This window comes from Plutella xylostella, chromosome 4 (assembly GCF_932276165.1).
Source record: "Plutella xylostella chromosome 4, ilPluXylo3.1, whole genome shotgun sequence".
NCBI lineage: Eukaryota > Metazoa > Arthropoda > Insecta > Lepidoptera > Plutellidae > Plutella > Plutella xylostella.
Window position 1 is genome coordinate 10,398,554 of NC_063984.1, and position 72,089 is coordinate 10,470,642.

General features: G+C 37.2%; 3 protein-coding genes and 8 non-coding genes across 11 annotated transcripts; 5 read left to right on the forward strand and 6 right to left on the reverse strand.

Moving 5' to 3' along the window:
• The first annotated feature begins 2,639 nt into the window (after nucleotides 1-2,639).
• Trnaq-uug lies at nucleotides 2,640-2,711 on the forward strand. Its single transcript has one exon. It is a non-coding gene; the product is annotated as a tRNA-Gln (tRNA).
• Nucleotides 2,712-5,019: 2,308 nt separating this feature from the next.
• Nucleotides 5,020-5,091, reverse strand: Trnaq-uug. The gene has a single exon. It is a non-coding gene; the product is annotated as a tRNA-Gln (tRNA).
• Nucleotides 5,092-5,575: 484 nt separating this feature from the next.
• Trnaq-uug lies at nucleotides 5,576-5,647 on the reverse strand. Its single transcript has one exon. It is a non-coding gene; the product is annotated as a tRNA-Gln (tRNA).
• A 4,481-nt stretch (nucleotides 5,648-10,128) lies between these two features.
• Nucleotides 10,129-10,200, forward strand: Trnaq-cug. Its single transcript has one exon. It is a non-coding gene; the product is annotated as a tRNA-Gln (tRNA).
• Nucleotides 10,201-10,268: 68 nt separating this feature from the next.
• On the forward strand, nucleotides 10,269-10,340 carry Trnaq-cug. Its single transcript has one exon. It is a non-coding gene; the product is annotated as a tRNA-Gln (tRNA).
• Nucleotides 10,341-10,412: 72 nt separating this feature from the next.
• On the forward strand, nucleotides 10,413-10,484 carry Trnaq-cug. Its single transcript has one exon. It is a non-coding gene; the product is annotated as a tRNA-Gln (tRNA).
• Nucleotides 10,485-12,203: 1,719 nt separating this feature from the next.
• Nucleotides 12,204-12,275, reverse strand: Trnaq-uug. The gene has a single exon. It is a non-coding gene; the product is annotated as a tRNA-Gln (tRNA).
• Nucleotides 12,276-22,124: 9,849 nt separating this feature from the next.
• Nucleotides 22,125-22,679, reverse strand: LOC105398669. Its single transcript, XM_011570830.3, has one exon. It carries the CDS (start codon nucleotides 22,594-22,596, stop codon nucleotides 22,222-22,224), a length of 375 nt encoding a protein of 124 aa, XP_011569132.3. The 5' UTR covers nucleotides 22,597-22,679; the 3' UTR covers nucleotides 22,125-22,221.
• Nucleotides 22,680-26,229: 3,550 nt separating this feature from the next.
• LOC105398668 (lysosomal thioesterase PPT2 homolog) lies at nucleotides 26,230-29,319 on the reverse strand. The gene is made up of 6 exons (XM_011570829.3): nucleotides 28,960-29,319; nucleotides 28,642-28,783; nucleotides 28,245-28,352; nucleotides 27,619-27,790; nucleotides 26,712-26,813; nucleotides 26,230-26,493 (listed from the first exon to the last, which is right to left on the reverse strand). The coding sequence occupies exons 1-6, from the start codon at nucleotides 29,095-29,097 to the stop codon at nucleotides 26,295-26,297; spliced, it is 861 nt and encodes a 286-aa protein (XP_011569131.2). The 5' UTR covers nucleotides 29,098-29,319; the 3' UTR covers nucleotides 26,230-26,294.
• Nucleotides 27,074-27,145, reverse strand: Trnaq-cug. The gene has a single exon. It is a non-coding gene; the product is annotated as a tRNA-Gln (tRNA).
• A 673-nt stretch (nucleotides 29,320-29,992) lies between the features above and the next one.
• LOC105398667 (HEAT repeat-containing protein 1) lies at nucleotides 29,993-44,041 on the forward strand. The gene is made up of 5 exons (XM_011570827.3): nucleotides 29,993-30,137; nucleotides 30,217-31,398; nucleotides 35,174-39,706; nucleotides 39,823-40,242; nucleotides 43,721-44,041. The coding sequence occupies exons 2-5, from the start codon at nucleotides 30,230-30,232 to the stop codon at nucleotides 43,911-43,913; spliced, it is 6,315 nt and encodes a 2,104-aa protein (XP_011569129.3). The 5' UTR covers nucleotides 29,993-30,137; nucleotides 30,217-30,229; the 3' UTR covers nucleotides 43,914-44,041.
• The last annotated feature ends 28,048 nt before the right edge of the window (nucleotides 44,042-72,089 follow it).

A 72,089-nucleotide genomic window follows, 5' to 3' on the forward strand; every position in this document is an offset into this window, starting at 1 on the left:
TGACTTTTACTACGGAAAAAAATAATTATTCGCGAATTTACAAATTCTGATTTCAGTTTCGGGCTTAGATATTAAGATATAACATGCTGCACATGTAGGTTTCGGCTTAGTATACCAATTTTGCAACACCCTGTATATAATATATAAACATATTGATAATTTTTAATTACATTGATGTCTTTCATTGCAAAACTTAAACATAGCGCACGTACCCAGAGTGGTGGTGTAACAGATATGGCCTCGTCCCCTGATTCGAGAAGCAAAATGATAAAATAGTAGGTATTAGCATTTACGTAAATACCAATGAATTCTCCTCAATTCAGGAATTTAAACACAATCATACCACCTGCTCTTACAGTGAAAGAAAAAAGCGTGAGTAAACCTGCACATCTAAATTCTATATTGGTGATATACTAAGTGCATTAATTATACTCATTCCAAAACGGTAATACCTATCACGTGATTGCAAAGGCACTGCAAAAAAAACCATTTTAATCCAGATTTAAACTTTGGTGAAACTGGGCCCTTTCAGCCGGAAGGGAGGGCCGGCCCGCACTAATTATCACAGAGAATTCAATGCAATAAATCACAGGGATAATATAACTGCTCGGAGCGAGCACTGCCTCACTGGTATGCAGCCTAAATCCAGAGCTCCGCTTCCAAATTTGAATTTCGGGTCGGCTTATTGCGACTGGCCGGTTAGAAAAGGATTTCGGTTTTGTTTATGGCCTTTCGCCGTTTTTGAAATTAGCACCTCCTTGGTTGGGGCTGATGAGCTAGGGGTGGCGCGTTGCGATGCGATACTGTTTCAATATACAATAAGGTAGGGTATATAAGGTACTAGCATCTCATCGCTATAATCTTTTTGATAATTTCCTCTCTCGTCCAGTAGGTGAACGTTCTTCGATTGTTGTAACTAACATGCTATAAGTACCTATCGTTAGGTCTTAGGTGTATAACACTGGTCCTAAGCATGCTGAAATGCTTTTCTGTTATGGAGTACTTTAGTTGCTACTAACTAGGCCTAAGCAGTTCTTAACGTGACAAGCATTTTTAACTGGTCCAACTAATGATCTAGCAAACATTTTCAAAGATCTATCTGTACAACGTAAGTAGGTGACATAAGGGCGGGTGCACAAAAAGTTTCGTTAGTCGTCGAGCAATCGTCGGGTAGTGCTGGTAATGTGATAGCGCAGGTGCGCTCCTGAATGTATTGCATGCAGTGACGCGAGGGGGCTAAGATGGCCAAACAGGAGGATTACCTACTTTGGTACCGACGACAAAATTAGCAAATACAGGGCATATCGACTATCGACAACTCCAAGCGGTGAAACCGTTGGTAAGTACTCGTATTTACATGTTATGTATAAATTTACCTTGAGTTATGAAGGGCCGAAGGGCTGACACGATGACACAGCATAGGGGACGGCGCTCTCGAAGACAATTTCGGCAATATCTTGATGATCACACATTTCTGGTTTATATAAATGCTAGGTATATAATAATATGCACAAAACCCACATTACATTCCGAATTCAATGAATCAGAACGCGACAGTGCAGGAGAGGTTAAAAAACAGATCGACCGAAGCAAAGACCGAATTACAACTACTTAGAATATGCAAAAAATAACACCTACCCGCATTCATCAATAAAAAATACTTATTCCATTTTAACTGTCTTTGGATCCAACTACCTATACCTACCGTTAGTTTTTTCTTCTGAAGTTTTAACTTTCCGTATTTTATACTAAATATTATTTCCCGCTTCACTCAGATCCCACAACTCGAGGAATATGCGACCTCGTACATAATTAGGTGAATACGTCATTCCCTTACATAATTTAAAATAAATTTCGTTATCATAAGCAATTCCGCAAAAAGTGCCGTGTAAACACCACCGATATCCCGATTGCTTCCCGGCTTATAAATCATCCGGTGTCATGTATTGGATTAAGATTTTTACCACAACCCATATTGGATGGGACGCCTTCATCTCTTAGAGTGATGCTGGCGATATTGAAAATTGTCTATGGAAATATTGCACGCGGGCTTTTAGTCCTTTTTCTGAGGTTCTGGCGCAGGTGACTGAGGAAATCTTTTTGGAGGATTTTGAAAGGTTTTGCATGTTGGATATTTTGTTACCTGTAGGTACGCTCGCTTGGGTTAAGATATAAATATTATGGGAGTATAAATTTATGTTAGTAGTACCTAGTAGTAGTTAGCTGAAATAGCGTATCATCATTCAGTGTATCGTGGGCCGTATCGCAAAACGAAGTAACATTTACAAAGTAATTAGTGTCAAATTCAATACATTTTGAATCCGAAAACAGTTGTCAAAACAAGTTCGCGATAGGGAGCGGCGTGTTAACTTTCTGAAGTTATCACAGTACATTAATTTTTAACTATCTAAAGTTATAATCAGAAATATCGTATTGGTTTGAATAAATAATCACACATTGTGTTACAATGACTACACTAAATTACAATACTGATATAATGCAAATAACTACGGGACAGAGTGATTAATTATTAATTAACTGTTGTAACAGTTGTACCCATATAAATAATTCTTTATAGGTCTGTGATCTAGGAAACAGTTGGTCAAAAATAAAGGAAATGTTCAATATATTTGATATGTGGTTCCATGGTGTAATGGTTAGCATTCTGGACTTTGAATCCAGCGATCCGAGTTCAAATCTCGGTGGAACCTGACTTTTTATGCTCGCTAACTAACGTGAGAGGGTTGTGATGAGTTTAATGTGCACCTATCTTATGTAATTTAGGTACTATGTAAGAGCTGAAGTCACGTAGTTCTAAAATTGAATAGTGTATCAGAACAGAATGGAAATTTACTTCCCTATTTCCCAAGTCAGCCATTGCCGTTACCTGCCAAACGGTATACTTACACAAAATTTTGCTAACAAGTGATTCATTTTGTATCTACGTAATTATGTAGGTATAAGTTCTTGAAAATCGGCTCCTCAAAATTCATATGGATTGACGTTTTTAGGGTTCCGTAGCCAAAATGGCAAAAACGGAACCCTTATAGTTTCGTCATGTCCGTCTGTCCGTCTGTCCGTCTGTCACAGCCGATTTACTCGGAAACTATAAGTACTACAGTGATGAAATTTGATGGGAATATGTGTTGTATGAACCGCTACAAAAATATGACACTAAATAGTAAAAAAAAGAATTGGGGGTGGGGCATACATGTAACTGAGGGATGAAATTTTTTTTTTCGATGTACATACCCGTGTGGGGTATCAATGGAAAGGTCTTTTAAAATGATATAAAGTTTTCTAAAAAACATTTTTCTTAAAGTGAACGGTTTTTGAGATATCAGCTCTCAAAGTCGTAAAAAGTATGTCCCCCCCCCCTCTATTTTTATAACTACGGGGTATAAAATTCTAAAAAAAATAGAGGTGATGCATGCTAATTAACTCTTTCAACGATTTTTGGTTTGATCAAAGTATCTCTTATAGTTTTTGAGATAGGTTGATTTAACTGTAATTTTGATTTGCTGCTACGGAACCCTTTGTGCGCGAGCCCGACTCGCACTTGGCCGGTTTTTTTAAAATTAGATTTGACACTAAATCTAGATTTATTATTTTGGTGCAAGGCCCTCTTAATTACATAAAAACATGTTTCGTGCTGTCAAATGCCTGAGGCACCTGTTCATTCTTTTATGTTTTTTTTAAATGCAAAAACAGCCACGTAGGTTTCTAATTACCTACCTACCATTTACAAAGAAGAACAAACCACCACCTTATACACCCAGCTTCACCCAAGTAAATACAAACCCTTCAGTTTACAAAGGGTTGACACGTCCGCTCATTCTCTACGCTCGTCACCGCGACAGGGACAAACGACGGTGGAAGAATGAAAAAAGTTTTAAAACTACCCACTTTTCATTGCAAACGCAATCTACCACCGACAAATGGGCTTCGGACATGACTACCGCTCTTTTTACGCTTCCATTCATAAGTATTTTTTTCTGCTTTGCGTAAAGATGTACGAAGATTTGTGCTTTTTGTTATCCTAACTAATCCTAACTAATATTATAAATGCGAAAGTAACTGTGTCTGTCTGTCTGTCTGTCTGTCTGTCTGTTACTCTTTCACGACAAAACTACTGAACGGATTTGGATGAAATTTGGTATACATACGGTCTAGACCCTGGGAAAGAACATAGGCTACTTTTTATCCCGGAATTCCCACGGGAAAACTTTTTAAGGCGAAGCGAAGCGCGCGGGAACTGCTAGTTAAGTATAATATTGTTGTATTTTTATATTTTATTTTTAAATAGCAGATAGATACGTATAAAGCGTTTGCTATAGCAGTCTGTAAGGTTACATTAAATCGCAGACTACTGTAATCTCAACTAAACATAATTGCTATTGATTTTTTTCCAGGCGTCGTCGTTATAATATTCTTTGAAAACGGCTGACCTAAGTTTTACTTTTACTATACCTTGGGTCTTAGCTAATTGTATTTAAAAATCATTGCGTTAATCCCCACGCTCTAAGTTTATTCATGGCGCCTGCCCAACACCACCAAGCAAAGATCCGCCATCCAGCAACCTTGCCCGCACCATCCTACGCTCACAAGACAGACTTAACCCTAGAACTACCTCTCAACCACTCCACCTATCCACCTTGGTCTTTCGCATTTTTGCGATTTGTTTCCCGTGTCACCCGCTACAATATTGCTCTGAAGACGAATGGCCCGGGCATAATGTCGGCCCCTTTAATAAAATATTTAAAACACAACCCTAAGACAGATTGAGTTTTCACGTGTTAGGAGACGCAGCTTTAAGATGACGCGAATCCTACTGTTATTTATGAACTGAGGACCAAGTTTTTTTGTAGTTTGTGGGTGAAATTGCTTTGTTATTTTGATGGACACCTACGGTAGAGGGTATATTGTTGAGAGCCGAATAAAAAGTCCAACCACACATAAGTAACTACTTGAAGTCCGTTGTGATATCTATTATATTGTACCGATCTGTAGAAAAAAGTAAGGTTCCACCGAGATTTGAACTCGGATCGCTGGATTCAAAGTCCAGAGTGCTAACCATTACACCATGGAACCACCTGAAGATATGTGTAAATGTAGAGTTTCAGAACATCGGACTGTGACGGAACGAATGGTTTAATCAGGTGTTTGGTATCCCTAACTGATTAATTAGATTGTTACACTTATAAAGAACAATACAAGCATTTAGAGATAGGTACAAAATGATAGTCCCAACCTGATGATCCCGAGATCTATAGGTGTTTAAGCATAGAAGCATAGCTTCTACCTCAAGACCACGCATATAATACACAGTTAGAATATGTATCTGTAGTAGACCACATCGTCCATGCAATAAACTTGGATTTAAATAGGATTGTTTAAACATTCTATAGCACATTTTTTTCCACATCATTTAATGTCACAAAACAATAAAAAAAAATTTTTTTTGCTCTTGCATAAATTATGCAAGACGTAAAGGTTAGCTTAAACTTCATGCTTCTAGTCTTTAGTATTAAGTCCACCTGTGTATTATTTACTCTTGAATTCTAGTCAAAAAATCAGGTTCCACCGAGATTTGAACTCGGATCGCTGGATTCAAAGTCCAGAGTGCTAACCATTACACCATGGAACCGATGTGTTTAATATACCAAGTAAGGAAGCCTCTTATGAAAATAAAATAATAACAGTCAGATTGCGTGAAACTAAAATATTGGTTCAGGTGTTTGGCTACAGCTTTGATTTATAGGCGTGCGACGATATTGGGAAACAGTCTATAGATTTATAGCCAGTTGTTATAAGTACCAACTATTTAGATCTCTAGGTATGTCGATAATGGAAATTCCAGGTAAGTACTCATACTATGAACTAAGACGACGACTTTGACTTACATAGACTCAACTACAAGCGATCAAGTAAAACGTACTCGGCTTACGAGTAGACAAGTAGAAGAAATAATTCTACGAAATTTGCGGAAGTAGAAAAGTAGATAGATAGAATATTCTTTATTTGTACACAAGAATAGATTATACAAAGCTTAAATATAAACACATAGGTACAAAAAAGGCGGTCTTATCACTAAAAGCGATTTTTTCAAGACAACCTTTAGGTGGAAGAATATTTATGTTCAGATAGGGTCAAGTGTACTAAAGAATTTATTAATTAACTATAAATACCTACAAACTAAACAATATACATACGTGAAATTATACTTATATACCCATAACAATCAAAGTAGTTAGTTGAAATAGGAAATAAGACGATGTTCCCCAAAAGGACCAAATCAGACCAGGCGGGGGAAACCACAATGGGATATTTCGTGTCCCCCGATAAGTCATAAAAATTATAAATGCATTATAAGGTATCAAATCACTGAAAATATCAAATCATCTTCCGCCATGAAGAGTGTTTCATTCGTTCTTCATCAATTTCATAAATTATGAAACATTCAATTTGATTTCGAGTAAGACCTATAAGATAAGTACAAGATTGACTAGGTATATCTGCTACTTTTTATCCCGAAATTCCCATAGGAAGTCACACCCAAGCTAAGCTCTCGGAAAAATTAGCAACTTTTAGAAAAGTCCACTTCATACTTGACCATTAACTTAACATACCAAGAAGTCATAAGATATTCACAAGTTGGATAAGCACACCTAAGAGTTGGACATAAAACATTTACGACATCAATCAATATGAGAGTCAGGAGAGGGTTGAGTTTCATGTTTCATGCTGCCACCTTGTATCGGAGTGTCGGGAGATAGGACCTACCTAGCTTTAGTCCGGGAGCATAACATTAAGGGTGTGTTGCACCATTTAACTTTAACTATTACAAACGTCAAATCTCTTGGCGAGACAGATCAATCTTCAAGAGATTTGACGTCTGTAATAGTTAAAGTTAAATGGTGCAACCCATCCTAAGTTATTTATTTTTAAAATTCTTTATTTCCTTAACAAACATAATAAGCCTTATACAATGTGTTGTTTTTCGAACCCGACAAACTTTAAGGGTGTATTCTACGAGTGATTTCATCAAAAGATTTGACCCCGCATATGGGATGTGGGGTCAAATCTCAATATTCTAGAAATGGCGGCCATTTTAAAGTTTTAGTTCCTTAGTTTTCATAAAAATTCATATCTAAAGATTTAGACGCCTTACGGACATGAAATAAAATGCTTTTATCCGCAAAAAGTCATCTCTATCCAATATAAATATCCACAACAGCTAAAAAGATACATAAAATAAGTTAAAAGCAACTAATCTAACAGTTTTGATAAAAAAAAAACAGAAAAAATTTACATTTACTTGAATAACTTTCAAAATCGCCCTCCTTTGATGGTATTTTTATGTATTTATTTAAAAGTATTTGAAATAAGCTAAACAATGATACCAAAACCGTATCACTACGTCGAGGCAGTCGAAAATTATTAAAAGTTCAAAACACACCTAACGGAGCGCCGCAGCTCAGGTAGCAATCCATTGAGAGAGTTCTGATTGTAAATGAAATCAACTTACATGAGCTAAAAAGTCTAGCCTTAAAGTTTGTCGGGTTCGAAAAACAACACATTGTATAATAATATTAATTTTAAAAAACTATGGAGAGTTGTATCAATAATTTAAATTTTAAGGTGGATATGCTACAAGATAAATTGTTACGGTCAGACGTAGGAACATTTTAGAATCAATTGAATTTTAAACGTTTTTTTAAGTGTTAAATTTAAATTGCATAATATTGTAAGTTATGTAACTGTTATACTATCTACATTTTAAAACAAACCTGTGTAGTTTATCTTACTAGACATATTTTTCTAACTAGGCACCAAAAGACTCATAACTAGTAGGCAGCTAGGGTAGGTTGACAATGACTCTGAAGACTGACATTATCTTGCAATTCATATTTATTTATTTATTATTTGCTAAATCTCTCTATCCAGCTCCCAGCCTACAAGGGGTGGGGCTGTGTCCTGTTCGGATATTGGTAAAAAATAATATTTTATACGGGGAACGCTTAGCGACCGCTCACAAATGTATGCTTCGGACACAAGGGACCTTCGCGGTCCACTCACAAGGTAATACTTGTCTGAAGATAGAAATATGTTTTGAAAAATGTTTGAATGTTTTGTACTGTTTCTACAGGCGGTCCCCGATATACGGACGTATGCAATTATTTAATAGGTGTTTTTGATGATTTTCGACCTTCATGCACCTAAGCACAAATCTGTTCCAAAATCTATCAGTAAGTATTAAATTTTTTACATTGTATTTAACATCAAGTAAATAACTGACATTGATAAAAAGACTTTGCAATAGCGCACTCTTCATTTTCATGACTTAACAGATGTACTACTTATAAGTATTTTATAATAATTTAAAGACCTATCTTCAGTTTTCCCCGATTTTCCCGCTACCGTGTGCGTCGCCTAACGTTTCATGTGGCTTCGCATTAAATATTGACAAAATAAAAATGTAGAATAGCAGCGGACGTGCACCCGTTATGGCGACGTCTACTAACCGCCAAGGAGCGATTCCATTTTCAAATGTTTTCCCACCAATAAATATCTTATCGAGTTACCGAGGAGGTTCACTACATTGCGGAACTCTTTGGCACATTCGCGTTGCGATGACGATAGTTTTAAAAATAAAATATGTGCTAGCTTTATAACTGCTTATAGTGCCACAATCTTATCTGTTCCGGTGGCGACGTCGATGTGATCGAATCCAGTGTTGCTTTCGATTAAATTTTGCCTATTTCTGGTTTAAACGACAATGCATTTCTGCTATTGCCTATTGTTATAATTAGGTACATTCATAAGTATAGATAAATCAAAATAAAGGGTCGATAGTAAATGAAAGAGGATATAATATATCAAACGACATTTGTTGTATGGAAAATTTGTCCACAGCGAACGATTCAACCAAAAAGTAGATAGAACCAGAGTAGGCGAACAGAAATAAAATTAGTTGTGATTATGTTCTGATATAGGAGATTAAATATAGATTGCAATGGTATAGGTAATATATGTGGGTCGTGGGAATAACGATTTACGACTTAAAAAAAAAACTATTAAGTAATTATTATTTTTGAACACTTTATTTTACATTGTCTAAAGTAACAAGAAACAAGAGCATACAATTAAAAGAAATTCAGACGTGTGCAAAGGCTAATTCATCATCATCAACATGACGACCCATCACGTCCCCAGCAGTGGACGGGATTGGCACGGGTCTCCTTCCAAAGGCTAATTTCCAAAAAGCAATAGGTTGGGAAAACAATGACATGTCATAAATCATCATTATTTCGTCTAAAATCGCTGCAGGTGCGCGAAATTCTTCTTGGTATACTGCCTAAGATTTAAAGTATCACACCTGTAATCAAAGAAAAATAAAGATTATATACTTTTCATCACGAGTATCACGACCCATCCCGTCCCCACTGCTGGGGCACGGGCCTCTCGTGAAAATTTTTAATAAAATTACATGGAGTGTATGGGTAAAATTATTCGTCATATTTGGCAACACTAACCTGTAGCCGCTGCAACTCGTTCTTCCAATTTTTCCAACGGAATTAAAGGCGCCTGAATACGTTATTCTTCCTGCATAAAAGCCAATATATATAGTACTACTTTTCTTGCATCACATTACAGCGCTTTTGGCATTATTTCAGCCAGCAATCACAAAACAAATTAAATAACGTAGCGTCAGCCTCTTCGCCGAAATTGACAACTCAAATAACGCACAGAGTATGAAATGACGTTTGACAATGACGTCTCGTTAGTTGCACATTTTGACCACCGGAACAGATAAGATTGTGGCACTATACGTTACGATAGCATGTCAATATTGTAGATCTAGACAGCCTACTGACCTCCTTAGGTCACTATCAAAATCATAATAATCTGTGATTTACGTAGGTAGGTATATTGCGACAAATGAATGTTTTTAAATTAGTATGATAAGATGTATGTAGACGGTTGGTACCAATTTAGAGTTATGCCCGGCATAAGAAATTTAGAAAGTATTTTAGTATTGAGTGAGACTGACCCGCCGCCGCCGCTGCCGCCACGCGCCAGTTAGCTGTAGAGATACCGATGTTTATATTGAGACTGTTTCTCAGCGGTTCCATGGTGTAACGGTTAGCACTCAGGACTCTGAATCCTGCGATCCGAGTTCAAATCTCGGTGGAACCTGCATTTTTTTAATTTTCGTTTTTTGTTTCCGTTTGCTAGTCTATTTAATTATTTTACATTCTCTCAGCGGTTCCATGGTGTAACGGTTAGCACTCAGGACTCTGAATCCTGCGATCCGAGTTCAAATCTCGGTGGAACCTGCATTTTTTTTATTTAAGCATATTTTTTTGTTTTGTTTGGTTCTCTATTTAATTATTGCGTGTTCTCTTGGCGGTTCCATGGTGTAACGGTTAGCACTCAGGACTCTGAATCCTGCGATCCGAGTTCAAATCTCGGTGGAACCTGCACTTTTTGATATTTATTATTCTTATCAGTTTTTATAGCTCTGACCTAACCTATAATGATAATGTTGGATTTGTGTATGTAAGAACTAAAAACAAACCATCAATCTTGCACTAAATAATTTTATTTTGCCGCAGCAAAATCTACACAACCCTTTTTAAAATTAGTAAAAGATAACCCTTATTACGTCCGTGATATACTAATACCATACATACACACATCAATTTTACCATTTAATTAGAGGTGAGCTCACTCTTTCAGCCGCTCCTACGAATTAACTGATTACGATAACCATGTCTCGGCCCTCTTGTGAATTGCATGGTGTGTATTAAAAAAATATATATTATTTCCGGAACGGTGGTCTCATATTGCTTGTTAAACTGGATTAAAATACAAACGACGTTTACACTTACGTAGTACCTACATACCTACCATACAACATAAAGACAAAACGGAATCGGTTTAATTTAAAGTAGTTCGACAAACATGTTTTTTTGTCAGACATGCCTATTTATCAGCATTGATCTGGGTTCAGATAAGTATTATTCTTAACATTTTAGATAGGTAAGTATATTTTATTTTTATCTCAGCACGTTCTTCAGATTAGATATTTACAAAAGTGTTACTTATTTTAAAGATTCCAATAAAATAAGAACGTTTGTTGAAAAATAAGAACTTAGTTGTTCATGTTCATATTTTTTTTACCGTAGCATATTTATTGCACATGTAGGTAAGTACATAATGTTAGAAAACAGTAAACATAACTAATTTTATGAAGTACCTGCTTAGTACTTACGCAAAAATTGCATCCCTACATTCCCTACTGTAATACCGATACTCTAACTAAATTTAACACGTGAGTTTAAAATTAGTTAGAGTATCGCAGTTCGGTGCAATCGGCCCTAACCCTTCCGATGTTTATCGCCAGCCCCAATGTCCAAGCGGGACATTAGGACTGAATTATTATTTCTGATTAAAAAAACTGTCAGTCTCGAGAGACTAGGCTTTGCGTGAAATACAGGTTTGGTGACTGATATATGTACCATGTTGGTCCTACTATATAATATTATTATGATTATTATTAGTACTTAACTACGCTACAAGGTTCTGTTATGAGTTATGACACATTTTTAAAGCACCTACTATTTCATAAATTAATCGTGTCAATTGGTCCTGCGGGATTTTAACTGAAGGCTTGGTAACAGTAGGTAAACAAACCTTCGTACATGATTATTTGTATTTATTATAATCATTAGACTTTTAATTACTATAGTTTATTTGAATAATTATTAGGTGGATACTAACGGCACGAGTATATCAGAAAGAGACTCCACTGTAAAGCATTACATCGTGCTAACTATAATCAGTTTTTTTTGTTTAACATTATTATAAGTATAGTTAGATATTTATAAACGAAGTGTATGTTTGTACTGTCATCGGCCCGTCTCAAGTTAACTCTTTCGGGTATGTAGTAAATTAAGAACATAAAGATCAAAAGAAACAAAAGATCATGTCTGGGAGAAACTGACAATAAATTCGCTTTTTAACTGTTGTATTTCATTGCGAATTTCTAAACAATTACTAACAAAAGCATATTTTTAACAAAATTTAGTATAAAGAGTATAAAAAAGATATTTAAGCATATAAAAAATATATTTAAGTATATAAAAAATATATAGTGTATGAAAAGATATATGTAAATATAAAAAAAACGATTCGCCAGGTTCCACCGAGATTTGAACTCGGATCGCTGGATTCAAAGTCCAGAGTGCTAACCATTACACCATGGAACCGGTGCTCCTCATCGCGAAATTTACTATCAAGTTTTATTTGTCTTGTCTAAATTTTTTCGTCACGAGTCGTCGAGTCGAACTCAGCAAGTCAGACAGACGGGACGTTAATTAATTATACATGTAGGTAAGATATCTAAACCTGTTCTTTGCAGTAAGTATTTTGTTTCGGCATGCCAAAATATACTTCATTACTACGGTATACTTACGTATACTTATTTGGATTTGTATTTTTGGGATTTCTAAATACCCGACTGTGTAAGTGTAAAGTAGATAGAGTAGATACATAAGTAAATACATCGCAAGCGCAACGCAATAAAAGTCATCGGTTTTTTGTAAGTAACTAACCCACTGATGGACACTGACTGCATTTGACGTTTCCACACTTTTAGAAAAAAATCACAACGTCGAATGCAGTCCCCGCTCTTTTTCTAATTATTTCAACAACGGTCGATGCAGTCCTGTTTAACCTAGAGTTTGTATGAAGACCATCTTGTTGTGCTTTATTTGGCAGGATTTCAAAGTTATATGTGCACCCAGAGTACCTTTTTTTCACACAGCAATAAGTTTTCAAACAGAAAAAAGTGTGCATTCACACGCACACAACGGTCACCGACGACGTGTTTTCTTTACTGCGTCTAGGCAGTGTGCCGGCATGTGCACCAGCAAACCATCACTCAACTCCCATACAAAAATGTTGTGCGTTTTTATGAGTTTCACCGTTAATCTAGTGTCCATCAATGTGCTAACCATTGACATATATATTACTGCGTAAGGACAGGCCAAACCACTCAAGAAAATGGCACCCGCGCGTTGGCCCTAAAATAGACATTTTAGGGCCAACGGTCCTCAGTCGACAGTTGTCTGTGACGGAGAGATGAGTCTTTGTTTCTTGTGATAAATGTGCCTATTTTGTTGTGAAAGGCTACAAAAACTATGATACGAAGGTCAAAAAGGAATATGGAATATCGTATCATCCTTAATTAATAAATAAACACATTTTAAAGCGATAATTATTTTACTACCAAAGTCTACAATGGCCGCACGATGTAACCTTGTACGGACGTCCGCATGCAACGCACTCATATTATTATGAACCTACTGTCCGGTGACGGTAAAATATGAACGCACGGACAAGGTTGCGTCGTCAGGATAAGTATCTCGGCTCTGACATAGTTCCAAGTAGTTCCAACAAATTATGACAGATGGCAGTTATTTTGCTTGTATGAAGAAGGTTTGAGCAAAATGTTCTGAAGGGCGTATCCTTCCTTTTGAAATCATTGGTGCTAACTAATAAAGTAGTAGGCGGTGGCGGTACCTTACAAGGCATATGAATAACCTACCTATCTACCTATGTATGTACTTACCTACCTTTTCAGAATCTCTTTTTACATAATCTATGAAAATAGGTTGCATTATCTAACTAACACTGCACACCTACCTATATACTTAACCAAACTAGTTTTTTCCTTATTTTATTTTGTATTTATTCTACCTACCTTTACACAACTAACGATAATGGCCATGTCACCATTTCCTATTATTGAAAGCGTGCATCTGGGGATCCCCCTCTTCCATTCGACTCTACCATACTAAAGAAAGAAAATATACTTTCCTGCCTCATCATCACATCACATCAGTAAACAAAGGTTCATTGATGGACAGATCCATTCACTAGGTTAGTCTCAGGTTATTGAACTATTAACTCAAAGCCTAATAGCAATGTTGATTCTCACTTTAAAAAGTCACTCTATGATTCTAGCTCTGTCTGCTACCTTAATATATATATGTGTAGGTAGAAATAAAATGATTTCTTCGTATACCTACAGACGTAGACTTCTTTTTAATTTCCCGCAAATTCAAAGGGTTTTAATATTTTTGCAACAACCTGTATAGGTCCTGTATTGAGGGAAGCCCTGACTGTAGCCCACCCTACACGTAATCGGAAAATACATGAATCATGAATATCATACAAACTTATCTTATTTGCTCAATACTGTTACCTTCACATTTACATCTGCAGCTAGATATAGCCTTGCACGCGGTCGAAGTAACGGAACTAACACATCACATCCGTAACCCCCCCCATACACACACACACACACACACACACACAGTACCTTACTACTACCACATTTTGTACAATGTGTTTATTGATTGTATTGTATTGTATTGTATTTATTCACAAAAGAAAAAAGGTAAGATACAGAGTACAACTTACAAATTATTTTACAATAAAATATGAATGACAATAGGCTGTAATCTTCATTGACATGTAGCTTCCAGCAACCGCGCTAGGTGGTAACCTGTGTTACAGCTGCTGGTGCCCCATATAACGGTTTCACAAAATTAAAAGGTAAGCCTTATAATATTTTGCCAATAAAAACGTTATACTTATAGTGCTCAGTGACATCCGTCTTAGGGTGGATTCGACCAAGCTCGAGTAACTTTTATTCAAGAGTAAACTACCAGTTACTCGGGAGTAAGCAGATTTTGCACCCTACCAAACCTGAAACCAAGATAAGTAGCTAATACGACGGATTGGGTGATTTGGACGAATCCACCCTTAGTATATTACTTACATTTATTCATTTTATTAGAAGTTAAGTTAAATATAATAAGGGTGAATTCGTCCAAACATCACGTTACACGAGAATAACTATACCGGAATAAAATTTATACGCGAGTAAATATCTAGGATAAGTACATTTGCATTCTACCAAGTTATACCATGATTAAATTGAATGAACGAGGAACGAAACTGTAATGCAACTAAAATAAAAATAGCTGCGTTTCAAAGCATGCAATAGAAATGACATGCCAACTTAGTTTGAATGGATTATAAAAGTATGAAATTGTTTATGTTTTAATATTTTATTCGCTGTTGTTATTCTGAGACTTTGCCTTTTAACGTACTTTTGTTTATGTTTTGACAGATGTGTTTATATGTCATTATGACGGTTTTCTAATCAGCTGATGTGCTGCCGCCATTACAAAATTACTCTCGGATAAGCTCGTTACACGGTCAATTTTGGCGGTATAACATTTTATTCTTGGGATAAGCTAGTTATCTTGGTTTCAGGTTTGGTAGAATGCAAAATCTGCTTACTCGCGAGTAACTGGTACTTTACTCGTGAGTAAAAAGTTACTCGACGTTGGCCGAATCCGCCCTAAGTAAGCTTAGTTTATTGAGAGATGTATGTAGGCGTGTGTGTGTGTGTGTGTGCGTGCGTGCGTGTGTGTGCGTGTGTGTGTGTGTGTGTGTGTGTATGTGTGTGTGTGTGTGTGTGCGTGTGTGTGTGTGTGTGTGTGTGTGTGTGTGTGTGTGTGTGTGTGTGTGCGTGTGTGCGTGTGTGTGTGTGTGTGTGTGTGTGTGTGTGTGTGTGTATTGTGATGTTATAGATCACTTGCTATTTTGTTGTATATAGTAGATTTTCTGTGTCTCCTTGCCCGATTTCCAAAAGGTACTTGGTAACAGTTCTTTTGCAGTCTAGGTGGTTCTGATTATAAATTTCTAATGTTTTATTTACTTTGTTATACACGTGAGCGCCCAAAAATGTTTTGAATCTTTGTGCAAACACAGTGTTACACCTTTTAACGTTAAAAACGAGATCTTTCCGCCGCTTCTCTTTCAGATTAAAGACGTCAGTTTGTTTTTTATGTTGGCTCATAATAATACTCAGAACATACAGTTTTCTAACACTGAGGACTTGGACCTTATTGTAGAGCTGTGAAGTAGGGTGCAGCACTGGCAGGAAGTGCGCCACCTTGAGCAGAGCTCGCTGGGCGCGCTCGAGTCGCATCAGGTAAGTTTGGGCCGCTCCACCCCATACTTCAATGCAGTAAGTCAGTATTGACTGGCATAAAGACAAATATACTAGCCTAATGTGATTAGGTTCTGCGATATTTCGTAGTTTTTTAAAAATAACCATTAGCTTTCGAGTACGATTTGACAATGCCGCTATGTGATCCCGGAAATTTAGTTTATTATCTATTATCACACCGAGATATTTAATAGATTTAACTCTTTCTAGGTTAATGCATTCAGGTGAAGGGTGATTTTGGCAAGAGCTAGAGAGCACGGTTATGTTGTAATCATTGGTTGGGGGCTGCGATCTCTCTGTGATAGAGAAAGTTATATATTTTGTTTTTTCTTCGTTTAGACTGAGAAGGTTGTTGCCTAGCCATTTTATAACCTTATCTACTCCACGTTGGGCATAATCAAACGCATCTCTCCAGTTGACACCTTTGAATAGAAGTTCTGTGTCATCAGCAAAAGAAACGACTTGTCCATTTGCAAGTTCCAAATCACACAGATCGTTTATATATGCCAAAAATAGTGTCGGAGCTAGTACACTGCCTTGGGGAGCACCGTAATTTACTGGCAGAGAGTCGCTTACTGTATCAGAGACTTTGACAGATTGACTTCTGTTTTTGAGATAGTCGGACAGCAATTTCAGCGGTTGTCCTCGTATTCCAATGTTCTCTAGTTTTTTTAGCAGGATAGGTATCGATAAGGTATCGAAAGCTTTACGGAGGTCCAGGAATACAGCAATACATTTTTCACCACTGTCCAGACTTGCCACCAAAGAATCGGTCATTTTTGAAACGGCGTCAGCGGTGGATCTGCCGCTTCGGAAGCCATATTGGTTTTCTGATAGAATTTGGAATGACTCTAGGTATTTATTTAGTTGCTTATTTATTACACGCTCTAGAATTTTGGATAAGGTAGGCAATATTGAGATTGATCTGTAGTTATTTATGTTATGTTGGTCCCCAGATTTATGTATAGGTGTTATTATAGATTTTTTGAACGCGTTCGGAAATTCCCCTGATTTTATTGACAAATTGCAAATATGCGTTAACAATGCAGCAAGGGTGTGAATGTTTTGTTTTAGTATTTTTGCGGAGATTAGATCCCAGCCACAAGAATTAGTATTTTTTAAACATTTAATAATCGTTATTATTTCTGTAATGTCTGTCTCTAATAATACAAATGAGTGTTTTGTTTGTTTTGAAACTTTTGTTGCTGAAGGCGTGTCTTTATCTCTCTTACGCTTGTCTATGACTTGAGCTGCAAGTTTTTCACCCACCTGTGCGAAATATTTATTAGCATTATTTACTGCAGTTTTAGGAGTAGTTGTTGAGTGTAACAGATTCTGGGGTCAGGTTTTACGTTTTTTATACTGAGTTATATTATTAATTATCTCCCAGGTTTGTTTTATATTGGTTTTGCTTGCTTTATCAAGTTCGGAACGTTCAAAATGCCTTTTAAGTTTTTTTAAGAGGTTGTTACAAAAGTTGCGATATCGACGGTAAGTTGTTGCTAAGGTCAAGTTATTTGGGTTCATTTTAAGCTGCTTGTGCATACGATCGCGGTTTTTCATGCACTTTAAGAGACCAGGGGTGACCCATGGTTTCAATGTGACGCGTCTTTTAGGTATATTTATTGTTTGAGAATTTTTTTGTATGATGCTCATGATTATGGATGTAAGTAGGTCTGTAGCCGCATTGCAGTCAACACATTTAAATATAAGCTGAAAATCTGTTTTTTTAATATCTTCAGTGACACCTTCGAGATTAACCTTAGTGATGGATAAGTTTTGAGTTGTGTGTTGCTTTAAATCTAGTGATAGTAGTGCAGGTTCGTGGTCTGTTAAGCTGTGATTAATAACTAAGGTAGTTGACTGGTAGACTGTTTTCAGCATGATGTGATCGAGACACGATTTCTTACGGGTGGGAAATGTGTGAGCTGGTAGTAATCCATGATATGCTAGAAGATCCAGATAAGATTGAGCATTTGTATCGGCTGAAGTTTGTTCTATGTTAATATTTATATCTCCAATTAAAACAATGTTTTTATACATACTAAGGTTTTGTAGGGTGTTATTTAGGGATTCAATGAATATATCTGTTTTTTTATAGGAAGGTGACCGATAAATAGACAGGATAGCAGTTTCATTATTGAGTATTGTAATGAGGCAATTACCGTTTGAAAAGATGGGTTCATAGCTTGTTGAAATTAGGTCATCCTTTATGTACACGACGATCCCTTCATTTTTGTTATTATTATTGTTTGTTGCTATCTGGTTGTAACCCTCAATATTTGGTATTATTTGATTAGATGGGCAATTTAGCCAGCATTCTGTCAGCACGATAACATCTATGTTGACTTTTAGGCTGTTTAAAAATATGGCAAAACCATCAATATTGCATGAAATACTACGAATGTTTTGTGTAATTACGTTAACATGTTTATTATTACTAAGATATGTTTTACAGTCCTCCGGACTGCATTTAAACGGTTTAGATACCGCGAAGTTGTCAATTTCGGTAATTATTTTACTAAGGTTGTGCTCCATTATATTTTAGAAAAAAAAAAAAAAGTAAAAGAAATAAGTATATGCGTACATGGTATAATTTGGTAGGTATATGTATAAGTATGATAAAGTAGCAAGTAGGTACATTTCGTTGCTAATGGGGTGTATAGAGGGCAATCCAGCAAGTGACTATGCTTTATTAAACATTTACTAAGGTATGAGTTTGAGTGGTGTGTGAGATTTGTGTAGTAGTGTGAGCTTATTATTAAATTATAAAGTACATGCCTTATAATAACTAAGGTAAAAAGAACAGAATAATCAAGATTGTATAAATTATTTTCCAGGGGTTTTTGAAGACAATTGTTGGAGGTGATGTTCGTCTTTAACAACAATATGTGGACCATCTTTATGTCTACGTAGGAGGACTCGTCCATTGGAGATCCAGCAGAATGCATAGTTTTCAGATTTAGCGAGCGTTCGGGCGAGAAAGTACAGTCTCTTTGAGGTATTTGTCAGCAGTTCGGTGGCGTAAATTGGTATTTTCGGCGAGTCTAGTCCCAGGTGTGAGGAATTCATCTTATCCTTGTTATTTGCTTTGTTGAACTCTTTTATTCCATTTAGAATCCGGCTTTTGATTAACGTGTTGGAGAACTCTACTACTAGAGCAGAAACTGGGCTTTCTCTTTTTGATGGTTGACGTGACACGACACGACACACGTTGATTGCGTTTAAGAAAAGTATAAGTGCATACTTAATTGAGTCCGACAATCCTAACTTGCAACTGGTAAAAGCGACTTACAACTTCAATTCAATGTCGTAAATTAAAATTACAAATTATGTTATTGTAATGTTTTGCCATAAATAAACTTTAGTAGGTTCGCACTTCTTTGTTTTAGATACTTAACTAAGCTTTGTTACCCTTTAGATGTATATATATTTATATATAACTTACACCTATTTATTTAGTTACATGAACATGAACACTCATCCTCACTACTAGGTGAACTCAAAATTATCTTACAGGGAAGGGAAGAGAACACTTCATGTTATGTTGTATTACTTTATAAGTAGGCAGACACTCAATGATACTCTAGACAAGAAGTCAATCAACTCAGGTAAATCCCTCATGAATAATGATAGCTATGTATTTTATTAATTTATTACACAAGTCACAAATCCAAAGATATACTTAACGAGATTTAAATTATAATGCTAAAGTTTTTTCTACTCTCTGTTGTCTGACTGGGGTTAGATTTAAACATTTCCCGAAAGCAATAAGTACTGATACGTTTGGTCCAGAAACAAAGCACTCCACAGTCACGAACTGTTGGTAATTAGTTGGTATGATATGTCCACAATCTTAAACATACTCTATTATCTCCGATAGTTATAAGAATGAATACCAGTACGTCTATTGATATAGAAGGAAGGGGCAAGTGTTTTTGTGAATAAATTCCCGTTATTATGCCTGTCGCTATGGCGCTATGAGTCACTGCCTGGATTCTTATCCCGAAGGAAAACATTGAGTCATAGTCGTGCGCGGGCGCCGTTCTAAGAAATGCGCAAGCAATTGGTTTAAATTATTATCTAATGTAATGTCGCGAGATATCTTTTTAGTATTCGACTCACCAGGTCTTCTCTGAAAAAGAAACTGAATTAATCTTCGACGAAATTTCGAAAAAAAAACATTGACTTTCAGTTACAGGAACATAAAAAGCACTTTAATTAACAGGGTTAATATCAGCATGACTATTAATAGGTAAGGCACCAATGAAAAATATTCTTAATTTTAAACTGATGAAAAATTACCAACCATGCTGACTTGTGGACTGAGTGACTGAGTGGTGGACTAGGCCTAAACCCTTCCTTCATTGGAAGGGGGACGTGATGGGTCGTGGTGATGCTGATTTTATTATCCGCGGTAAAATTACTCAAAGAACGAGCCAATAATAATAGAAGATCATGTTTTGATTTTAATACACCATTACAGTAGCGAATGCTAATCCAATTTTGATTAAATTTGAGCAACGCTAAGGGAAAGCATGACTTGTTATCCCGTAGCGTTATGTTAACAAGACTCATACCATCACCGCATTACATAATTATTAACAACCGGGATCACTGAACGGAAATAAACAGATTCTTGTTAACTCAATGAATCATAGATAAAAGATACGCTCTTTTATCAACTCACAAGGTACTGAGCTATGTCTCATTCGTTTATGAGTTCACGCATGCCAACTAAACTGTTACTGAAGTGAAAAGTATTTATAACTAACTACTTATCACAATTTTAACCCTTTGGCTGCGGGGTTGGCCGTGGTCCTACTGTCTTTATTCTACCGATTGGACCACGAGAACTACATATTTTTCCTGATGGTTTGGGTCTAATACCACTTAAATCGCATGGACCCTTGGTGGTACGACTGTCTTTGACTGAGTTTTTTTTACAATTATTACTTTGCTTTTACTAACGCTTGTTTTCCTAGTTTGCAGACGCTTGCAGTTGTTATAGATTTTTTGGCTGATATGATTTATGTTTATGAAAAAATCGGCCCACTTACGTAAAATACGTATATAATTACTATAATATTAACATTAACCAACCCACATCAATCTTACAACTTTTTCAATTAGGTCACAACAAGCCTATCCCCGAAAATATGAAACATTTAGCGTCCAATAAATCAGCCTATTCCCAGCAGACCGCCATATACCTTCCTTCTTGGTCGGGTTACCAGGCCGACTCCACCACTACAGTAAGTAATTACATCAAATGTGTTAACTAGAGTTCAAATGGGTCGCTGTCACGTAATGTCTTAATCCGCGTAGTGGCCTAAACCGCTACTTTTGAGTGGTGTAATCGTTTTGAAGTGGATTCGGTATGTATTTTTAATTGTAGGCTTTTAGTGTCTAGTTGGGTGGTTCGTTGTTAGTAATAACGGGTGCGGTTTATTGTAGATGTAGGATTGGGGGTTAATGTGATTGCTGTAGTCTGGAAAATAGAGCAATCTCTAATGCACATGCATTTTTTTAAACAAAAAGTTGGATTATAAATCTGTAGCGTTGCCTAGATATTAAAGTAGGTAAGTACCTCAGCTGCTAAAATATAGTTTTTCATAAATAAATTAGATCTTTTTTTACTTTTCAAAAATAAATAAAGAAAAATAGAAAGTTTTGGCAATGGAAGAAAATAGTTACTGAACCATTTAGCTCAGCTTTCTAATCGCGTTGTTAACTTAAATTTGTTTTTGTTTGTCAAAGGAAACTGATAAGTACGTCTAAGTACTTTTAAGTCGACCCGGAGGTTGAGACTAAGATAAAAAGAAACTTATCTTATTGTTTGTCTAATGAACTGAAACGTTCCACAAAGCAGAGTTAGGATAACAGAGGCCACAAAAAAACAGTCAAGTATAATTTCTTTGACATCGTAGATTTTATTTACACACATAATCATATTCCTACTTATCACATAACTCCAACATCATAACATTCATGACAAACATATCGATTGCGTATTAAATGCTCCGATAAACACTCCGAAAACAGCGTTTCACAAAACAAACGCTTCGATCCTTCTCAGAAGAAGCTATTAGCTGAATAAAGTTCCACTTTATCACTTCCGCTCTTCACCGCATCACGAATCCGAAGCTGAAGATGGACTCGATGACGTCATCGAGGTCCTTGCTGAACGGCGACAGTTGAGCTTCGTAAGAGTTTGAGGTCTTCTTCCCGTCGACGATGAGATGGCTGGTTTGACCGATGACGTGGACGCGGTCGCCCCGCCAGCGCTTGCAGACGGTGACCAGGCCGTTGCCTCCGACCAGGCTGATGGATCCGTAGTTGTCGTCCACCTCCACTCGGCAGTCGTTGCCGATCACCTCGATGTCGCCCTGGTTGGACGTCACCCGCACTATGCAGTTGTTGCCGACAATCTTCAGTTTCGAGACGTTGATCGTCATCGTCACTTTCTTCTTGTTGCCGACTACTGAGTACATTTTCATTTTTTGTTTTGTTTTTTTTTTACGGTTGAGATTTTAGAGTATTAGGTCCGTGCGGTACCTGCGTGTTTGTAGGAATGAGTAGAACGCGCTCCGGCGCTGATTTATAAGCTGCGGTCGGGTGAAGCGCACGCGCAAGGTTCGCCCCCCCGCGCCGGCGGCGGGAGTCCCCTGGCTGTGACGTCACGCGTCACGATTTAAATCGGCACTCGACCGCTTGTCACAATCAATCAACTGAATTTCGTGGAACCAAATGCTGAAAAAGTTGGGGAAAACACAGCGACTTGGCACCGGTTAGTGGGTCGCGTGAAATATGGAAAGTGTTTCTTTGAATGAATATTATTATCAATTTACCGATTAATTAAATCGGGTTGAAATTTTTCTCACCGAATAGTTATGTTTAGTACTTTACTTAACATACATTACACAGGAACTACAGCACACTATAGGCATAAGGTCATTATTCTGTAATCTTCAGGTAATACCTACACATCTACTTGAAAACTCTTGAAAGATTTAATCATTTTAAATAGGTTTCGTTTGACGTCAATGTTTAATGGAAGAAAATTGAGTTTCCACACAAGACAATTCCGTTGTTAATGTTGTTATGGACATAGTTCACACAGTCCTAACTTATTTACTTACTATGTAACGGATACAAAAATAGTATATTTAAAAGAAGGGAAAAAAACTAGATCAATATGATTAAATGATATAGAAAATTTCCATTTCTCGGTGTTACACGTGTAAATTACGACTCTATTCGTCTATATTTAAACTGCTATACCTATCTATTCGTTCGAGAAAAAATACCTAAGTATATGCTTTCCTATCTTGATACATATACATTTTATATAGTCACTATAATATCAGTGATATAGAGAAAAGTACCGGTTTGAGCCCACTTTATCATAGATATGCCATCGATCTAATATCATAACAACAAGATTACTTATTTACATGATAGCAGTATGTAGGTAGGCATAAGTTATGTAGGTAATCTACTAAAAATTTGCATCAATAATTTTAAATATTTATTGTTATGAATTTAATTAAAAATACCATGCAAATTAATACGGGGGTTCACCGCCGATATTTATTTTGGGCACAATAAATAAAGAACTGAAACTGGTTTTGCAACTTTAAAAAATATCTACTCAATCTCAACTCAATGCAAGGTCGAAAATCTGATGTTTTATAATTATAAAATAATATAAGTATTAGGTAGTTAGGTAAAGTAGCTAAAATCTACATCTTCGTTAAAATATAATAATTTATCCTGTTTAAGTTAAGTATGGTAATCTGAATCCTAATTCTGTCTTTTATTTAGGATACAATTATTAATTAGGTCATTCCAAATCACCTTTCGAACTTGACACCAAAACAAAAAACGACCCGTTTCACATAACAAGCGATGATTCAGCCAGCATCATTCATTGCATTGCAAAACAAAATATTCGCGAGCTTCGAAATTCAAAAACAAATTTCCCCCAAAAGTTTTTTATTTTTTTTTAGTTCGATGTTATGGGAAAGAATGCCTTTCTGCCTGACTCATACGAAAGGAGTCCGCAGTATTACCGAACCTCGTTGTATGTAATCTTGCGTCGCGTCGATTACGCTGGCATGCGCTCTCGGTGACTCATACCTCATACCATACATACGTGCATCAAACAGGTCCCACCTTGACCGACAGAAAAAAGTAAAGCAAGCAGGTCGGTGAACTAAATTCGGAGTTGGAATGCGGCCTCTTTGGACAGGTGTGGGGAATATTGACTATTAACACTATTAATGAGTCTATTGGATATCACTACTCTACTCACATTGTACTGTACTTATAGCTTTGCGGATAGTTGGACCAGTAATAGAATAACTGGGACCACAATTTTATCTAAGTAATACTGTTTGACAGATATTGCAATACAACAACAACAAAAAAATCGTAATTGAAACTTCTTCAAAAATAAAACAGGAATGGAAAATTAAGTTAACGTGGTCCTATCAGTAGGACAAAGGCAGTTGGACCACACAGCTAAAGGGTTAAATGTCAGCACTATTTATACGCGACTCGACCACTTCAAAGCATGGGTCAAGCAATCAGAATCAATCATAAAACCTATCCAATGAAATATTTCTAGTAAATTTTTCATAAAATCGCCCATGTCAAATTGATTTTGCGATTGGTAAATATTGCTCATATTGATTAACTCTTTGGGAAACCCATTCGTCCTTTGAAACTACAATGTGACATCATACGAATGAAATGTTTATATTTTCAAAACATTTCAGCTGAATTTGCAGTATTACTCAATATTTAAATTTACTCATTCACACTTCTAAGGAATTATTACTTCTTACTCAAGTATGCCTCCTAAGATTATCGTTATCGCAGAATATCGTAACATGTTATCTCAAAATAAATAGCCATATTTGGTAGTATTTTAGCTTGAAAATGTGCCGGTGGTATGAGTAATTGTACTTAATTCATAATTTCTGTACTGGTTTTGATAATACATATTTAATCCCCGTGATGACATAGGCATTTGTCGTATGTCATAGCCTGCCATAATAATTATGATATCGGATGTAGATAGAACACAACTCTGTGTATCAACATACCTACAAAAGTTTTTTTCCCTAAAATCAAATGTAAAACAGCGTGCGTATACTTATATCGTTCATACATACCCAAGCATGGTTCAAAAAGTACTATAATTAGTCTGCTGTGTGTCTTTAACATTGAAAAACGTTATGTTTGCAATAAAAAATATATATTATTTAAAAGCACAGCATGAATTATTACAATTAAACAAATGATTAACCTATTGAAACCGGTAAAAACACGAGAATCAAAATTATTCTATGTATAATAAGTAAATTATTTATTATGGCTGTAAAATATTACGTTTTGTATGAAAATACCTACGTATTAAATTGTACAGATTAAACTTACTAGGTACTTAACCTATTTTAGAGAACATTTGAGATTACAAAATATATTTTATATTTACTTTCAAAGATTCATTTGATGAGAAATTTATTTTAGCACAGTAGAAGGGAATATAAAATAAGATTATTGATTGAAAACAAAAACATACATCTACACTTATCACATGTGGTAAAATTACTCAAAAAATACTGTATAATATATTTATACTTCATATTATTGTTATACTTCTTATATCAACTTAATTAAACAATACATAAATGTCACTGAGGTATTATGTTCCCTAAAATTATTTTCATAATTTATTGACCATCAATAAGATGGATAAGTTATTTTTTTCTAACTATACCAAAATTAATTTACAGTACTTAAATAATTGTGATTACGCCATAGAAACTGGGAAAGCCATTAATAATTAGCTGGATTTTTTAATTTCTTATTATAAATTCTAAATCGGTAACAGAAAACTGCTTTCCGTACATTTTATGTCAAAAGCAAACCTAAAGAATAGTCTCCGCTAGAGGCGCCACTTTTTTTGTGAGCCAACGTAGACTTTCACAACTCGAACTAATAGACGACTTTTAATCCTATTATAGATTAATTATTTTTGCATCAACACTACAAGCTTACACACCAAAGCAACTCACACATACGTTTTGCTTAAAAAAACTAGATGGCATTACAATTTACAATCGTCTAAAACAACTAGCCCAATCACTGCGAAGTTCCAACATTAGATACTAGATGGCGCTAATCCTCAATCCAGATACGGGAGCAGGTTATTATCCACCACCGTCACATTCATATGCCAGTTGAAGTGGTTGACTCCTGGCACGGTCACCAGGTGCAAGCGACCGGTCTTGTCGAGGGTCTGGAGCCCTATTCTGTCTTCCAGGTAGATATCCTGGTTGTAGAGCTCGATAACTGTCTCGTTGGTGTTGTAGTAACCGAATTGACTGCGCGCAAAAGTGATGTTTCATTATTTTGTGATGAAATTGTGAATGTGAAGTTGGTTAGTTTAAAAAGCTGGTAGCTGGTGTATTTCATTTCACAATAAAATTGACAATCAATTAGAGCTTTTTTTATTGAAGTCGGTTGAGCTATTTGAAAGTTTTTTTTTCTATACCCGCATTTTTGTATCTTTGAATTTTTGCCAAAATGATTCAATATTTACCTGCTTTGCCAAGGAGTGATAACGTTGTCGTCTGGTCCTCCTATCAGTACTAGCCGCTTCAACTTAAGAAAGTTCGATTTGAAATCATCCGACTTTGCCGATCTGAAATATGAAAAAAATAAAGGAAATAAAAAATACCAATATAATATGTAGGTAGGTAAAATGTATGAAATGTAGTTACGGAATAATTAAATAACATGAAGTATACTTATTAACGTTTTTTTTTTTACTTTTCGGAATGTGCTACACTACTTGTTTTTATACCGACGCAAATAAATAAAAAAAATTGTATCATATGAAAATCTGTTCAAACTAGCACGAAATACAATAATAAAATAAAAAAAGATATTTGCCAAAAGAACAGGTTCCACCGAGATTTGAACTCGGATCGCAGGATTCAGAGTCCTGAGTGCTAACCGTTACACCATGGAACCGTTGAGATGTAGTGCGAAATTCATAATCTGATTCAGAAAAACAGAAAACATTGTAATTTAAATTACGTAACAATAATAATGCCAATCGTAATCAAATGAAAGGTCAATGCTAATTAATTTCTGTCGAATTAGCTTTTAGCGCACAACGTGACTAAAATTTAAATGATCTTACCATATAATGATCTTAAATGCTGTACAGTTAAGAGTGTTAGGACACAGATTCCTTTCAATCTACAGCAGTGGCATGTTGCAATGTTTCGCAGTTATTTGAATACTTTTATTTGGAGTCATTATGATTAGATAAGAGCACTTGCTTAGCTGGTGCATTTTTGACGTTCTCCACGGCACACTTTATTTATGTTAGGTACAAAAAATATTTCTGCCTTCCTTTGATTGAGATAGACATATATCAATCAAACCTGTTAAGATTGATGCCTTTTAAATTCCTGTATGCAACTCATCAAACCACTTACGTCATATGGTTATTCAGATACGGCAGGAACACGCTATAGGCCTCATACAGCTTCTGATGGAAGGGGTCATTCCAGTAGTTGCCGACGGATGTGTGCTGGCCCACCTTCGAGTAGAACAGCTCGTACACCGTGTCCTTGACAAGGCTCGGGAAGACTAGGTGGAGGAACCCCGCTGTGGATGTTGAAGGATTTGGCTGTGGTTATGATGTTGGTAGAATTGTTAATGTTGGAAACAGATGTATTGATATTATAGCTACAAGATTAATTATGTGCATTGATGGTTGTCTAAAAGACTAATGACTTAGAAAAAATGAGTTTGCAGAGAGAGAGATGCTCTTTGATAATCTCTGTGACTCATACATAAGGTAAGGGTATAATTATTGTCAGGCTGTTTGCAGACCATTAGGAATGAGTTTATTTTAGCTCTAATGCTCTGTATATTACTAATAGTATTTATATCTAAACTGTTACCGAAATTAGAATAAACTGTGTAACTAATCTAATATTTGCCGACCATTAAATTCTAACATCAACTGTAACTAACTTTGTATCTTTCTATCTTCTTTGTATACCCTATCTTTATTGTTGGCTACAGACTACAGCAGTCATAAGGAATAGTAATTTACCTCCATACTGGCCCGCCTGTGGCGAGCTCAGTGAGATGAAAGTATCCACTGTGAGGTTTGGGAATGTTTGGATCACTCCACGCGCCACTAGCCCCCCTTGAGAGTAGCCTGAAATTAAAATACAAATAAAAAATATATTACACACACACTTCAAATTGAAAAAGTTTCTCAATTGGTGTCACTTGAAGCGTAAACCAAAAGTTCAAAGCAAATAGTAGTTCTTTATTATATTATGAGAATCTTTGAAAATATTAATTTGAAACCATCTACAGTTACTATTCGGAAAATATACTTGCTATGCTGTAATTCCCAAAATAGTAATCAGTTGATACAATACAGAGCAACACAGTTTTTAACCACCAATGAAAAAAGAGGGGTATGTATAAAAAATACTCACCAATAACATTAATGCCCTCAGGATGTGCTGCGGAGATATTTGCGATGTCTTGTCCTATCTCCATCACCTGGTGCCACATGGTCTCCAGGCTCGACCAACTTTCAAACCTGTTCACATTGTATATTATGGTTCCAGGATGTTTCTGAAAAAAAAAAGAATACAGATTAGATGGAATAAATAATAATTTTAAATGGACTTTCTGTAAATTTTAATAATCCTGTGCGAGGGAAAGTTTTAGAGAGTGAGAATGTTTAGTTTTTACACCTGCAATGCTGCTCTATGTTTTGTAATAAAAAATACACATAGGTCTATAAGTACCTCTTGAATCCTGTGACTTATGAGCTCCATACTAGCACTGCCGGTCATGATCCCGTGCATCAACACCACAGGCTTGTACGTCATACTAAAACGTATGAATAGTAAATAAAATGCAAGTACAGTGAACTTTACAGCCATTTCTAGAAAACTTTGGAGACAAAAGAACAGACTGTATAAATAATGTGACTGTGTGAGCTTTTATATAGGGCAATTTATTGATATTTGGGCCAAGGACGCACGTCACTAGATGTTTTTCTATCCAATATGATAAAAAGATAAGAGAAATACGTATAAATCGCGTATTTATTATTACTAATTTTCAAAACAAATCATACGAGAAAAAATAAAATAAACAGAAACCACAGAGCAAAATCAAAGTAACAAGTATTTCACAAAGTACTCTGTGGTCGTTAAGTAGGTGTTCTGTGAGTTGAAGCCGCCGATACATTAGCGGACGTGGAAAAAAAGTTCACAATAGCGTCAATTCACACGTACCACAACCACGCCACGTCGCAGCGACATAATGTGGTCAAGCTGTGGTTACGTGTGAATAGTGTGGCAGCGGCCTTTTGCAGTTGCGTTGTGGCAGCGACAAAATGTCGATGTGGTTGTGTTGTCGCTGTCGTTGCGATGTGGTACGACGTGGTCGTATGCAATTAATAGGGAAAGAAGGTGGCCGCGGTGTTGCCGCCGCGTGTCGGCGTTGCCGACGCGATGTGGATGCGATGTAGTCGTATTACACAGGTGGTCGATAACAACGGCAAAATGTGGCACGTGTGGATTATTCATTTTCAATACAAAATATACACCCGACCACACGGCGTGGTTGTGGCTGTGGTGTGGTTGTGGTACGTCTGAATTGATTCTTATTGGAGAAACAGATTGTCTGAGTTGTCCGTAAGTCGCGTCCGCTAGTGTGTCGGCGCCTTAATATGTAATATCACAGATTAGAGAGCCTTGTAATATTGACAAATTGACATTGACATTTGACAGTGCTTGACAGATTCAAGTGCACATCCATCCAACATCCATCCAATTTTGTGCACATCCATCGCACATGTTCTTTCTATTTACCGTTAGTTTTAAGTGTAAATGAAAATGCTTTTTGTGGACACCTAACTCAAGAAAAGTGATTGATCTATTTTATAAAAATCTGAACACGTTATTTTTAAAAGTTGGTGAGTATTGATGATAATATTAAATTTTAGGTTATGTTTCATCCGCATTGTACTCTTAAAATACCGCATTTAATTACAGACACACCGTCGCCATGGCTGCGACATCCTTAGCAGAGCAGCTGCAGAAGCTATCTGTGCCGCAATCATCCATTTTCAAGGATGATCTGAAGAAGGCATCTCTGTTATTCAACCCTAAAGAGGCAGCTGCCAAAGACCGGGATACATTCTATGAGATAGGTCTGAGTGGCCTCAAGGAACTGATAGCGCTCTATGAGGGATTCAGGGTTTATGAGGACACCCTGTTCAGTTTATCTTCAAAAGACTTTGAGAGAGCTGTACAAAGCAAAGAAACCAACAAAAACTTGGATCAGACAGTTGAGAAGTTCCTGTATCAATTGGCACCGTATCTACTCCTTCAGTCGTCTCACAAGGCTTTAGAATGGCTTGTGAACCGCTACCACATCCACCAATACAACCAGGATGCGATCATGGCATTGATACTACCATACCACGAGACAAAGATATTCACCAGATTCATTCAGCTTATGAATGTTAAGTCTAGCTCAAACCGGTGGAATTGGTTGCACCCACTCCAGAAGCCAGGTGTGCCATTGGCTAAACAGATTTTGTACAACCAGTGTGTGTCAAACACTGCAACTCTTCAGTTCATTGCTAAAAGTACTTTGAAGTATGTAGAAGAGTATGGTGAAAGGGCTTCTCAGCTAAACACAGTGTTTGCATTCTTCTGTTCGACTGTCATTGGAACCATAGACACTGCTAAAAAGGTTAGAGAGCCAATAGTGAATGCCCTGTTGCCCACATTAATGAAAGCATTGGAGTCACCAATTCAGGACTTCCGCAGCTCAGCCTATGTGATACTTGGCTACCTGACTACTAAAGCGTCAATAAAAGAAGATACAGTTTCTGAGATTGTAGAGAAGCTATTGCTCTCTGAATTTGACATTTCCTATGATATGATTTTGCTGACTAACCTGATATACAGTACGCAGACGCATGTTAGCAAGGTGTCGGATGAGATTCTATGCAGTTTATCTGCGGATACAATGAATGTGTTGTCTCAACAGCTACAGAAGTTGATTGAACAGAATATCTCAGCTCATTCATTCATCATCAAGTTTCTGTCCAGCATTTTGCCCATGATTCAGGCTGACAGTGAAATGTTTAAGGTTATCTCTGATTTACCTAAAATACTTATTGAGATTGTGGACTTTAAAATGCAACAACCTGAAAATATTATTAGGTAAGATCTTTCACTATCTTTTTATTTATTTTTTATGCAGTCTATGGTGCGTTACTGCTGGGCAAATATTATAAATGCAAATTACCTACTTGTTTTGATATAATTGTATTTTGATTAAGGGCCCCTACAGGGTGACGTGCCGCGCCAATTTTGGGTTTTCAATGCTCTTCACACAGCACACGCAGTGACACGCACACATGTAAGTTTGCACAGTGGGTCGATAAACTTTTACTCGCCAACTTTATTGACAATTATGTGCAAGTACATTTTGGGTGATTTTAGGGTAAGTAAGTATAATTCTTACTTACACTGGTAGGCACCAGGAAAGAGTAGAAATTAATAGGGGTGCCACTTTACTCTATACTCGAAACCCGATTAGCTGTCTCAAACAAATGTGGTATTTACTTGTAGAAAGGTAACTAAAAGTATTAAAGTGTAGATAATAAGTTTCGGGCATCCTCCAGCCAACTGAACTCCGACGACAAAGCAAAGTAAATACATAGTGTCGCAAAAGGGCTATACTAAGCCAAAAGGGGATGACTCAAGGGGTTATTCTGAACAACTTTTGTTCTACGAGATTTGCAAATTCGCGAAAAAAAATATTCGTTTTCCATGGTAAAAAGTCACATGTCCAACAAAGTTTCTATGAAAAAGGTTTTTTTTTGTTAATTTCCAAAACTCGTAGAGCAAAAGTTCAGAATGACCCCCTGTCTTACTCCTTTTTACCCGACTGCCGAAGGAGGAGGGTAATGTTTTTTGATTGTATGTATGTATATATGTATGTTTGTCTGTTTCTTTGTTCCCTCCTGTAGCCTAAACGGCTTGATAGATTTTGATGTATGAATAAATAAATAAATAAATAAATATGTGGGGACATCTCACACACGGCCATCCGACCCCAAGCTAGGCAGAACCTGTGTTATGGGTGTCGGACAGCTGATATATCTACACAAATACATAGATAGATAGATACTAAATATAAATATCAACACCCAAGACCCGAGTACAAATATCTGTCTTTAAACAAATATCTGCCCCAGCCGGGAATCGAACCCGGGACCATCGGCTCAGTAGTCAGGTCACTAACCACTACGCCATTCGGTCGGTATGAGGTATTGTTAGAAGCGTATTGATGGCGCGATGGCTATAGGCTATGTGACGTTCCATTAAAATGTACATAGCGCCCTCTTGAGGACATAACGTGATGATCGAAAAAATAATAATTCAACTTTGCCGTGTAAGGTATCAAATGAAAGGACTTGATTTTCACATTACAAAAATATGCATATTGAAGGTATTTAAATAACAACACCAAAATTATTGAAATAAAAACCGGCCAAGTGCGAGTCGGGCTCGCGCACAAAGGGTTCCGTAGCAGCAAAATTACAGTTAAATCAACCTATCTCAAAAACTATAAGAGATACTTTGATCAAACCAAAAATCGTTGAAAGAGTTAATTAGCATGCATCACCTCTATTTTTTTTAGAATTTTATACCCCGTAGTTATAAAAATAGAGGGGGGGGGGGACATACTTTTTACGACTTTGAGAGCTGATATCTCAAAAACCGTTCACTTTAAGAAAAATGTTTTTTAGAAAACTTTATATCATTTTAAAAGACCTTTCCATTGATACCCCACACGGGTATGTACATCGAAAAAAAAAAATTCATCCCTCAGTTACATGTATGGGGGGCCCCACCCCCAATTCTTTTTTTTACTATTTAGTGTCATATTTTTGTAGCGGTTCATACAACACATATTCCCATCAAATTTCATCACTGTAGTACTTATAGTTTCCGAGTAAATCGGCTGTGACAGACGGACAGACGGACAGACGGACAGACGGACATGACGAAACTATAAGGGTTCCGTTTTTGCCATTTTGGCTACGGAACCCTAAAAATGATCATGACCTACCTACCGACGTAAAATTTCATAAAATAAAAACAACTAAAAAGTTACAAATAAAAAAATACAATTATAAAAATCTAAAAACCTGACTGTACGCTAAAAACATGAAAACGAGTCCCAATGTTAATGGAAAGTATCGCAGGCGGGGACCAACTTGACCGCCACTCAAGGCCGTTTTCTAAGTAAAATTCAGCTAAATGGTGAACCCTCTGCTGGTATAATTTGTTTATATACCGCTTTTTCAATACCTGTAAGTACATTTTTTGGCAGCATAATATTTTTACTTAATTTTAGGGTTTCGAACGTCAAAAGAAAAAAAGCAACCGTTATAGGATCTCTTTGTTGTCCGTCTGTCTGACTGACTGTCTGTCACCGCCCTTTTTCTCAGAAACGGGTAAAGATATCAAGCTTATATTTCGAATAGATGGGGAGTACCCCAAAAAAAATATTATGGTACTCCCTGTCCCACACAAGTAAATTGGGGCTTATATTTTTTCCAGTTATTTTGATGTGTATCCTTTTTTTTTTCTTTGTTGTTTTGTATAAGTATGTGTTTCTTTTCTTTAAATCTGTATTTTTTTGTTGTTGCTGTCTATGTGTCGAAAAAATGTATCTTTATCTTCAAATCACGCCATCTATCGTTTGTTTTTTTTTGTGGCTACTGTCTATAGAAGAAATTCCGTCATTGACAATTTTACGTTACGAATTTATTTTTATTTATTTTATTTTTATTTTTACATTTTCGTGGAGAATCAACAGCATTTTGTTAATAAATAATTATTACTTATGAGCACATAACAACTTGATGCCATTAACAGAATGAACTTAGTAAACCCAGTAAACCTAACACATCCAGAGGAAAAACAAAATCTCTTTCTCTCTCTCTGAAAAACATACTTAATAGCCCAAACTCGATGCTTGTAGCTATTAACATCTTTGAAATAAAATTGAGCCACCACCGTGTTACTGCCCTCATCAGATCCTCACGAGACCATACCTGAACCAGCACCAAGAGACTGTATTTTTGATCCCTAACCTAATGTTCGTGCGTATTGTCATCACTTAGATCCATTCGCTATATTCCTGCTCCTCATCAGACCTTTACGAGACTGTAATATCACGAGAATATTGCACACTATCTAATTTAATTTAATGTATTGAATATACTGGAAGAATTATGCTTCCTCAATTTCAAATCAAATTATGTTGGTGTCATAAAAGTTGAAAAAGTGCAATGACAACCAATGTGCAGTGATTTTGTATCTGTACACGATAAGATCGCGAGCTGTCAGTGCTGCCTAAACCGACGTGACCCTTCTTTGGAGGCCAGCGGCCAACTGAGTCAAACGTCACTTGTGTTTATGATTTTATAACACAGAAAGCCGCCATAGATATTTGTATGAAGATTTGAGGGAAAAAAATTGCTCAAGTTTGGGATTAATTTACACAAAATAAGTGTGTGTTTATTAAAAAACAAGGTATTTAGCGCCTAGTCCAAGCCTTTAACTTTATAATATGATAAAAATCATATGAAAATTCTTAATAATTACGACACAGTTGTTACAATACGGGAGTGTGATTGACTGGTTTTTCTTGATATTCTGAAATTAATTTACAGTTATCCATAATCATTTACTTAAATTCGAATGATTCAGCACCTAGCTAGACTCTTCAACTACCTGTGTGATTTTTTTCAAGGCTGTAGAGCGTCATTTACTACATAATTCTATGACAATGCCAACCCTCGATTCCCTATTGCAGACCCTTAATATCACCTCATAACTAGTTCTATTAGGTATGTAATACTACAAATTTTAAATAAATACATTCAATATATTTAACACACACTACTTTCCATTACAGATGTGTGATCCAGAACTACAAACCACAGCGGGGTACCCAAATAAATGATGACGAAGATGATGGTGAAAGCGACATTGAAATAGTAGAAGAGGACAAATTTTCCATTAACATCCTCCACTGGTACTCAGCACTCTTGAAGAACTTGGAAACCAAATATCCTGATGCCTTTGACAAAGTAATCATGCAGGAACTCAAGAACAATAGCTCAAAAAAGAGGCAGGCCCAGTTGTCCAAACTCCTTGGGTTCAAACCTTCACTAGCTCACAAAGTGGGAGGGACAACACTGTTTGAGCAGCTCAACCATCCAAATGCTGTGCTAAGAGTAGAGGCCGTCCAGTACATAACAAAGAACTTCCAAACTCTTACAAAGGAGAACATTGATTTTGTCAGAGATTCAATCATTAGCAGATTCAATGATGACAACCATGAAGTAGTCTCTGCTGCTCTTGACATACCCACAGATTATTTACAAGAGGTCCTCCGCGAAGATGATATAACTGGTGTTTTTATCAATGTAATCTCAAGGGATTTGAGGCACTACAAAAAGTGGAAGCCAGTTGTGAATGCAGCCATTGTAAAATTCTGTTCCTTGGATATTTTACCTGTTACACAAGATTTAGTGTTAGTTGTGATGCCACATTTGTTCCCGACTGATGCTAAAACAGCGACTGTAGCATGGAACATCATTAATTCACCTTGGGGCCGAAAATTCACGCTCACGAAAAACATAAAAGGATTGAACACATCCATAGCAAAAGACAACCATGAGATCATCAGTCAGACTATGTTCAATGAGCTATGTGTTAAAAGGCAATTCAACTTTGATGATATTCTTGATATCAACTCATTGGGCAAGACCAAAACTCTGAGTGTCTGCTTTTATTTACTGTTGAAGTCATGCAGTATTAAGAAATCGTCTATTGAGGATATTACCAATGTCCTGGACTTACTTCTGAGCTCGATTGAAAACTGTGACATATACCCTAGCTCAGACGGAGATAAGCTTTCAAGCCACCTATTCCCAGAGTTCATAAACCTGGCCAGACAAGACAAGATACTATTTGAGGTGATGGAGTATATATTTACAAGGATTATTGAAGACATGCAAGTCGCTGAAATATCAAAGCCATGGTGCAATGTGTGTAAGACCCCTGACACAATCTTAATCCGACGACTTTATGAGATTTGCGTGACGGGTAGTTTTATACCTACTTACAGTCAAAATTACGCTAAACTACTATCGTCGCTAATGAATAAACTGTGCTCGAATGCTAAAGAGAAGATTGAGTTCATTGCAAATGTTGCTTGTGGCCATATCCTGTACGCGGCTGACCCAAAAGATATAATAAGTCCTGAGCTACAACTTAGAAGTCTAAAACTATTGGACAATTACATTGTTGAAGGAAAAGACGTGAAATGGATCTACGATTCTGATGTGGCACTGGTTATGATACTGTTTGACTTAAATAACCCAGTCTCCATTGTTAGACAGTCTGTAATTGACATTATATCAAACATATTGAAGATACAAGTAGAGAAGTCCAATACTAATGCCCAGCTTCTGAAACAACTGTTTGAACATAAAGAAGAATTGATTTTGGATCATGAACAACTGCCTCAAGTTTTATGCACAATTTTAACGCAACAAACTGCCGAGACGAAAGTTTTTCGAAGGAACTGTTTGTTACGACTGATGTCGATCTTGATTGGCCAAACACCAGCTCACATCACGTCAGAATTCTTAAACATACTTCAGCATTTGAACAACTCAAATGTATTCTCACACATAGTACCATCATTAAGTGCTCTTGAAAAACAACTGAAGACCGAATCCAATCCAAAGTTTGTATTCGATGTTTATGAATCAAAACTTGTGCGAAATGTCTTTGGGCGTATCAACGAAAGCACTGTCTCTACATTTGACAAAGACCAGATATGGAATTCTATAGCTTTCGGGCTGAAAGAGTACCGAGAATGCGTATTAGAAGAAGACCAAACACAGACCAGTCCATCAGCTCTCATCATGAGGCAAATTACAGACGAGGTGTTCAAGAAAATGCCTGAAAATAAGAGCACAGAGTTAATCCTTCTGATTGCTTCAGCTGGAACATTCAGCAATAACCCAAGAATATCCAGTGTGGCATCCAAAACTATCAAGAAACTTCAATTGAATTTGTCTCATTTCAAACCCATACTAGACAAAATGTTAACGGCAGTAGACCCAGCTACTACTGCCCAGAAGAAATCCAAGTCTTCAGTATCAATGCTGTCATATCAACTAGCAGAAACAAACGAGTGGAAATTGGGAATAACGCTGCTAGAATACGTCCAGACCAAAAAGAAAATGGCAGTCGATAATAGCTTCGTCAACATCCTATTCCAACTTCTGAACAGATGCCTCCGCTTCGAAGAGCAATCCTATGTTGAGTACGTAAAGCAGTTGATTCTGTCGTCTCTATGGTTCTACTGTAAGAAGTTCGTCAATGACAAAGACAAGGAGCAAATGAAGTCATTGAAATCGGTGTTTGATATCGAACTGGTTGTGCAATGTATCAGAGGGACGCAGAACCCTCAAACTCACCATCATGCCCTCATTCTACTGTCACACGCTGCCTACTTGTTGCCAGACCAAGTCCTCCACCACACGATGGAAATCTTCACATTCATGGGCACTTCAGTTTTACGACACGACGATGCGTACAGTTTCCAAATAATCACGAAGATTATCGAGACCTTGATACCTATTCTGGTGAAGCTGGACAAAAACGCAGAGGAGTATACAGACAAAGAGTTAATGCAGTTGCAGAAAAGAGTGGTGCCAGTTCTACGTATATTCGCTGATGCGGTGTTACATGTGCCGGAACACAGAAGATTACCGCTGTACAGAAAGCTGATCGAAACTCTTGGACCTAACAATTTCCTATGGATCTTCTTAGCTCTGCTTCTAGAGACACATATATCACATTTCAACGAAGGCAAAGAAAAACAGAAGAAGACAAACAGGAACCTGGCAGACCAAGAGTCTCCATTGAACAGAATGGACTTCGGACAAAGTATTCTTCTGGAATTCACGCCAGAAGTTGGTCTTGGCAACTTTATAAAGCTCATAACTTATGTAAAGTCTTTGCCGCTTCAGAAAGATGAGGATAGCATGGAGACAGATGTTGATGCTAGCGAGATATTCAGTGTGAACGGACATTCAGCCATACAGCTGCGCCATTACAAATACGCCAACATAACCTTCCTAAATAGCTGCCTGTCATCTTCGAGGTTCATTCACCTGACCAGCCAAGCCGAGGACAATTCTCTAATGGAAAGTCACTACAAGACCTTCATTATCAACATACTCACTTTCATCCAAAGTATCTCGAAAGTCAGCGATGAAAAGACGGCTAAATACTGGCGGGTCATGCTACACCACAGCTATGATTTGTTAGACAACATAAACAATATTCTGTCAGTCAATATGTTCCTGTCAGTTATCAGGGGATTACTGAAGCATACTCTGCAGACAGTCCGAAGGAAATCAATGGAACTGCTGAACTCCAAAATCCAATTCAGTCCAGAATTTTTCGCTGATTGCGACAAAGATCTATTCTTCTCTCTGCTACCAGCTCTTCTGGCGATTGTCGAGACAATAGACACAAGCCAGGAAACTACAAACAATGAAATTGCACAAGAATTGGAGTTGAACCAGCAGACGGCCTTACTATCTCTAAAGCTGCTCACCAGAATGCTAGCCACTGAGAACCCTGAAGAATTCAAGCCAGTCTTGGAAAAAATCACGGAGTATACTTGCCAATCGAAAATACCTGGCAATGTTATGGCGTCTATAGTGTTGTGTCTGGCTGAATTATGTGCTAATTTGAAAGCGCACGCCTTGGCTAGTCTTCGTAAGTTCATGCCGGCACTTATCAAGGTATTGAAGAAACAGAGAGAGGCGGAGACACCAGAGTTGATTCTTCTGAGTACTGTCACAGCTATAGCGAAGATCGTAGAGAGCTTACCTCTCTTCCTGAGTCCGTATCTTGAGAAGATTCTATACGAGTATTCGATTTTACTGGCCAAATGGCAGAGCTTTGACCAAGGCTGCAGCAAGGTATCGGCAATCGTCACTAAACTCCTGAATATAAAGAAGAAAATAGCTGGTTCAATACCGCCAAGAATACTGATTCCTGTGGTCAACCAGACACATAAGCAGCTGTTGGAAAAGGAGGAATATAGTGCAGTTGGTCCAGTGATGTCGGTTCTAGCCGATAGCTTCGCCAATGTGACTACAGCAGACTTTACTAGTCTCCAACAAGAGCTAACTACCTTCTTCCTATCAGCTTTACAACTGCGTAGTGACGCAGTGGAAAAGAATGTGGAAAGCAAATCCATTGACGACGCAGAAGATGAGGTGGTCAATGCATTAGTGTGTCTAGTACTGAAGTTGTCAGAGAATAGCTTCAGGCCGTTCTATTTCAAGATTTACGACTGGGCTATTAGGACCAATTTGGACGGGCATAAGGACCGGGCGATTACTTTCTATAGGTAAGAAGTTTTACTGTTTATATTATGTGCTCTCTGTATAACACTGATGCTCATTCATTCATTAATATTTATAGGCTCTATTGATATATTCTAAAGGTTATATTTTAAATTCACAGGCTCAGCAGCGCAATAGCGGAAAAACTCAAAGGGCTCTTCGTGCTATTTGCCGGCCACTTCATAAAGAACGCAGCCGAATTACTAGACTCATGCAATACAAGCAAAACAGAGTCTTTGTTCTTCGAAGAGGAAGACAAAAGCAGTATGCTTGTGAACTACATACTGAAGACTTTACAAGTCGTTTTCTTATACGACAGTCAAAACTTCCTGAACAAGGAAAGATTTGAAACTCTCATGCAATCTGTAGTTGACCAGCTTGAGAACACGTTGGGTGGGATTTCGAGCCTTAAATCCAGAGCCACAGATGTGCTTATCCCGTGCATATCGCAGTTCGCTGTGGCTACCGCGGATGACTCACTGTGGAAATTGTTGAACTACCAGATCCTGTTGAAGACTCGACACAATGATGCTGAAATCAGGTATGAAACTATTTCTAACATTAATAGAATAGAATAGAATAGAAATATTTATTTGCTGAATATGGGTTTACAATATTAGTTGTTTTACATTAATTTGGTTCCTACATATTCTGCCTGGTAAGGCTTGCAAATTACAATAAGTGGTATTACCACTCTCAAAGCGTGCAATAAATTACATTTTATTATAAATTATTAGATAAAATTAAATTAAATTAATACATAACTTACATTATAAATACCTAATTAAACTTTTATCAGTCACATCACATGCCACATTTAAATAGTATTATGTTAAAATTTATACTAAATAATAATTAAATGTCAAATAAATTAATGTCATGCCATCATATACTCGTCTAGAGAATAAAAACATTTATTTAAAAGCCACTTTGTTAATTCGCATTTGAATTTTTTATAAGGCAAGCTTTTGTACTCAATTGGCAGTTTATTATATATCCTAATACACATTACATAAGCATTATGTTTATATACATCTACCCTAATCTTCGGTAATGTTAGTTTATATGGATCTCTGCGTGACCTCTCATTTGTGTCTGATTGCTTTTTAAACAAGTCCATGTGTTCTCTAACAAATACGCATACTTCTTTTATGTACATAGAAAATATTGTTAGTACTTTTAAGGATTTGAAGAAAGGTTTACAGGATTCATCGTTCCTTATACCAACTATGGCTCGAATACATTTTTTTTGAATACGGAAAACTTTAAAGATGTCAGTTGATCGCCCCCATAATAGTAACCCGTAGGCAAGAACTGATGCAACATACCCATGATAAGCAGTTAGGGCTGCATCTTTTGATACCACTTGTCTGAGGTTTCGTAAAGCATAAATGAATTTTCCGACCTTATTTATTACTTGTTCTATATGGGCCTTCCAGTTACAGTGCTTGTCTATTATTAAACCTAAGAATTTTGTATTATTGATTTCTTCTATTTGATTTGATTCATACATTATATTAATTTTGTCAGGATTGGAATTATAAGTTTGAAATTGTATCATATTAGTTTTAGAAATATTTATAGATAGATCATTATTTTTTAGCCATTCAATAAATTTATGTAATGTGCTGTTAATTTCATATTCATATGTATCAGGATTCTCACATTTGAAAACAATTGTGGTGTCATCTGCAAATAGTATGGTCTCATGTTTTGATATGTTTGGTAGTTCATTGATGTAGAGCAGGAAAAGTAGTGGCCCTAATACGCTACCTTGTGGAACACCAGCGTTATTATATTTAAAATCGAATTGCACATTCTCTTTGTGATTCCCTATAATTTTCGCTATTTCAACACACTGCAGACGTTCATCCAGATAGCTTTTAAACCACTTTTGACAGTGTCCTCGAATACCGTAGCATTGTAGCTTGTGTAACAGCTTCTTGTGGTTGACAAAGTCAAACGCTTTGCTAAGGTCAAGGAAGACAACTGTCACACGAATTTTTTCATTAAGACATTCAGTTATATGTTTTAGCAAAGTAAAACATGCTAATGTCGTGGAGCTGTGTTTACGGAACCCGAACTGTTGCTTACATAAAATATTATTGCGGTTTATGAACGATAGAACTCTACTATACATAGCCTTTTCAAAAACTTTTGACAGTACGGGTATTAGGGTTACTGGTCTGTAGTTATGGATATCATACTCATTTCCTTTCTTAAATATTGGTTTCACTAAAGATATTTTGAGTTTGTCGGGAAACTTTCCTTTAAGTAGAGACAGATTTATAATATAGCTTAGGGGTCTTGATAATTCTTTTGCACACAGTTTTAATGTTTTTGTACAGATGTCATCATACCCAGTTGAGCTGGAGTTCCTAAGACTCATTATTATTTTCTCTATCTCGGCATCATCGGTTGGCATAAGAAACATAGAGTTGCTTACTATATTCATAGGATCCGAAGATATATCAGAGTTGTTTTTGTTGTTGGTTAAGCTAATATAAAATTCATTAAATTTATTACAAATTTGTTGAGGATCTGTAATAATTTGATCTTCCGTAATAATTTTTTCAATGGGGTTTTTAATTGGTTGAATGTCAATATTGTTATTTATTAATTTCCAGGTTGCTCTACACTTATTATCAGCTTTGTTTAAGTATTTATTTGAAAAGTTTCTTTTAGCATTGTGTACACATTTCTTTAACATGTTACTGTAGGATATATATTTTGTTTTATGTGCTAATTTATTTTGGCGAGATTTTTGATACTCATAATAGAGTTTTCGTTTTGTTTTTGTGCAAGTTTTTACACCTTTAGTGATCCATTTTGATCTCATTTTCTGTTGGTTAAATTTAATCTTAGTTTTAGGAAAACATAAGTTGTAAAACAACGACAAAAGATCATGAAAACTGTTGAAAGCTTCGTCAGTACTAGTCTTTTCATAAACTGCTATAGCATTTCGAAATTTTTTCATATTTTCTTTGTTAAAGTCGCGTTGAGTTTGCGTCCAACAAGTAGTTGGTATTATTTTTTGTTTTATTTCAAAAGTCATAGTTTGTCCCGTATTATGATCTGATAAGGCCAATTCATGTGTTTGCCCGCAAGCTGATCGAATATTGCTGGCTATCTGGTCTATGCAGGTTCTTTTCCTTGTTGGTGTATTTATGTGACAGGTTAAATTGTAATTATTTAGGATATGTTTGAGCTCTTTGGTGTACATATTGTCCTTTAGTATATCAATATTCCAGTCTCCGCACAGGATAAGTTTTTTATAGGTTTTTTTATAAAATCTTTCTAATAGCAATTCTAAGTTTTTGAAAAACACTGAAATATTACTTTTTGGTATTCTATAAATGCAAAAAATCAGTGTATTTAATTTCGTTAACTCTACTCCACAACATTCGAAGTGATATGTCGATTGTAGTTCTTTTGGAATATTAAGTGGCTTATATTCTATACCGTGCTTTACTAGAATACAAGCACCGCCTCTTGCTTCATTTTTTCTACAAAAACTACTTGCAAGTTGATATTTTTGGACTTTAAGATTGATTTCTGTGCCAGACTCTAGAAATGTTTCAGTCAAACAAATTATATCAATGGGCTGAAGTTTTTCTTCAAACTCGTTTATGATAATTTCTAGCGCATGTCTTTTGTTTAAAGCACCTGCTATATTTTGGTGAAATAGATTAAAATAATACTTTTGTTTGTTGTAATTAGTCTCGAAAAAGCTCTGAAATTGAGTCGTTTGATTTATTTATTTGTGTTATTGCCTTATATATTTTGTTTCTTGTAATTCATATAATAGAGTGGCTGGGCATGGGCACACTACTAACTGTCCATTTGAACATGATCCATGTATTTGTAATCTTGACTCTTGAGCTCCGAAAACATTATCACATCATCACACAACCCAACAATATAACCCTCTACAAGACATACCTAAGCCTCTACCTTGCACCACAACACTATCCTCTGTATTAATTATAATCATAACGAAGCAAATCCCTTGTCTCCAGGTTAACCGCCCTAGACTGTCTGGTTGCCATGGCAACGCAGCTGGGCAGCAGTTGGCTTCCCCTCCTCGCTGAGAGTGTCCCATTCCTGGCTGAACTACTAGAAGATGGCGACTCCAAGATCGAAAACGCAACTAAAGACGCCATACGCAAACTGGAGCAAATTCTGGGAGAGCCGTTGGAGAAGTACTTCTAAGGGATGCCGATAGATGGCGCTTTTTAGTGTTTTGAACGTGAGCATTTTTATACTTTGATGTATGTAATAATGTAGTTGTATATTTAGGTATAAGTGATTTTATTTCGTTATAAAATAAAATTATGTAATAGTAATCAAGTTTGATTTTATTTAGGTGTTATCGGGGGGTTTTAACTTGGTTAGATTAACGAAAATGTAGCTTTTCTGGTATTGGACATGGAACTTTATAATACCTACAATACAAGTTTATTGAAAGTATTTTTAAAATAGGTTTTGTGGTTTGGTTACAAATAAACAAACAATTACACATTTCTTTATAACATTATTGTAGATATGCAAAAGAGAAAATACCCAAATAGTAGATATTCATATTCCCATAGCTACAATTTCATAAAATTTCTCATGCAAAGCGTAGGTTTTATGAATTTTAATTTATTGCGAAAGGTATTCCAATCTCATATTCAATGAGACCAAAATATGTATGCGGCGTTCCTTTAAGAATTTATATTACTTTCTTCAACAATTCGTTAAAGAATACGTCGCCCCATAAAAATAAAATGATATGAATAAGAATAGGTATAATACATAATATGAATTGTAGGTAAATATTGAATTCGTCCATTATCCACTTATTTTTTTTTCGTAAAACATGTCCATTCAAAATTTGTAAAATCAAGCCACAAATGGTATCATTTTCCTGTATAAAATCCGAATATTCTTTCCGGAGGGTCACTCTAACTTACTTAAAACTAAGTTTGGTCGCGCCCGCTGTCGTGGTAATCATGACTCTACTATAGTCGTCGAAATATAATAGGCCCGTTTGGACAGCTCGAAAATGTATGGGATGACAGCTGGTGTCAAAACGAAATCATAAAATCTAAACAATAAGTAACTTTTGATGCTTAAAAGTTCTTTTTTCTTTGAGCCGTTAAAAATCAGCCAGATTATGTGTCTTTTATGTATTTCATCAAGTAAATCAAGAGTAAATAGCAAATTTGTTTAGCTATCCAAACGGGCCTATTATATTTCGACGACTATATCTTGTTGTATTAAACTTATCGCTTTACTTACTCGCAAAAGTAGCCCTTCTGTACCTTTCTACTCAGGTCGTAGGTAAGTCGTAATCCCCCGCTTAAGACCATAACTTGTATGACTTCGTACATTCGCATTAAGAAAGTGGGTACCTGTCTTAGATTAAAAATATACGAACAAGATGATACTAAGTAAAAACGTGCCGCTTTTTGTTTACTGTCAAATCGCAAAAAAACTGCGACAATAATCAAACATTTGCCCTGAAAAACTGTCAAAACCGTCGCAGATTTGTGTTCAGGCGCATCAGTACTTACAACCTAATTAGTTTATTTGGACAATCATTGTAATGACAAACCATCTTACTGGACTAATTCAAATTAAGAGCTCAGTGGTAGAAATAGTGAGTTATTTAATTTTGTCAAGACGTTTCTTTTGCTCTGACACTCTATCTAGTTTATAATAAAATATCGTTGGTACCTGTCTTAAAAGTGTTGGAACTTGGGAACTTTTAGCAGAGGTCGCTACCGGCTACATTGTTTCTTTACGAAATGGAAATGAGTGCATAAAATCTGCATACTTACATGACTAAAGAATACACCTGCTGTTTTATATGTGGAGAGTAAGGCTGTATTTTGTTTGTATAGGATGTCTGACTAGAATGTGGTTTCTTGGGTAGGTAAACCATAACATCTTGTACCTAGCCTAGATCTAGATCTAGAGCGTGTCGTTCGGTATAGGTATACTGTTAGCCAAATCATAAGTAGGTACTTAGGTACGGCCTAAAATTACAAAACTGAAAGAAAATTTCTGAAATCAAATTAAGGAAAATCTATGAACTTGCATGAAAAAAATTTAAGTACAAATTTTGCTTTTTACACTATAGGTAACCTACTTGTTACGAGAAAAATAATATATCAAATATAACTTTAACTAGGCATTTGTCAGTAAACTCAATGTTGTCGGTATTGATTTTATAGAGAGTTTATAACTGAAATAAGTAGGCGCCTAGACAGATACTTATATCTAAATCATCAAATACTCATTTAGGTAGTTACCTAAATAATAGTTAAATCTTTAAAATAAATTATCATCACATATTCCATACGGACTTATGCAGATTGCACGACCATTTCGCGTATTTTAATTAAGTAAAACGTTAAATTGGACCCCCCTTAAACCACCCCCTACGTCCGAAGCAATCTAATTTCGTTAATGCACGGTGGTTTTACCTCCAAAATTGTAGAGTAACTTTTTGAAAATTCACCTGGGAAATGCATCTCATTTATTAGTTTTTATAACAATCTAGCTAGATAATCTGGATTTCTATAACAAGGTATATTGTGATTCTTAAGGCCGGTTTCTTGTTTGGGCAATGCAGCTAAGTATGAACTTAAATATACAGGGTGTTGGTGTAAGTATACGAAAGGGGGTGATTCAGGAGGATTTCGCGATATATACCTATAATAATGATAGGTAAGTAACTATAATTTTCCTAAACTATTTCTTTGCAATCAATCACTCACGATCACGATCCATTCTTATTTAGGTATATAACCCTGTCATCGCTTACATTTTCATCCTACAGATAACCTTTATCCGGAAATTCTGAATCACGCACTTAGTCGACTACCTAGCGGTGGGTAATATGACGGTTTTAATATCAATTTATAGTCTGCAAGAGCCTGTAATATTGGGTAGACTGGAGCGCCCCTCTGCGCGGGGTATTGGAATATCTGGTGCCTCCCTGTACATTGCGGGGTCACTCTCTAACATCGAAGAACGAGAGAACGAGAGTTGTTACTCAATCGGTACGCTTAATACAACGTGATAGAGTCGTGGTTGGCGCTGCAGATTTGCTTTCCCGAAGTTTCAGAGCGCTGCGCTAACCTACGGCTCTATTTATTCTATTATATTCTCTGCGGGGATGCAAGTACCTGCACCTGGCTCTCTTGAGTGAAACCTTTATGCATATCCCCAAGGTCTAAACTGCCTTCCTGCCTGAGAAGCGGGCGCTTACCCGATTGAGCTACCACCTCTCTATCTTATAAATCCGTTTGTTCGTCGATATAGAGTGACCCCCCTGCACCCTGTAGCACAGCCGGTAATGAGCGACGGTTTGTGTATTTAATACAGAAACATACCTACCTAGATAGGTAGGTACCTATGTGCACCCGAGATAAAACCCCGACGATTTTCCCACTTCTTACTTTACTGCGGATGTTTTTCCCGCGCTTATCAGCGCTGCTTCAGGAAAGTATGAAAAAGTAAGCGCTTATAAGTTTCCAGCTTTCTTTCTGTATATCCGTATATATACTTATAAGACCGTTCTTATCCTACTATTATAAACTAACATATACGTTTGTAAGTATGGATGGATGCTTGTTACTGCTAAGGCAGAAAACGGCTGAACAAATTTTGAGAAAGCAAACTGACGCTCTGGTTTATCAGATAGGTAGGCAACTTATGATCCCGAAATTCGCACAGGTTTTTTAAGGAAAACGAATCATGTGGGAAAACCTAGTTTACTAGGTACTTACTTCAACAAAAAAATCAGCAGCACCTTTTTAAAAACTGAAAATAAATCAAAATAAAGAAGTACCTACATACTCGTACCTGCTGAATACTGTCGGATACTGTATAAGTAGTAAGATAGGTATTAAATAATTAAGTATGTAAAAAAATAATAGTTAATAGAGTTTCGTTCAACCATCATTAATTTAAAGTACCTAATTTGTAATTATAATTCAGTAAGTGGGTAGGTATAGATAATGATCAGTATTTCAGTACGCATTTCCATGAACATTTTCCATCGATTAATAAAAACAATTTATGTTGACCGGGTTGACGCCGCCTCCGCATTTTAATTAAACTGTTCTACCAATTAATATTGTGGCCTTTATAACAACATGTTGCGGTTATATCAACATTTATACTTTCAGTGAAAGTTATAATATTCATTTTATTGTTACTTACGATTACTGTAACTGTTAATTGTTGTGTTTAGCCGCCTCAACAAAGTCTTTATTCTTACAAACTTAAGACTATTTAAAACGTAACTAATGTTTTTAATGTAGCAACAAATACCTTATTTCCGTACCGTATAATCATTATCCAAGTTTTATGTCAAGCTAAAGCGTTTTGTAAGTAGACAATGGGCTGTGAGGAAAACATTTTTCTTACGTTGTCTTACTTTTTGAGATTTTCAAACGCGCGAATTTAGAATGAATAAATGAACGTTTTCAAGCTGGGTTTACACGACGGGAATAGGAACGACTACGGACCGAGTGACTATACCTATAATGGATTCTACACTCACGGGCTGTAAACAGGTGTCCCGAGTGCTCTCGGACAACGACTGCCAATCAGAATATTTTCATACGAGTAGACTCGGACCGAGCATACTCTAAATGATGATTCATGCTACACCGGCCGGGGCACTTTTGTATGAAGTTTCATGCCTGACAGTGGCTCGGCCGTACCAAACTTCATAAATATACTCCGTGAGCGTGAATCAACCTTTATGGTCATGGTCAATGCGCTGGCCTGTGTGTAGAGGCGGCATAAATTCCCCCACACAAGCAAAATAAATAATTTAGACTCTGGTTGGCTCCCTATAGATTGTGAAAAACAAAAAGTACAATTACTTTTATAATATACAAACAACGGATGATTGATTGCCCACAAAGTTTTCTGTTACATCAGATCACTTCGGTTTAAATAAAAGATCGCTTTGAAAGAAGAGTAATAAATATGTAAGAACCCACTTATCTACCTGCCTATAAATAAATAAGTAAGTAGATGTTTGTATTAACTATTGATCTAGGTATGTATTTGTGTAGATTTAGTTGTCAAATACCCATATTACAAGCTTTGCCTAGATTAGGGTCGTTCGGATGGCCGTGTGTGAGATGTCCCCGGATAATTTTATAAAAAAGACTGGGGAATGACATAGATAATTGTAAAACTATAAAGCTACCCGTATGCAGCCCAAAGCAAAATAAGAAATAAATTATGTTAATCATCATCATCATCATCAGCCAATAATCATCTACTGCTGGACATAGGCCTCTCCCAAGGAGCGCCACAGCACTCGGTCCTCGGCCTTCCTCATCCAACCACTACCTGCTACCCGCCTAAGGTCGTCAGTCCAGCGGGCAGGAGGGTGTCCAGCAACGCTGCGTTTGCCTGTTCGTGGTCTCCACTCGACAACTCGTCTACCCCAATCCCCAATGGGATTAATATACTTATATAAAACATTATCTGTATTATCTGTAGGTAGAATGTAAAATATACTTATAAATTTAGTACCTAACTGAAAATGAGTGAGAATTGAGATTCGAAAGCCGAAGAATTTCCGAGAATTCGTACTATCGATACTATAAATTCTCGAGCCGAATCGCAATATGTGGCAAGATTGATGGCCGCGATGTATTGAATGCGAAGGATAATTTTATTTTTATTACAGCTATTTATTTGGAACGATAAACAGTCTTACAGTGTTATTACCTATTCATAAATTTACAGTAATGTATCAATTTACAATTAGGTAGGTACAAATAAAAGTTTCCCAGTAAGTACTTATATATACAGGGTTATTGGTAAGTAGACCGGATCCAATAGACCGGTTCAATCGATCGGAAGGCATTTCCAATCGATTGAACCCTATAATGCATTATCCGAAACTTAACCATTTCTAAGATATTTAATATTTTAGTTTTTTTGAATTTTTTGCCAAAATTTTATGCTTCAAACCGAAAATAAAAATAACTAGCCATATTTCAATAATTTTTTTGGTTGTTTTACATAAGTAACACCTTAATAAAGTAATTAAAATAATCAAATTTGCATTATTCGACTTAAATTAGACATAATACCTCAAAATAGTTAAACCTTTTCAAAAAATATTCAAAACGCAAAAACAAATAAATTAAATTAAAAAAGAATTTCATATGACATTTTTTTGTGCACTTCAGCTTAAAAACATGGTCAACTAATAAGCTTTCAAACAAGATAATTCAATATCAAATCGATTAAGGTATCACCAAGGTATGGCTAAAACAACCAGAGAAAGCGGAGAAAACTCAGCAGGGGTTTCCATACTAAAGTCAACAGGACTGAAAACAATCACACTTTTTACGTTTAAATTCGGCTAATTTTGTTAGTTTTCCTGTTGAATTTTGTCCGTCTGTGCTGGTTGTTTTGGCCATATCTTGGTGATACCTTGATCGATTTGATATTGAAATATTTTGTTTGAAAGCTTATTAGTTGAGCATGTTTTTAAGCTGAAGTGCACAAAAAAATGTCATATGAAATTCGTTTTAATTTAATTTATTTGTTTTTGCGTTTTGAATATTTTTTAAAAATGTTTTACTATTTTGAGGTATTATGTCTAATTTAAATTGAATAATGCAAATTTGATTATTTTAATTACTTTATTAAAGTGTTACTTATGCAAAACAACCAAAAAAAATATTGAAATATGGCTAGTTTTTTTTATTTTCGGTTTTAAACATGAAATTTTGGCAAAAAATTCAAAAAAACTAAAATATTAAATATCTTAGAAATGGTTAAGTTTCGGATTACGCATTATAGGGTATAATCGGCTGGAAAGGCCTTCCTCTATCACCTCCTGAAAGGATACGGTCTACTTACCAATAACCCTGTATAAGGAGATAACTATGTTTTGAACCTATTAAGTCTTCGACCATGTTGTATATAATCAAAGTACCTATTAAGTAAACAATAGAAACCATAAACTTAATTTGTACACAAGACACCACAAAACTAATACAAAAATTAAATTATACCATCGTAAATGCTATATGTTCTGACATTGAAAATAGAAAAGATGTTTTTTTTTAATCGTTACTATTGTTGAAACGAATGGGGTAAGTGAGTATATTATCCGGACGACGACGGGAAGAACACTGACAAATTTTCACTGTACCTAGGTATACAGGGTGATTGGAAAGTCGATGTATTCCTTTAAATGGGTTGTAGATGAAGGCATTTCCAGTTGATTGAACCCCATAATGCATTATCCGAAAGTCAACCATTTCTGAGTTATTTAAGTTTTAAGTTTTTTTAGGTTTTTGCCAAAATTTATGTTTAAAAGCAAAATATTTCAAAAACTAACAATTTTTTAAATACTTTTTTTATTGTTTTGTATTAGTGACACCTTAGCCAACTAATAATAATCATTTAATGCGCAATATTTAACTTAATTTAGACACAGTGCTTCAAAATAGATGAAACATTAAGAAAATGTTACGAAAGGTGAAAACAAAAATGCTTAATTAAAAAAGAATTTTATTTGACAATTTTTCAGGCACTACAGCTTAAAAACATAATCAATTTATCAGCTTTACAATGACATATTCCAATCTAAAATTGATTAAGGTATGACCAAGATATAGCCAAAAAAAAACCGCATAGGCGGACAAATCTCAGTAGGAAACGAACAAGATTTTGTTCCAATTTTAAGGTAAAAAGTATTCAAAAAATCAAAAATCAAAAAATATTTATTTAAACACCATAGAATTTAAAAAGTTAGTAGGTACAAACAAATAATTTTAGGAAATGAAATAAAAGGGTGAGAGTTTATAAATTATCGAAATTCGGTGGCTTCCACACTAGGCTCAGCCTGTGTCGTGGATGCCAGTGTACCTGGTTACAAATGAAATGATTAACTAAGTAGGTAGGTGGTACTTATAGAACTTTTAAATCTAAATAATGTTAATAGCTTAATAGGTATGCGTTAGGGTAGGTATTTAAATTATTAAAACTAAATATGTACTAATCTTAGGGACATTTTTGGTAAACATAATTAGCTAGCAAGACAAAATAAAAACAAAAATTAACATAAATTTAACCATTTTTGGTTATCAAAAACAAAGGAACTTAAGTAGGTAATACATTCTTATTTTATAAAACTTATGGACTGGCTAATAGAATAGGTATTGTTAGGTATGGAATAGTGAGTATATAATTTAGGTAAAAATAAGAATTAATACTTAAAATAAGTATAGATAATAAGTATAGATATCAATGATACTAATAAATAAATAGTAATAAACATAGGTACATATAAAATTATAAAATACAATTATAAGTGTCTGAAAGTATAATTATTATTTATTTATAATTAATGATGTGTTTAGAAGTATGGCAATATAGTGTAGGAAATCAATCAATTGGGCAGCAATGTTTAGTCTATTATTAAATTATTTTGTTATTAATAGTATATCTTCAGTTTCAAAATAATCAAGATGGAAAAGCCATTTCAAAACTACTTTTTGAGTGGCTTTCGTAGTTAGCTCTTTAATGTTACATGATTTTGCGACTTTGTTGTAGATATGAGGATGGAGGAACGGTGGAAATCTTTGGGCAAATGTGGTATTGGCAGGCACTGTGTCTATTCTAAATATTCTTTGTTTTAGTAACTGGCTGTAATTACTGGAGTTAAGTGTCTTGCGGTGCTGAAGAAGGACGACCCTAATAATGAATAATTTTCTAATACTCAGAAGGTTGTATTCTTTATATAAGGTAGCGGTTGGATATATTCTAGGTTTTTTGTACATTACTTTTATGATTGATCTCTGAGCTCTTTCTAGGGTAATCATATAGCTTTTGCAGGAACCACCCCAGCAAGATATGCAATAGCTGAGGACCGATTCACACAAAGCTACATACACCAGTCGGATTGTATCTTTGTTTGCACCATTTCGCAGAAGTTTCATAATATTTATGAGTTTTCTGGCCCTAGTGGATAATGCATCAATATGTTTATTAAAGTTAAGCTTTTCGTCTAAGATTACGCCGAGGTATTTAATTGCGTCTACTCGATGGATGCTATCGCAAAGGCAGGAGTCAGACAGACGATTGCATGTGTGTATTTTTAATGGAATTGTTATTTTAGGCTGTGAGGCAGTCGTCTTGTGGAAACAGATATACTTAGTTTTCGTTGTATTCAAGGTCAGTAAATTTCTCGATAGGTACTTTGCTACACTGGAAAGGCCTTCAACAGCATTTGATTCCGCAGAGCTCCAAGAGTTTCCAGAAAATAAGATCGCCGTATCATCGGCATAGCAAACTACTTCGGCATTAAGGGTGGATGGAAGAGAAGAGTGTATATCATTTATGTAAAGAAGAAATAGAATTGGACCCAGTATGCTACCTTGCGGGACTCCATATTTTATCGGCATGAGATCACTACAATTGTTTCCTATTTTTACTAGCTGTTGCCTGTTTGTAAGGTAGCTTCTAAACCAGTCTTGAGTTATGCCTCTGACCCCAATGTTTTCGAGTTTTTGCAAGAGAATAGGAACCGACACTGTATCAAATGCTTTCGCTAGATCTAGGAAGGCACCAATGCAGCAGTCGCCCTTGTCAATTTTGGAAGAAATTGAATTAAGTATTGTATGTACAGCATCCTCTGTGCATTTCCTTTGCCTAAACCCGAACTGAGTAGGTGAGAGAATATTGTTATCCTCGAGAAAATTAACAAGCCTTCTACTGACAACCTTTTCTAGAAGTTTGGAGAGAGTGGCAAGTAAGGAGATAGGTCTGTAGTTACAGTGATTATCTTTATCGCCTCCTTTATGAACAGGTGTAACAGATGCAGTTTTCCACACAGATGGAAACACTCCGTTCAACAGACTGAGATTAAATATATGAGTGATGGGTTCTATGATTGTATATATAATGTGTTTGAGTAAAAGATTTTGTGTTCCGTCAATTCCAGGGGCGCTATGATTTTTTAACTGTCGTATTAAATCAATTATTTCAGTCTTATCCGTAGGTTTCATAAAGAAAGAAGAAACTGGAGAAGAATTAGACTTTGACAAGTTGGCAAGATTTGTTTCAGTTTGACCAGTTTCTGTGAGTATTTTATTAGCTAGATTGTTTCCTATTGTTGTGAAATACTTATTACAGTCGTTTAGAGATTCTTTTGGTGTATCTTTATTATTTAATAGAGTAGTTGAAGCATTTGTTTTATTATTAGATATTTCACAGATATTTTTTATTACACCCCATAATTTTTTTGTATCATTTCTGCTGTCAGTAAGAAGTTTGTTTTCATAATCGGATTTAATTTTGTGAAGGAGATTGTTGCAAAAATTTTTATACCTATTGTAAATAAGCCGGGCGTTAGGGTCTTTAGGATGTTTTCTGCATTTCAGATGTAATTTGTCTCTATGTCTAGTACACCTAAGTATTCCAGGGGTGATCCACGGCTTTTTTATCTGTTTAGATCGTGAGATATTTACTTCACACGTATGTTTTTCAATTGTAGCATTAAGGTGGGATGTAAACGCCTGAGTAGCTTCCTCGACGTCGTTATTCGACGTGATGTGGGACCAATCATATTTTTCCAATTCAGCAGCAACTGTTATTGTAACTGGACTATTGGACTATTGTAACTGGACTTTGTAGAGATCCGAACTATTTACTAATTATTGTGTTCTAATAGTGCGGTTCCTCAAAGGCACAGATCTAGGACAAGGCTGCTTCACCGAAATAATGCTTGTCCGATAACACGGTTAGCCGATTGTAATTTTCAATTATGATTGGTAGAACTAAATAATTCTTCACAAGTCACAACCCGGTTCCCCAAAACTACTGTTCGACGATGGTTAATTCGCCGAAAACATGATTGGCCAGTAGCACGTGACAGTAGCACTGTTTGACAATGATTGTTTTAAATTCAACGTGTTCAAACACTGTGCCAAAGGTTTTAGCTGAAAAGTTTCACCGAATAGTGTTATAGGAGATGATTTCGTGGTTAAAAAATTTGACAAACTGTGCAGTCGAAAAAGCATTCTATCGTTGAACCTATCGTCGTCGAAAAGTGCTTTCGGCTAACCGTGTTATCGGACAAGCATTATTTCGGTGAAGCAACCTTGTAGTCGATATGTGCTTTTGAGGAACCGCGCTATCAATAATTAGTAAACGGTTCGGAGCTCTAAAAAGTCCAGTTATAAAAGACATTTTACCTTAAAATTGGAACAAAATCTTGTTCGTTTTCCTACTGAGATTTGTCCGCCTGTGCGGTTGTTTTGGCTATATCTTGGTCATACCTTAATCGATTTTAGATTGGAATATGTCATTTTAAAGCTTATAAATTGATTATATTTTTAAGCTGTAGTTCCTGAAAAATTGTCACATAAAATTCTTTTATAATTAAGCATTTTTGTTTTCACCTTTCGTAACATTTTTCTTAATGTTTCATCTATTTTGAAGCACTGAGTCTAAATTAAGTTAAATATTGTGCAATTAATGATTATAATTAGTTGGCTAAGGCGTCACTAATGCAAAACAATCAAAAAAGCATTAAAAAAATGGTTAGTTTTTGAAATATTTTGCTTTTAAACATAAATTTTGGCGAAAACCTAAAAAAACTTAAAACTTAAATAACTTAGAAATGGTCGACTATAGGATAGACTGGATAATGCATTATGGGGTTCAATCGACTGGAAATGATTTTCGTCTGCAACCCATTTAAAGGAATACATCGACTTACCAATCAACCGGTATATTGTATGCGTTATATTGTTATCCAATCCACGTGTATTAATAGTCATATTTATACATCCATGTATAGCGTCTACACTACATAGGCACGTATCATCACAGAAAAGCTCCCATTAGAAGAAAACACAGGTAAAAAACAATTCGGCACCTGAAAAAACTTGCGGATATAACCTCTACAAAGAAATTGCGTGCTCATTTCATAGCCTACATGTAGGTAGTGTTTTTTCATTGCACCAGGAAAATGTTGGTTGCATATTTCCTACCTGTCCCTTTGCTTTGAAGAAAATACGAAACCTCTCTGGTATACTTGTGTGAAGACAATGAGTTTTTTTGCTATTTTCTGTAATGACAAGAACGTGGAACCTTTCGTTGATTGAAGATGGATTGAAACTGTAATGGTTTCACAAAGTTTTTTCAGATATTTCTGTACATACATTTAAGTATTATACTTAGTTAGTAATAAAGAAAGTTACTGGATCTGTACGTAAGTATTGTTCTTAAAATGAAGGCCATAGTAAAAAAAATATTTTTGGTAAATCCCATTATTATTTTGTAGAGCTAAAGTAACTCTTCTGACAACATCTGGAGACGTCGTAAACGTGTTTATACTCCCAAACGTATAATGTCTTCAGCTGTTCTTAGCTAAATAAAGCTGACGTTATGGTCGGCGTAAAATGTGCGTAAAACTTTGAAAACAAAAAATACTGAGGTAAATACTAAAGTACTTCTTAACTTACTTACTGCGTAAGAAATGGAGAATAGGCTGGAAAGTAAAGTAAAATCCAGGTTGGCTATAGGTACTTATTACCTATAGGGTAGAGCGGTGGTAGCTCAGTCGGGTAAGCGCCCGCTTCTTAAGCAAGAGATGCGGGTTCGAATCCCGGCGCTGACATGTACCAATGAGTTCTTTTAACTTAAGTACAATTTATACCATGGCTCTTACGGTGAAGGAAAACATCGTGAGAAAACCTGCATATCTAGATTTAGCACATCTAGGTATGTGAACCCACCAACCCGTCCAATCTTAGGAAGGCAGTTTAGACCCTGGGGATATGCACAAAGGTTCCACTCGAGAGAGCCAGGTGCAGGTACTTACACCCCCACAGACAATAGAATAGAATAGGTATTAGGTACTTATGAAAGTATTATATCAATACAAAAAAAACCTGTACCTACATACGTACATATTTCTCTTACATTAATTCACTTGTTTTGCAAAAAACAAATGTTGACGAGTTCATTTACATTCATAGGCAATCAAGTTTAACCGAATGAACTTTGTCATTGTTAATCGAAAATAGAATTGGTTGTTTCGTTAGATGAATGCTGAAAACGCTACAAATGTACCTATACATGTCAGTCATATTTATTTATCTATACAGACAGATTGTAACATAACAGGTACCTACGCAAAAACTCAAATTTTCCTGTTCATGTTTCCTGTTTCATGTATGTGGGTGTCCCAACCCAAGCCCAAGGTTTTTAATCCCGGAATACCCACGGGAAAACTTTTTCAGGCGAAGTGCAGCTGGCGGGCAACGTATTGTAATTAAATAATTACAGGCAGAGTAGGTAAATAATGGTATTGATGACAGCTGATTATTATTATTATTAAAAACTTTATTGCACAATACTAAATATGTACATAGGCGAACTTAATGCTAACAGCATTCTCTTCCAGCTAACCTTGGGTGTTGTGGAGAAAGTTATAGGTAGTGCGAAAGACTGAGAGGAAAAATATAATTTGTTAAAACACCTATAAACACTAGAATATACTTGCTGATTAATCCTAATGCAATAAATTTCAGCTCCTACCTGATTTTAAAGCGATGCTGCTATGATAACACCGTGTAGCACAGTAATTTTAGACTCGAACCCCAGGGGTCCTACTGTGATTTTTCAGGAACAGGCCTACAGCAATTCCTTATTGTATTACTTGCAAAGGAAGAGGAAATAGCGGAATAAGTTTTTTCATAACGTTGAGAACTCAGCGGTGGCCAATGAACTTTTAAAGCTTATGAAGTTGTAAAGCTGCAATATAAAATGCAATTTTCATTGAATTTTCACGATATTCTGTGGTAACGTTTTCATTTTAAAAGCTAAGTTGCTGAAAATTTACTGTGAATAGTCTTTTTAGCGATTGTTTCTGTTGTGTATGTGGGTTCAGACATTATAAATATATGTGGGTATGTAAGGCAGTTCGTAATAAACTACTAAGAACCCGAGACGCGTTTTACTTAACAGTGGCGACTGGAGGGATTTTAAAATAGATAAAAGTGCTTTACGAACTCAAATTCGGTGGATTACGTTACTGTAAATATTATAAATATTAATTTTAAAATGGCGAAGTTCGGTGAATTCGACATAGTGGGCGGAAATTGGAATTCATATTGTGACCGGTTGGAGATGCATTTCCTCGTAAATAAAGTGTCAGAAGACCTAAAAGTGCCAACTTTAATATCGATTATGGGGGACGCCGCTTATGAACTATTGCTTAATTTGTGTAACCCTAAGAAACCTTCAGAGTTAAAGTATGAAGAAGTGAAAAAGATGATGCAATCACACCTAGTTCCGAAAACATCAATTTTAACGGAACGTTATCGGTTTCGGCGATGCCACCAGAAAGAAGGACAATTAATCTCAGAGTATGTAGCTGATTTGAAAAGACTTTCGCGTTACTGTGACTTTGGTACAAAGCTCGATGAAAATATGCGGGATCAATTTGTTTGTGGTTTGTACCAGGAAGCAATGCGGCAAAGACTTTTCATGGCAGATGAAAACATCGATTTCGAAAAGGCGGTGGCGTTGGCGAATTCGTTAGAAACGGCTGAAAGGGAGGCGTCATCGGTATCGGCACAAACAAATTCGGCGGGTAGATACAGCGGCGGCGGAGAGTGGTGCGGGGTCGCCGATCTCGGGCCGCGCGGCGCCGACGGTTCTAGACGGTCAGTGGGGCCGCGAGCCAGCATGGATAAAATAGAAGCAGTGAATTATAACATTACGGCATGTAATGCGTGCGGTGACAATAGACATCGGTGGAACGAGTGCCGTTTCCGTGCGTATGTGTGTGACCACTGCTCGAGGCGTGGTCACTTGAGGCGGATGTGCCCAGGAGATGGAGCACCAGGCGCAGCCAGCAACGAGGCATGGCGCTACTCACGGCGTGGTGGCCGCGGCGCGGGAGGCGCGCGGCGGCAGCCGGCAGGCAGCGGAAGCGGGTCGTGGGCGAGGCGCGGCGCCGCCCGCCCTCAGGGCGCGGCCCGGGCGCCCGCCGGCGGCGAGGGCGGCGCGCTGCATCGGGCACACTACGTGCAAGATGCACCTGAGCTGAGCCAAGAGGAGGACAGAGAGGAGGACTACGAAGATGAACCTATTTTGCAAATGTCATTAAAGGAATACAAACCGGTCAGTCTATCATTAATTGTAAATAATACTTTGTTGCAAATGGAAGTCGACACAGGATCGGCATTGTCGTGTATCAGTAAAGAATTATATGAACAAAGATATTCACATATTCCTTTGTTACCGTGTCGTTTGACGTTATCATTTTATGATGGCACAAAAATAAAGCCAGCTGGGCTTATCGAGGTTCAAGTAAAGTATGGAAGTATTACCAAACAATTAGATTTGTATATAATTGATAAAGGTACTACCACTTTGATAGGTAGACAGTGGCTAGCATTGTTGAATATTCAAGTACCTAAGATTACAGTAAATAATTTAAAATGTGATCAGGAGCTGCACCGAAATATTCATGTGAATGAAATAATTGGGGATCGGGAGCGCGTGGACCGCGAGCTGGACGCCATGCTGGACGCCGGCGTCATCGAGCCCGTCGACTGCTCCGACTGGGCTACACCACTGGTAATCGCAAGTAAGGCCGATGGAGGTATACGAATATGTGCTGATTTCAAGGTTACATTGAATCAGGTGTTGTCAGTAGACAAATATCCATTGCCTAGGATAGACGATCTACTATCTAACTTAAGTGGTTCTACATGTTATAGCAAGCTAGATTTATCACAGGCCTATAATCAGATTGGGTTAGATGATTCTAAACGATACACAGTAATTAACACACACAGAGGTCTGTTTATGTATAATAGGCTTGTATATGGTCTGTCATCGAGTCCAGGCATATTTCAGAGAATAATGTCAAATTTACTTCGTGAAATACCAAATGTTATCGTTTTTATGGACGATATTTTGCTGTACGGAAAAACAATGGACGACCATTTACAAGCTTTACACAGGGTGCTTCAGAAGCTTCAAGAAAATGGGTTAAAAATAAAACTAAGTAAATGTACCTTCTTTGCTAAAGAAGTGAAATACTTAGGGTATGTAATTGATAAGAATGGAATAAGGGTGGATGAGGATAAAATTAAACCAATACTCAACATGACGGAACCAAGGACAGTATCCGAATTAAGATCTTTTCTTGGAATGGTAAATTTTTACGGGAAGTTTATTAGAAATCTGAGCACTCAGGTAGCTCCATTAAATGATCTACTAAAGAAAAATAATAAGTGGTTATGGGGGAATAAGGAGAAGCGAGCATTTGAAACTGTTAAACAGATGTTATTGAGTTGCGATGTACTGGCGCACTACGACAGCGCGCGCCCCCTGGTGGTGACGTGCGACGCGAGCGCGCACGGGCTGGGCGCCGTGCTCACGCAGCCCGACGCGGCCGGCGCCGAGCGCCCCGTGGCCTACGCGTCCCGCGCTCTCACGCAGCCCGAGCGCAACTACTCACAAATACATAAGGAGGCGCTGGCGATTATTTATGCGGTGAAAAAGTTTCACCAGTATCTTTTTGGTCGAGAATTTTTACTGAGGACGGATCATAAACCTCTTTTAAGCATTTTTAACCCGGAGGCGGCTATCCCAAGTATGACGACAAGTCGCATGCAGCGGTGGGCTTTGACTTTGTCAGCATATAATTTTAAAATTGAATACATTAGTACAGACAAGAACATTGCAGACGCGCTGTCGAGGATGATCGCGGGGTACCGGGCGGACCGAGTGGACGATCACGTCGATGTTCCCGAACAGACATACTTACATTTCGCAACAGAAGCGCTTCTACTAGATAGCAATGTTATAAAACAAGAAACAAACCGTGATCCATTACTCGGTCGAGTTTTAAGTTATATTAAACAGGGATGGCCGAGGGAGGTGGAAATTAGAGAGCTAAAACCATATTTTAACAGGAAATCTGAATTATATATTGAATTAGGATGTATTATGTGGGGACCAAGAGTCGTAATACCTAATACATGTAGGGAGAGAGTGTTGAAAGAACTTCACGATTCACACATGGGTATGGTTAAAACAAAAAGTCTAGCTCGTAGCTATGTGTGGTGGCCGGGTCTGGATGAGGCTATCCAGCAGACGTGTGCGGCGTGCGAGGTGTGCGCCGAGGTGGCCAGCATGCCGCCGCGCCACGCGCCGCGCGCCTGGCCCTGGCCGGACCGCCCGTGGACGCGCCTGCACGTCGACTTCCTAGGGCCCATAGCGGGAGCTACGTACATGGTGCTTGTTGACTCCTGTTCTAAGTGGATCGAGATAGTGAGGATGAATGGTACTAATGCATCGAATGTCATTAATAAATTAAGAGAAATCTGGGCCAGATTTGGAATTCCTAAACAATTGGTAAGTGACAATGGCCCGCCGTTTTCTAGCATTGAATTCGAATCATTTTTGAGAAATAATGGCATTGAGCATATATTTTCATCTCCGTACCATCCATCTTCAAATGGTGCCGCCGAAAGTGCCGTTAAGATTTGTAAACAAATAATAAAGAAAGCAATAGTAGAAAAGAAAGACATAAATGTGGCTCTGTGTAGGTTTCTTCTCATGTATAGAAATACGGAACATAGTGCGACCGGGGAGAGTCCAGCACAGCTGTTGCTGGGGCGCAGTGTGCGCACGCGACTGGACCGCGTGTTGCCGGACCGGGCGGCCGCGGCCCACGCGCGCCAGGAGCGCCAGCTGCAGGCCCGGCTGCTGCCGCAGGGCGCCCGCGCGCTCGCCCAAGGGGACCCTGTCTGGTATCGTACCTACGGATCTGCACAGAAATGGGCTAAGGGTAAAGTGATAGGTCCGCTAGGGGAGACTGATTACGAAGTTGAATCATCTGACGGTGGTAGGATACATCGGCATATAGACCAGATTAGGAAACGATTAGAAAGTAGTAGTAAAAACTGTAAGCAAAATCACCAATGTAACCTTGAAAATCCGTTAGTATACTATCCATCCATACTTACCAGTGATGATAATCCGATTGTGTGCTCGGAAGGAGCGTCGAGTGGCTCGGCGGCGGAGGTGACTGCGGGTCCCGCCGAGCTCCCCGCGACCCCGCAGCGGGGGACACCCCCGCCGGCTGCGGCGCCGGCGGAGCCGCCCCCAGCGGATCCGGAGCCTGGCCCTTCCACGGGGCTGAGACGTTATCCAAGACGTGATCGAAAACCAGCCACCCGTTACGGTTTAGAAATAGATTAAATTTAAAACTAAAGGGGATTTACCTACTTAACTATTAATTAATTAACCACCTACTGTTTGATTTGTGTTTTAATTACTTACATAATTAAGTGCATTTAGTTAAGAGTATTGTACTTACTTATATGTATGATGTTAAGCCGCTTGATAGAAAAGTATCTATGTAGATTAATATAGATAGTTATAAATATGTACTTTGAGTCCCTGCCTATACAAATGCCAAATGGATATAATATTTAGTTTAACTTTAGTTGTAACCTGTTATAACTTGATACATTGTTATTAAAAATGATGTATTGTAAAAGCGGGCAAAAGGTTATTAATTTATTAGTTATATAAATAGTAAATAGTTGTGGTCTGAGATAAATGTTATAAGTAATTATAGGATAAAAATTAAAAGTGTGACGAGTTATAATTATAAGTAAATAAGCAGATTACACATAAAATCTAAGTCAATAACAACTTCTTATGGCAGGGAAGGGTAGGAGTAGGTAAAGTAGTAAATAATAGAAACTTGCTTGTGTATAATTTTATAAGATTTAAAGGATAGTATTCAGTAAGGGTGGAGGTGTTGTGTATGTGGGTTCAGTCATTATAAATATATGTGGGTATGTAAGGCAGTTCGTAATAAACTACTAAGAACCCGAGACGCGTTTTACTTAACAGTTTCCTTAAGGTATAGTTAAGTAGTAATATAGAAAAATAGTAGTTATATAGAAAAAAAAAACATAATCGTGTAAGAATGTTCTAGAATCTAGACAAACCGTGTTTGTAGGGAGTCGTAATGAATCACACGCGAATATGGCAGGGTTGTACAGTCATTCTCTTTCGATTTCGATTCTTTGTTTTTCTGTAAGTGAAATTAACTAGACATACCATACCTGAGTATAAATTTACGTTCATGTAAATCTATAACTATAGAGTCCAACAATTTTAAAATAGGTCATCATCAGCCAATAATCCACTGCTGGACATAGGCCTCTATAGGAGCCTAGACTATAGGCCTCCATATAGGAGCGCCACAACACTCGGTCCTCGGCCTTCCTCATCCAACCACTACCCGCCACCCGCCTAAGGTCGTCAGTCCAGCGGGCAGGAGGGCGTCCCACGCTGCGTTTGCCTGTTCGTGGTCTCCACTCGTGAACTCGTCTACCCCAACGGTTATCGGTTCCTCGGCAGATATGACCAGCCCACTGCCACTTCAGCTTGCATATTTTGACAGCTATGTCGGTAACCTTAGTCCTCCTTAGTTATGTATGTATGAGGTTATCCGTCAGAGGACTAAGGTTACAATAGGTAAAAGTTGGGAAATCATTTATTCTTTCTCTGCTAGTTCTAAATGAATGAAAAAGTCATAATAGAAGTAACTTAATAGGTACCACAAGTATGACTAAACAGTTACTAAGTACGTTAAGTATTACCAAGTTTCCTATGATTGAATGAAAGAACAAACAAGGAAGTAGTTATTGTATAACTGCTTTTATAGCAGTTGAAGAGCAAACACGATAACGATTTATTATAACTAACAGTTAGTTCCAAGTTATGGAGTGATAGAGGAAGTTTTCAAATAATTACTTTTGAATGAGCAAAGTTTTATGTTTTACCGTAGCTGGCTCGCGTCGCTCTGCTTTATATAAATATAAAGTGTGATTGGTTGATAACTCGTTTCTTAGATACAGAAAGATCTTTTTAAGACGGATTGGTTGATGGATTTTCAGAATGTACCTATGTATGTCAGTTTTGAACAGGCCCTGTAGCACTGTCCATCGCGCTCGCTCTTGAGGCTGCGCGATGTGAGTGAGCGCGATGCAAAACTCTTGTCACGTCTTAAATGCGCCCCGTACTAGCCCTTCTGGTTGCTCCTAAAACATTAACATATACACCTCTTCTTACCAATTACCCGGTTTTCACCTGCTTCGCAACGACCGCACCGGTTCTCGGGGTGGGGGAGTTGCCATTTATCTCCGTTCTAATATTCCCTACTCTATATTGAGTTTGTCAACTCAACCACCTCCATCTGATGCAGGCGAACACCTTTTTATTGAAGTGACTCTTTCTCACACCAAAGTTTTACTTGGTGTGTATTATAGCCACTCGTCTAAAGTTAATTTTTTTAAATCATTCGAGAATCTCATTGCGGACTTCACGCCTAATTATAGACATAGTATAATAATGGGTGATTTTAATACGTGTCTTTTAAAGAATGATTCTAGATCTTCATGCCTTCAATCTATTGTTAAAGCTAGCAACATGAATATCCTTCCTCTCAGTACCACCCATCACTTTCCCAACGCTACTCCCTCTCTTCTTGATCTTATTTTAGTATCTTCTACGAATCATGTTGCTAAGCACGGTCAATGTGGGGCTGATGGTTTTTCATATCACGACCTCATCTTCCTTTCTTATAAAGTTCGTCCTCCCAAGGCAAAGCCAAGAATTCTTCTTCAGCGCAATTTTAGTGGAATGGATTTGGATAAACTGAGAAGGGATGCACTGAATACTGATTGGAATGTTGTTCTAGATGCAGACAGCGTCGACGAACAGGTGTCTCTATTTAACTCTCTTCTAACCAATCTTTATGACGTGCATGCCCCGGTCAGGGCAGTCAAGTTAAAGCACTTGCCAGCGCCATGGCTGACTGATGACATTAAGAAGATTATTTCCCAGAAAAATGCTGCCAAGCAAGATATAAATCTCAGCCTACTGAAGGGAATAAACTGAAATTTGTAGCTCTAAGAAATCACTGCAATAAGGTGTGTAGGGACGCACAACGACGCCATATCCATAAATCTGTTGAAAATGGCGATCCAGCCAAAGTATGGAAATTTCTTAAGTCTTTAGGTGTTGGTAAGGCCCGTAATAACGTCGTCCCGAAAGACCTTGATCTAGATTCTCTTAATTCACATTTCTCTTCAACCTCTGATTTAGACTCTGCTACTAAAATCAAAACTCTTAATCATCTTTCATCTGTACCAACACCTGACTTTCCTTCATTTAATATTCGCCAATTTTCCGATTGTGATGTTGAGAAGAGTATTCTTTCCATTACTTCCAACGCTGTTGGGAGTGACAGCATAAGTCGAAATATGATAGTTCCTATACTTAACATAATCCTTCCCATCATTACACACATCCTTAACTCCTCCATCAACTCTAGTACTTTTCCAACCCTTTGGAAAGAAGCCCAAATTATCCCTCTTCCCAAAAAACATAATCCTTCTTCTTTCTCCGACTATCGACCTATCTCCGTTCTTCCTTTCCTCTCCAAAGTCCTTGAAAAACTTGTTCATCGCCAATTAAGTGGTTTTCTCATTCGCAACAATCTCATGAATCCCTTCCAGTCCGGCTTCCGCCCTGGCCACAGCACGGTCACTGCTCTTGTGAAAATCACTGACGACATTCGCCAGGGTATGGAAAATGGAAAACTTACTATCCTAAAGGTTGTCTGGAAGAGATCGCTATAAGCGATAAGACCGCCTTTTGTACCCTAGTTAAGTGTCTATGTAAAATTGTTAATCATTTCTTGGTGTACAAATAAAGAGTACTCTATCTATCTATCTATCTATCCTATCCCTTCTTGACTTCAGCAATGCTTTTAATACTGTCAATTTCGACATCTTGCTGGGGATTCTTCGTTCTCTCAACATATCTCCAACGGTGATTGGCTGGTTTCAAAGTTACTTGCACGGGCGCCAGCAACGCATCCGTATCGATGATTCATTTTCTAAATGGTGCAGTACCTCAGCTGGCGTACCGCAAGGTGGCGTGTTGTCCCCCCTCCTGTTTGCTATATTCATTAATAGTATCTCTGAAAATCTGTCTTCTTCCTACCACCTTTATGCAGATGATCTCCAGATCTACACACATGCAGTTCCTTCTGATCTACCTAAGGCTATTTCAGTAACTAACAATGACTTGAACAGCATATCCGACTGGAGCAAACGATATGGACTTAGAGTGAATCCTAGTAAAACTCAAGTCATCATATTAGGCAGTTCTAGACTCTTGTGCAATGTAGACCTTGCTCATCTCCCTTCAGTACTTTTTGATAATGTTCAGATACAATTTGCGAGTACTGTTAAGAACCTGGGAATCTTCATCGACAAACACTTGTCTTGGGGACCGCAAATTGAATCAGTCAGCCGAAAAGTGTTCGGCTCAGCTGCTTCGCTTAGGAGATTGCGTAATTTCCTTCCTACATCCACTAAGATTGCGCTTTCTCAATCTCTATTATTACCAATTCTTGACTATGCCGATGCCAGCTATCCCGATCTCATCGAGGAGCAACTTAATAAGCTTGAGCGACTTTAAAACTTTTGTATACGGTTCATATTTGGTTTACGTAAATATGACCATATTTCCGAATTTCGTACTAAACTCAAGTGGCTTCCAATTCGCCTTCGACGGAATACTCATATCTTAACGCTTCTCTACAACATACTGTTTAACCCGGCATCCCCACAATATTTAAAAGAGCGTTTTCAGTTTCGGCACTGCTCACACGATCGCACACTTCGGTCTGCTCAGAACTTGCGACTGCTAGTTCCGCCGCACAAAACTGACTTCTATGGTGACTCCTTTACGACGAAATCAGTGGTTCTCTGGAATGCTCTTCCTGAAGAAATTAGACGTGCACCATCTGTGGCCTCTTTCAAACAAAGGGTCAAAATGCACTACCTACAGTCACTGACTAACTACATAGTTGAATATAATATTATGTAATGTATGTATTTATGTATGATTAATTATGTAAGTATATTATAGGTATATATATATATGATTGTGAGGTAGTTGTGGTGCAAGTATATACATAAAAATATATACTACTTAAACAGTACAGTAATATATATATATATATATAATATATATATATATATATATATATATATATATATATATATATATATATATATATATATATATATATATATATATATATAGTTATTCGATATTTATTTGTTTTATTTATTTAGTGTATGTACTGTTTAAGTAGTATATATTTTTATGTATACAGGGTGGCCCAAAGAGTGACGTCCAAAGGAAAATGTTTGATTCCTTAGGTCAAGGGGTAGCCAAATCACCCCCATGTATGTTCAGCAATTTTTAGTAGTTTAGGAGTTATGATTTTTTTAACAAATTTTCTACGAAAATCGACCTCAGTGGATCAATTATGTTTTATTATTTTTTTGGATAACTTTTTTAAATTATTGTTTATTTTTGTGGCATCCTCTTAAATTTTTCTTTTAACCATAAAAGTTTCAGCTTCCTAGCTGTAATTTAAGTTAGTTATTTTAATGTCGAAAGTTCAAATTATATCACCGAGCTAGACTGCTCTGAATTTTCTAATTGAAATTAAAAATTGAAATAGATATTCTCATGGTCCCTTATTAATTTTAAAAACTCCGCAAGGTTCCAAAATAACATAAAAATAAAAATAAACTATTGCTTAATGGGGTATTATTTGCAGAAAACAGCCTTCAAAGGTACTTGGGTGGAAATTACCTAATTAGTAAATTGTTTCAGAAAATTGAAAGATTCCTGTTATGTCATTACTAAGGACTAATTCAGTTAGAAAAAGTATCAAATTAAAGGGAAAATAACAACAGTTGGCGGCTGTTCTCCTCCGATATTAGGGAGGTCGAGGGGGTGCGGTGTGCCCTGCTTATTTTTGGCATTCCGCAGCCCGAAGTAGAGCGCCTTGAGCTGAGGGAGAGGAAGCTGAGCTACAAGGTGGGCACAATACACGTCAGAGTGTCACAGGGCGGCGGTCAGGCAGCTGAAACAGCTGATGTGCTTGCGACCGCAGCCCCAAGTGCCCCCCCCGGGGACACGTGTGACGCGGTGACGGCGGTGGCGGACAAACCGGAGTCCGGTCGCGAGCGCAAGTCTTCGGGGTCGAGTGCGGGCGAATGGTTGGGCCTCGGGGCCCTTGGCATTCGGTCGCCCTCGACTCTGAGCTTGTCCTCGGCCACCGAGGAATATATGTTGGGGCGGGACGACGACCGGGCGACCACACCAACATAAACTTATAAAATATGTATAAGTACACTTACACATATAATATTAAATATATTTATAATATATAATATTAAATCTATATAAAAAAAACAATAAAACAAAAATGACGTCGATCAAAGTGATACAAGCGAATATTCAACATTCGTACACTGGGGCCGCGGCTCTGCGACGTAAACTAGAAGAAAACCCGACCACCATTGCGCTGGTCACGGAGCCTTTACTTAGGAGGGGTAAGCCGCTCGAACTTCATCAAGGTAATACTTTTTATTGTAACTCTTTCTCCACTGTAGATTGTAGTAAAATAAGAAGTCTAATACTTATACCTAAATGTTACACTGCTAATAAAATTACAAATCTTTGCACTCCGGACTTAACCGTGGTGGGACTCACATTGGACGAGTCGCACGCGAGGCGGGTGTTGTATATCGCCTCGGCATACCTACCTGGGGACGGGTCAATGCCCCCGCCCGAGCTTATCTCTCTGGTCACGGAATGTAAGATAAACAATATCCCACTCATTATAGGTTGCGATGCAAATGCGCATAGCAGTCTATGGGGCTGTAGGGAAACTAATAAAAGGGGTAGGGATTTACTCGAGTTCCTATTATCTAATAATCTAAGTGTTCTGAATAGAGGGTCCGAGCCTACGTTTGTCACGGCTCGTGCTCAAACAATTCCAGATGTCACTATTACTAACAGTCAGGCGAGGGACATGGTGGTAGGCTGGAGGGTGCTTCCAGACGTGTCCTGTGCGGATCACAGATGGATATCTTTTAAGCTAACCTCAATAACACCCAAACCTAGGCAATATAGAAATCCGAGGAAAACAAACAGAGTCGAGTTTCACGATCGTTTACTTAAGGGACTGAGCGACACTCAGCCGTATGATAACTTAAACACCTATAAGTTGATAGACGAAGCTGTTGACGAATTTACTAACATTATCGTTAAAAGCTACGAAGAATCATGTCCTTTAGTGACCGTGAGTGCGTCACCTCGCAAGTGGTGGTGCAATGAGCCGTTTTCCTTGACAGCTGTCAGTTGAGCTTTTGGGTAAGCCGATAGATGGCGTGAAAACGCAGTGTACCAACTGCCAAAAATTACATAGAGAGCAAAGAGTACTAAACTCAGAATAAGAACTCACTAGTTGTGATTAAATGTCGGGTGGTAGCGCGAGCCATCCTTCCGAGGCTCAGACTGCATGTGGCTTGGGATAGTGCTAAGTATTCTGTGAATAGTTCTACCCGCGCCGTCACGTAGTGTTCTTTTCTCTATGCGCGCCGTTTGAACGGGTGCTGCGTGCGAGAACTGATGAGAAAACTTGAAAAGAACGGCTGTACGCACAATCGCACTGAACGCTGAAGCAACAGTGACATCGACATCATAGAGAAAATAATACTACAATTCTACCTACCTACGTCACTTTCACATTTCGTTAGCCTCACAGAATAACATATTGTGATCTGAGTGTGTTCTGAGGGTTTGAAAGTTGGTACAACCCCAGACAACGCCATCTATTTCTCCAAAAAGGAACTTTTTTTTTTTTTTAACAAACGCCTCATTCACTGGAGAAAATGAGAACAAATGTAAGAAAACTTTTCAATCGCGCCAAAAATACGAAAAAAGAGGAAGATTGGAAAGCGTTTCAATTAGCAAGAAATAAATTCAAAAAAGAGACTAGAGCAAAAACTAGGGAATCCTGGAGGAATTTTTGCGGGTCAATTCAAAGTGAAACTAAAGCTGCGAGGGTAAAAAAATGCATGTCAAATGACTCTCAAAATCAGCTAGATTCATTAAAAAAACCAGATGGTACCTACACAAAAAACGAAACCGAAAGGAACAGCCTCCTGCTGCTCACGCACTTCCCTGGCTGTGAAATGCTAGCAGAAGAGTCGTGTGATCAAGAACAGCTGTCACCAATAATTAATTCTTCTAGTTACGCTGAATCTATTGCGGCCGCCGTAATAAATGAAGAAAAAGTAAGATGGGCTATCACCTCTTTCCTTCCCTTCAAATCGCCGGGAGCAGACGGTATAGTGCCGGCTCTCCTACAGTGGGAGGTAGATATTATCTCAGCACGGCTAGTAGGTATCTTCAGAGCCTGTATAGCCCTCGGGTATATACCTAAGGGATGGAGGGAGGTGAAAGTAGTATTTTTGCCTAAAGCGGGTAAAGATGACTACACCTCTCCGAAAGCCTATAGACCCATTAGTCTGTCATCATTTCTTCTTAAAACTTTAGAACGACTGTGTGACAGATATATACGTGACGGTGCACTTTCCGTGAAACCTGTCCATCCTAACCAACATGCATACCAACCGGGTAAGTCAACAGAGTCGGCCTTACACGCAGTGGTAAGCAAAATTGAAAATTCAATATTGTTACAACAATCCTGCCTTGCAGTTTTTATCGATATTGAAGGAGCTTTTGATAAAACTATGTTCAATAGCATAAGTAATAACCTTAAAAATCATGATGTAGACCCGGTCATCAGTGCCTGGATAACAAATATGCTTAAATCAAGAACAGTATCTTTTACTTCAACAAATACAATAAGATGCAAAGTAGCAAAGGGATGTCCGCAGGGTGGAGTGTTATCTCCATTGCTGTGGGTTTTAGTTGTGAATGATCTACTTTGCGATCTAAATAATAAAGGTTTTACAACAATAGCCTACGCCGATGACGTTACGATTCTCATTGGCGGTCTGTTTGTAAATACCTTATGTGAAAGGATGCAACTTGCACTGAACATCATAGAGGAATGGTGTCACAAACATGAATTGTCAGTGAACCCAACCAAAACGGAAATGGTTCTATTTACCAAAAAGACTAAGATAGGTAATTTAAAGCTACCTAAACTTTTTAATACAACCTTAAAGTTAACAAATGAGGTAAAGTATCTCGGCATATGGCTAGACCACCGCCTAAGCTGGTCTAAACATGTGGAGAAAACCCTAAGTAAAGCAACAATATCCCTATACCAAACTAGGAAACTTGTTGGATCCAAATGGGGACTCAAGCCAAAGCTGTGTAAATGGTTGTACACAGCGGTGGTCAGACCTATAATAACATATGGAGCAGTGGTTTGGTGGCAAAGATCGAACCTCATCACTGTGAAAAACAAACTACGACAGTTTCAAAGGCTTGCATGCGTTTCAATCACTGGATGTATGAAGTCAACCCCAACAGCCGCCCTAGAAATAATTCTAGGACTTCCACCACTCGATATTATCATCAAGCAGGAAGCTAAAGCGGCGGCGATAAGGCTAAGTAACATGGGACTATGGTCAACGAATACTACTGCACAGGGACACAGTCGCATACTTGACATTGCCAAGTTGTCGGCTCCCGGGTCCACTGAATGCAGCGACACTACTATAAAGACGTTTATCTTCAACAGAAGCTACACTATCCAGCGAGATCAGTGTGGCACATCAGACGAAAACAATTACGACATCAATATCTACATTGACGGAGCCAAGAACAAGAAGGGCAGCGGTGGAGGTGTCTTCTGCCCGGAACTTAATTTACAATACTCTGTCAGCTTCGGGAACAAAGCTACTGTTTTTCAGGCAGAAGCTGCCAGCCTACTTGACGGAGCTACACAAATAAAAGACACAAAAAATAGCAATATCTGCTTCTACACAGACAGTATGGCTATTTTAGGTGCCTTAGGCAGAACTGTAACAAAATCTAAATTAATTTTAGAATGTCACAGAACACTGGAAAACCTAAGCATTTCAAATAATGTAACAGTACAGTGGATTAAAAGTCATAACGACAACATAGGAAATTGCGAGGCTGACCGACTAGCAAGAATGGGATCAAATACCCTACCAATAGGGCCAGAACCATTTATTAGTTTGTCATCAAAGGCAATAAGGCAAGTTCTCACCGATAAAACACTATCTGAACACAATCAGGAGTGGAAAACTCGTGTAGATTGCAGACAAACTAAAGCGTTTATTGTATCACACAACCATAAACTTACACGCTACTTACTCAACCTGTCCCGTAGTAATATATCATTAATGGTAGGATTAATAACAGGACATTGTTGCGTGAATAAACACTTATATACCATAGGTAACTCAA

What these genes read in the sequence shown, in the direction of transcription:
- LOC105398667 (XM_011570827.3), top strand. Translation starts at nt 30,230, where the DNA reads ATGGCTGCGACATCCTTAGCAGAGCAGCTGCAGAAGCTATCTGTGCCG. An exon ending in CAACCTGAAAATATTATTAG is followed by an intron (nt 31,399 to 35,173) that starts GTAAGATCTTTC and finishes TTTCCATTACAG; the next exon opens with ATGTGTGATCCAGAACTACA. An exon ending in CACAATGATGCTGAAATCAG is followed by an intron (nt 40,243 to 43,720) that starts GTATGAAACTAT and finishes CCTTGTCTCCAG; the next exon opens with GTTAACCGCCCTAGACTGTC.
- LOC105398669 (XM_011570830.3), bottom strand. Translation starts at nt 22,596, where the DNA reads ATGAAAATGTACTCAGTAGTCGGCAACAAGAAGAAAGTGACGATGACG.
- LOC105398668 (XM_011570829.3), bottom strand. Translation starts at nt 29,097, where the DNA reads ATGGCTGTAAAGTTCACTGTACTTGCATTTTATTTACTATTCATACGT. An exon ending in TAAGTCACAGGATTCAAGAG is followed by an intron (nt 28,784 to 28,959) that starts GTACTTATAGAC and finishes TTTTTTTTTCAG; the next exon opens with AAACATCCTGGAACCATAAT. An exon ending in ACAGGCGGGCCAGTATGGAG is followed by an intron (nt 27,791 to 28,244) that starts GTAAATTACTAT and finishes CAACATCCACAG; the next exon opens with CGGGGTTCCTCCACCTAGTC.